The 72,089-nt window shown below is 38.6% G+C and overlaps 4 protein-coding genes across 6 annotated transcripts; 2 read left to right on the forward strand and 2 right to left on the reverse strand.

Annotated features, from left to right (window-relative positions):
• Positions 1-14,946: 14,946 nt before the first annotated feature.
• LOC144701775 (asparagine synthetase [glutamine-hydrolyzing] 2-like) lies at positions 14,947-21,516 on the reverse strand. Its single transcript, XM_078573532.1, has 14 exons — positions 21,256-21,516; positions 20,062-20,200; positions 19,511-19,606; positions 19,249-19,390; positions 19,056-19,151; positions 18,809-18,903; positions 18,477-18,638; positions 17,768-17,848; positions 17,339-17,560; positions 16,474-16,608; positions 16,238-16,318; positions 16,048-16,134; positions 15,797-15,904; positions 14,947-15,362 (listed from the first exon to the last, which is right to left on the reverse strand). Exons 1-14 carry the CDS (start codon positions 21,333-21,335, stop codon positions 15,114-15,116), a joined length of 1,773 nt encoding a protein of 590 aa, XP_078429658.1. The 5' UTR covers positions 21,336-21,516; the 3' UTR covers positions 14,947-15,113.
• Positions 21,517-32,147: 10,631 nt separating this feature from the next.
• LOC144701778 (Ribonuclease II/R family protein) lies at positions 32,148-39,559 on the forward strand. The gene is made up of 8 exons (XM_078573536.1): positions 32,148-32,277; positions 32,358-32,602; positions 32,673-32,726; positions 32,794-32,862; positions 33,400-35,325; positions 36,333-36,404; positions 36,494-36,921; positions 37,017-39,559. Exons 2-7 carry the CDS (start codon positions 32,408-32,410, stop codon positions 36,818-36,820), a joined length of 2,643 nt encoding a protein of 880 aa, XP_078429662.1. The 5' UTR covers positions 32,148-32,277; positions 32,358-32,407; the 3' UTR covers positions 36,821-36,921; positions 37,017-39,559.
• Positions 39,560-39,685: 126 nt separating this feature from the next.
• On the forward strand, positions 39,686-46,266 carry LOC144701776 (calmodulin-binding transcription activator 3-like). Of its 3 annotated transcripts, none has more exons than XM_078573533.1 (12): positions 39,686-40,090; positions 40,777-40,896; positions 41,881-41,996; positions 42,131-42,219; positions 42,526-42,568; positions 42,704-42,881; positions 43,462-43,581; positions 43,654-43,889; positions 44,018-44,332; positions 44,397-45,512; positions 45,587-45,901; positions 45,974-46,266. In XM_078573533.1, the coding sequence occupies exons 1-12, from the start codon at positions 40,051-40,053 to the stop codon at positions 46,016-46,018; spliced, it is 2,733 nt and encodes a 910-aa protein (XP_078429659.1). In that variant the 5' UTR covers positions 39,686-40,050; the 3' UTR covers positions 46,019-46,266. The 3 variants fall into 3 exon arrangements, with proteins under 3 accessions (XP_078429659.1, XP_078429660.1, XP_078429661.1); XM_078573534.1 differs by having other exon boundaries at positions 39,686-40,067; XM_078573535.1 differs by lacking the exons at positions 39,686-40,090; positions 40,777-40,896 and having other exon boundaries at positions 41,881-41,989.
• A 4,834-nt stretch (positions 46,267-51,100) lies between these two features.
• Positions 51,101-51,929, reverse strand: LOC144701779 (multifunctional methyltransferase subunit TRM112 homolog A-like). The gene is made up of 2 exons (XM_078573537.1): positions 51,268-51,929; positions 51,101-51,187 (listed from the first exon to the last, which is right to left on the reverse strand). Exon 1 carries the CDS (start codon positions 51,704-51,706, stop codon positions 51,326-51,328), a length of 381 nt encoding a protein of 126 aa, XP_078429663.1. The 5' UTR covers positions 51,707-51,929; the 3' UTR covers positions 51,101-51,187; positions 51,268-51,325.
• Positions 51,930-72,089: the final 20,160 nt, after the last annotated feature.

Raw genomic sequence — 72,089 nt, forward strand, 5'->3', positions numbered from 1 at the left:
AGAAAAATCTCTATTCTTCTAGTTCCTTGATTCTCATCTGCTTCTTCCCAGTTCTTCTAGATTCTTATTCTAGAACTAGAAGATGAACAAGAAGATTAAGATGGACAAGAAGCTAGAAGAACAAGAAGAATCGTGAAGAAGAAGCAGAAGAAAGAAAGAAAAACCCAAAAGAAGTTTGACAAATCCTGATTCTTCTAGTTCCTTAAAGAACAAGTGGAAGGACCTCTAACTTGAAGCTCGTGGTGGTCATCCAACTTGAGCTCGCAGGCTTGCAAATGTCCATCCTGGCAAAAAATCGGGAGAGGAGCACGGTGCGAAGATCGTCCACGGATGGGCCCAAGATACCCACCTTTGGCGCAAGAGAATGCAGCATAAATACAATGAACATTCGCTCAATTTAAATCTACAATTCATAATTCATAAATCCCAATGCATAATTCACAAGTCAGAATTATAAATTCTGAAGATGTAGGGATCAGAGGAACAGATTGGGGGATCTTGTTCTTGCCTGGAAGAGCAGTGATTTCTATGAGACATTCTCATGCCTCGGCCATCGAATGTCGACCATTATGGTGGAATCGAATAGCCCATGTCCTATGGCACGTCCAACTTCTCATTCCCCCCCAACAAATCTGGATGCTTGATGCACAACCTGACCACAACAAACATGAATTTGATCGCAGAAACTGATAGGAGACATAGGACATGGGGGGGCCTCCAAAAGATTCTCACATTTGCACAAAATCACACCGCACAGACCTGTGTGCACTGTGTGGTGCGGTGTGCAAAATTTGCACCACACTGCACGATCGCACAACCGTACATTTGGTCGCACGAACGGACCTTCCCTACCTTGGGGTGCCAAGCTACACCTCGTGCTCTAGAAGATACAGAGTAGTTTTTGAAATCTCTTATGGAACCTTTACCGCCATCGGTTATTGTATAAGTATAATCCATCATCCGCGTGAGACTCTCAAACAACTTAGGGTTTGTCTTATTGTCAAACCCTAATCTGTCATTCGATTAATACTGATGTGTAACGGGGATCATTGGAGAATACCTTCTCCATTATCCTCACTACCCTGGCAAGAAATTTTCTTCATCATCTTCCATAAGTCAGTCTCCTTTAATACCGAAGGCAGATGATACGTCTTGACCACTCAATCATCTCCGTGAACTTCATACTCCATTCGAGCTATGACTTATTTGAATCCCATGATTAGAGGCTCATAAGTCGTCAAAATATAGTTTTTCACTCACAACATGTTCATGGTGTCTTAGGTCAGTGGATCACTTATACAACAGCGACATGAATCAACCTGATTGACGTTTAGGTATACTATCATTTAGGGATTCATACAGATCAATTGAATGAACTCTTTTTGTAAAGAGCGTCCATTACTTCCTTAGTGTCGCCATACTAATAGCCATAGGATCAGCCATACATATTGTATAAGTAGGATTAGTTAGTGATATTCTATTTGGATAATTTGATGTCCATCTCAACGATCCATCAAATAAGAATATCTAGAATACATGTTAAAAGACTAGTGATTACTGTTATGATCTCATCATAATTCACTAGGTCATTGCATGTATTCATGGACTTTATTATAATCATCACACTAGAATAATAATGAAAATTATATTTTATTCAATGGACTTATATAAACATGATAGTGTGATTGGCTTGATGGCCACATAATATCCATCAGCAAGAAGATGTCATGATCTCGACAGAATATAGGGATCTAAGGTTAGTCTTTTTCCTTACATTGAATCGTCTCCAACACACTTAGTTAGTGCATTCATCTTCACGAATCATCATCCCATCCTTCATCTATCACTCATCTATATGCATATGCCCCCCTCATCTTCCTTATCCATCCTCACCTTAACCTTTGTTTATTGTGCACGCTACACTGTGGCGATCTCGTCACACACCTCTTTACTTCTTACTCAAACAAACACATATCACTACGTCTCTCATTTCTACCATCGTTCTGCCTCATTCTCTCTATATATGTCACCACATCCACTCACATTTATGCCACCTACCCTGCCAATGTCACGATCACGTCTCGCTCCCCATTCTTGTCCATCTTAAATGTAACCATAATTGAGGTAAAAAATTGAGGATTTGCACAATGGAAGATATAAAAGAGAGTCGCAATGATGGACCTTGAATCCCTGAAGATAAAATCACCTTACACAAATCAGATCTGTAATTTATTAGTCCCTCAAGTGAGACATATTGAGATCTTCTTGTGTCAAGGTTATAGGCATATCCACACAATCCCCACTTGAATCTCCTCCTTCCTTTAGAATATTGATCCATTGTCATATTTATGTTGTTTTGATATCATCAGGAGTAAGAGGAGCCAAAGGGAGATGAGAGAAGAAAGTTAGGCACCTGGCACACTCTAACATGGATGAATTTGGTTTAGGGCCTTTCCTATTTATACTTGGTAGGATTTTTTTATAAAAACTTTTAAACTCTATAATATCTCTCATTGTGCAAAAGACCATTTGTGTGTGACCTTCTAGGCCCATGTATCAAGCTAAAAAATAACTCTAATTTCCTAAGAATATTTATTTATAAATTTTATTAATTATATATATATCAAATATTTATTAATCAATAAATGATTGATTTAACCTAGTTGATAGTTGAGTTTATAGCACGTGGGTTAACAAGCTATATCTAGTGCTCTAGAAAATTCAAAGGAGTCTAATCACTGATAGCATGAAATTTAAAATATTAATTTCATACATATTGCATCTTTATTTCCAATAAATGACTATAAATTCATGTTATCATACCAAAAAATAAACAAACTAGTATTTGGTATAATTTTCTGAATTTCCTTGATTTTTACTATTTTTACTATTTTTTCTAGATTTTCTAGATTTTTCTAGAAATTATTTAGTTTACAACATGATGGAAAGGGCTCTAAAACTGCTCTGGGTAGTTTTTGCAAGCATAAACCTCCTATTTTATTTAAGTTTTTGGCATTTTAACTTGTATTGGAAGAACAACGGGGTTTTTGAAATTTTCTAGGTGAAATAAGATCAGAGGGGCATGTATCCAAATATTTCTAGTGTGGCATCCAATAAAATTTTGCAAAAGTGCATGAGGTTTTGTGAAAATTTTGTAGAGAGGGAGAAGGCCAAAAGGATAGAGCACCTCAAATTACTCCATTTTCTTACCTTGATATCTGAAAATCCACCCATCAGATTGAGCTCAAATTTTGAGGGTTAGTTCTTCATTTAATCCTCTTTCCATCTGTCTGATGGGTTGACAAGAAGATCCCCAAAATTAAAGAAAATTAGGGAAAACTTAGGGGCAAAAGTGGGATTGTCTCACCCCTTTTCCCTAGGTATAAAATCTTAATGTTCTCCCTCTTTTTTATTCTTGGTTGCTTAACCACAGTCTATAGTTAGAGGGGAGCTCTCCTTGGATTAACTTTTATCCTGGTATTTTGTTTAATTTCTAGTTCCCATCTTCATTGATCTTGATTTGTGTTCTCCTAAATCACCTTTGCAAGGAAGAAATGTACTAGCCCTTGTCTTGATTTAAGGAGTTTAGCTAATGATCAGATTTATTATCACGCATTAAAATGCCCTAAAAATTAGATTGGTTAGCTTTCCCTGACCTCCCTCTAAATTTTGACATTCTTCACTGACCATTATTATTTGAAAACCCTAAGTTAAATAATCTTTTAACCCTATATTAAATAACCATTATTATTTGAAAGCACTTCGGATTCTGGATCTTCTTTTGAGGACCAGGTTGAATGAAATCAGGACCTATATTATCTTCATATTCTCTCATCTCTCATACCTCTGTCTTCTCAATTATTTCCCTTATGATCTCTAAAGATCTACTCTTTTATTTAGAAAGGAGATTAATAGGGATCATCCCTATTTAATCTTGGATACCTGATCTGCCCTGAATATCATATCCAATCCAGATTAAACCTATCAAAACTCCATTTTAATTATCTCGAATTAAATCCTTGAACTATGCTTCCCTGTGGGCGACCCCTCTACTCATCATTTACATCTTAATATAGAGGGTTCATTATAAATACTATTATATAAATTGATTACAGACAATGATAGTAATCAACCTAGTTAATTAAATTTAAATTCAGCTTATCCATCACTATCATGGAACCTATGTGTCATCAGTTATCATCTACATATAGTCTCTCATCTGCTTTGTTCTTCTTGTCAAACCCTAATCTGTCATCTGAGTTAGTAATAATGCATTCAAACATCATAAGAGAACTGTTCTTTAATGTTCCATTAACTTGGCCTAGGACTTCATCACATCCTCTTCCTTGAGTTGTCTCCTATTATATGATGGGGGACCATCCGCAAGCCGAAGTACAAGATCGGCCCGTTGCGACACGCGAGCAGCCACGTCGCGTAGCTCGAGCCAACGCGAAGGATCCAGAGTTCAAGTATACAGCTTGAGGAGGAAGTTCTTTTGTCCCATTTCCTTTGCATTTTCTTGGATTTTCCTTATCGTGTTTCTAGGAGGGCTTCCTTGTTTTGGCCCCTCCGTCGTATTTCGAACCACATTTTTTTTACGGCTCGATTAGGGGTTTTCTCCCTATTACAAGCCGATCCCTAGGGTTTTTCACTCTCCCCCTATAAAAGGAGAAGGGATGCCCTAGAGGAGAACGAGAATGAATTTTGTTGTTTGATGCTTGTTCTTGGGAACGGATGCCTTGAGTTTCGTTAGCAGGTCGCAAGGAGACAAGACTCCTCCAGGAGGAGAGCTGGGTTTCTAGAGTGAAGAGGAGAAGGAGCCGTCGCTGCCTCGCCGCTAGCCGTCGCCGTCGTTCTGCCGACCGAACAGCCAACGCCGGATTGCGCCACCGCCTCGACGCCACCGCCGTTCTCCTTCAGCCTCTCAAGGGGGAGACGTCACTTCCTCCGTCGCTGCGACCGCCAGTTCCAGCGCCCATTGCCGCTGCCCATCAAGCGCCGCCCAGGCGCCTGCTGCCAATACGCCAGCGACACGTGCTCATGTGCCCACCTAGACCGACGCCGTCTTCAGCCGTTGACCACACGACACTCACCGCCCGACGAACCGACGCCCCTCATCATAGGGCTCGGCCACCCTCGTCCCAGCTTGCCCTACGACGCCGCCGGAACACCGCCCGCCACTGGTCCACCGCCGACGGATCGTCTGAGCGCCAACCACCACTCGAAAGACGCCAGGGCAGCCAGGGCGCCGCCGCCGGTCTTCTTTGCCGGGGAGGAGGGACGCTGAGTCACGAGTGACTCAACTCGGTGCCCGACTCGACCTGGTCCGGTCTGTGGTGCGACCGAGTCATGACTCGGTCAACCGAACTGAGTCAACCCGGATTTAAGAAAGGGCAACTTCCGATAATTACTCGCCGTAGAAAGGGCATTTTTGTCCTTCCTGCATTGCCACGGTCTAAGTCATGCCGACGAGTTGCTGACACCGCCGCCCAGCCGCGTGCTGCCTCCGCGGTCGTGCTACTCGCCACCGCCGCTATTGCGCCGTCCGCCTGCGCCGCACGATACTGTCGCTGCCGCCGTGCTGCACGTTGTTCCTGCACCACTTGCCGACTCCCTCTCTGTGTCGCCGTGCCGCCACCGCCGAGGCCACGTCGTCGCTGCCGCCGCCGCCGCGGCCCGAGGTGCCGCTCGCCACCGTCTCCACCTCCGGGTCATCACTGTCGCTGCCACCCCACTTGCTTCCTCTGCCATCGCGCCGTACGTCTCTCGCCGCCCCGCCGTGGCCGCTCGTTACGGGTCACTGCCGACCTCGTCTCCATTCAGCCTCACGTCTCAGTTTGATACCCACTTGCCGTCGCCACGATCTATTTCCCGCCAACCACACGGCTTCGGTCCACCGCGGTCTACGGGGCTTCGGCCTCGCAGGTCACTTAACTACACCCCTTTGAGTATTGTTACTTCTTCCAATATTTTCTTGTGTGCTCCACCGCCAAGGATTAATCATCTTTTACCTACCTGTTCCGTGGGATTCGGGAGTGTTCCACCTCACCCAATCCATCTCACTCCTATCACCGGAATTAGACAGTCCGATCAGGGATACCCGCACCGGCGGTGTTCTTCGTGATCTATCGGGTCATTGGGAGTCAGATCATACGTGGCACGTACGGATCACTACCAGGGCCTCGTCTTACTTGGTTGTGGATTGCGCTTCTCATTATTTTCACGAGTTTGCATCATTCCTTCATCAATTAATTCGTGTTGTTCGATCCTCACCCTGTGTTGCAACGCGAGCCGCCGATCCCGGCTGGACGTGTTGCATCATTACATGGGGGCAAGACAATTACATCTTGACCACTCAATAATCTTCATAAACTTATTATTTTACATGGTCCTTTGTCAAGTCTATTGGTGGTAAGCATGTTGTATTTCTCAAGGCATATAACAACAATATGTAGAGTTATAAGGGGAGGGAGTAAGAGCAAGATATAAGAAATTATAAAGGAGGGAGAGAGAAGGAGAATGATAGAATTTGAGTTGGGAAGGAACTGAGAGGAAGAGAGATAGAGTTTTGGATAATAAGATATATATTATTAGAGGGAGGAAATGAGGGAGATTGAAAGACATAGGACTATAGAGGGGGGACATGAGAGGGAGAGAGAGTGACAGTGAGAGTGAGTGGGAGAAATATAGAGCAGAAAAGAGAGTAATAATGAGAGTGAGAGAGAAATATAGAGTAGAAAAGAGAGTAATGATGAGAGTGAGAGAGAAAGAATTAGATAAAGCGAGTGAGATATTTAAGAAGAGAGGGAGTTAGTGAGAGTGGGACATAGTATGTGGGAAGAGAGAGAGAGTGTGAGGGGGGGTATAGAACTAAAGAGAGGTGGTGATGCAGAGAAGACAAATGGGGGGATATAAACAGGGGAAAGATAGATAGAGAGGGAGAGAGAGAAGAGATGATGATAGAGAAATCGGGAGAATAGAGTTGGAGGAAGTGAAGGGAATGGAGATATGAATTTTAGCAGGTACGCAAGAGTGCAAGCAAGAAATGTGGAATTAGAATGGGACAAGACGCGATGGAGAGGAGATACAAGAGAGAGAGGAGGTAAAGAATAAATGAAGAGAGGGAATATATTTTATGAAACGTTGTTACCTTTGAAAATACATTTAACTTAAGTCATTAACAATGATTTTTCTCTCTAATAACCATTTAGTACGATGACTAATTGTCATCTCCAAAGGGAGTGAGTGTCCACTATCAAATGTATTGAAATAAGGTAAAATTGGCAAGTAAAGGAGAAGATTTTATAACATAATAGTAATAATGGGTAATATGGATGAAAATTTTGATTTGGAATTAAAATTAGATCAAAACAAATGAGAAAAAATAATACTTAAGATATTGGCACAAATAGTACAGAAATATAACTAATTCTATCATAAATACTCAGTGCATGGATACATTCCTACTCTAACACAAAGCCATTACATATGGTTTTGTAGTAGCAGGTATATTCTCTTGTAAAGACGGACTAAATTTCAAGTGCTCATGAAGTATGATATAAGGGAAAGATACCCAAAAATTTTATTAAGAAAAATATATGTTCCATTACGCTCATCTAAAAAAAGTTTTTATGGGTTTTTGTAGGGCACCATGAAGTTCTATCTGTAAAAGTCTATCATTATAGTTGGAGGAAAGGTTTGTATGAAGGTATCTCCCCCCCTCTCATTGGACATTCAGAATAAGATAATCGAGGGTTAAGGGGAATATATTTCATTGAAAGTTTCTTTTCCATCAACCTATAACTTCAAACAGTCCGGTAAAGTTATAGTTAATACTAATCTTCAAATAATATAGTCATTTGTATTTACCAAATGGCTGGAGACTAGGCAAGAAAGATGATGGTCAATTTTTTCTTACTTTTTCTACTGAAGCAGAGTTTTCTCATCTGACACGTAGACTTTCTTTTGGTGGCCTAGGCTTGATTGTTTTAGAAACAGATGGATGACTTATCATTGATTGAGTCTGATCATTCACGTTGTAATATACATTCCAAAATAATAAACCCACGAGAGCTGTACTTAAATACCAACATTGGAAATTGCATGTAGAAGTAACTTTACCCTATGGAGTATATAACGTGCTCTAAGTAATATGATTTATCTGTAGCCTAATATTTCTTGTAGATAACTCAAGTTACCTAACACATGCTTATTTTGTGATATTTCTGATTAACTGAACCGAAAATCCTGAGAGATTTTTTCATGCTAACATTTGAAGTTGAACGATTTGAAGAAAAAGGTTTTATATTTGAAAGAGAATTCTGGGAATTTTGACATAAATGGTTGTTGGGAAGGAAAAGTATTTTAGCATCTAATTAATGGCATCTGATAGTAGGGGAATTCTTCACTTGAAATGAAGTTTTATACATTTCTCCTTGGTTATTTAGCCCCATATTTAACCATTTTTTTCAAGGAATTGTCACTTTAAAATGTATTACCTTAACACTTTTAATCATTTCATTTTTGCAGGACCCCTAAACAGGATGTCAGTAATGAAGAAAATTCCAAGGAGACGGGTATTTAACCCCTAATACCATTGATAGCCATTAATTAAGAAAACCAACGGAACCCAAAAAAATGTTCATGTTCTTCACCTACTCCACCAAAAGAACCAATGACCCTAAAAAAAATCAAGAATGTCTAGGGATATGTACTCCCTAAATCCATTGTTACCAAGAATTAATCAAAATCAAAGGAAACCAAAAAATAAATTGATTATTTGTGTTCTTTACCTACTCCATATTTTAAACAGGGAAGCACAAAGACCCTTCAGCTATAATTAGCCATTTGTGGAGTATACTGATAAGATCTCAACCGGGACTTATCATAGTAAGAAACAAAGAAGTAATATCAGTTCACATGCAGGACACACATGAGAATTCCAAAATATGAAGGCAGAAAAAGTAATAGCTATAAATAAAGAACATGGCCTTTAGACATTTTCTAGAAGCCAACTGGGATTGAAGTATCTTCTTGGGTCCAGGGGAAGATAAGAGAAGCTAATCCCACCTATCCTTTATCTAGATGATGAGGGAGAATCCGATCTAACTTAGCCACCAGTGAGGTGAAAGGAGTGGCTAATCTAGTCAATTCCCATTATCATGTTGAGGGATCTCCCATCAATAACTTTGAATTAGTTTCTTTCATAGCTTTGAACTCGTCAGGGGATTGCCATTATAGTTGAATACCACACGGGTTTGATCCATCTTTGATTCTTGATAAAACTCACGGCGTGGTACAAAGAAGCGACAAGCAAACTGCTGGGCACAACTTTAGGAGCAGAAGGGATGAAGCGTAAAGAAAACTGTCTGATCCATTCATTTCTACAAGCAGGTGGGATCTAGAACAAAGTCCCACTCCTATTAGAGTGAGGCGTGTTGGCTTGTTCCATCGTAAACTCACAGCTTTAGTTATCCGAAGTAACAGAAGAACTACAAGAAAACAATACCCTCATATTCTATAAGTGCTACTTCAATTCAAGCACTTAAACAATCTTGACTAAATAAGAAGCAAATTACCCAACAGGAACGACCATTTCTGGGAGAATTTTTCTTCATTCGCATATTGTGAACTAACTTCTTATCAATTATTTTATTTGTGACTCATCTGCTCCCCCTTGTAGTGTCACGCTTTCATTGAGGACATAACATTCATCTTCATTTATTTTGTAAAATTCATCTACATTTACATCGTAACATGAATCTTCATCTTCATATACTTCATATACTTCATAACCTACACTCATAAACATGCTCCTTACATTCTAAAATAATTCTATAAAGTTTACTTTGCTCCTAAATGCTCGTCAACTTATGCCTCGTTCATTTTAACTGATAAGCATGGATTTGTCATTACATACATGCATTAAAATGATATTTAAGTTAATAATTTATCATTAAATCATGTAAGTATTCTATCTTAAACATAAAATGCCAAATTTATATTAATTATTTATTTTTATCTCTACACACATCATTGTATACATTTTGTGGGTTATTTTGAGAAACTAACCTCATTTGACTTATCTGAAGTCAAATGGATTATTTCTCACAATTTTTATGAGCATTTGGATGCGAGGGATAGGAAGGCCATTGAAGTTGGCTCAATGAAGACACCTGTGAATCCAGTGCATTGGTCAAAAGGAGTTCCATGTGGCGGCAAAGCCACGTCAGCTCAACATGTCAGAGAGGTACCTACAAGCCACGATGGAGAAAAGTCTGGTAAGCAAGTAAAATGAAAATAGGGGACTGGGGGAGCATGAACATAGGGCGCAAGAGAGTGGTAAGGAGCATCATATGCGTGATTTTGAAAGGTATATTATGGTCTTTATTTTATATATGAAAACTTCCCAAAACTCACCACCATGGGATAAAAAACATGTGGACACATGGTGTGATCACCTGCGCGCTAACGGTTGTGCTGATCTGAGCCGTTGGATCCAATAGACTGGCAGTCGATTGGATCCGATGAGGCTATTATATTGACTTATCGATGGCAGACATGTGCACATAGATGACTGTTGGATTGTGATCCAACAGTCACAATCCAATCCATGCAACATCTTAAAAAAATAAAGCTTCACAAGTCTTTAGAGCCATTTGATCATGATATAACAACCATGATCAAACACAATGGTTGCTTTTTCTCTAGTGAACCCTGATATGCGTCAAGGAGATAGACCATCTGATCACGATTGGACAGTTGCGATTGCTCAAGGCTTTTTCTCTCTTGCCCATTATAGGTCATGATCATGCACCATCCGATCACAATCATCGCTAAAAAGCCAAAAAATAGGGGTGAATTTTGCAATTTTATAATCCCTTGTCGATGTTAATTGTATCTTATACAATAAAATTTATAAACCTTAACTTATGATGTATAGTGATAAGTAGAGGTATCATCCAAGTCAAGCTAGTAAGATAATTCAATTGTGATTGGAGTGAATAATTTGACCCTAATTAGAGTTAATTTGATCTTCAATGAAGATGAAGCCACTCTAATTAGATGATGAATTTAGAAAGGGGGTAGAAGAGATGAAAAGAATAGAAGAAATAGGGAGCTCAAAATTGAATTCTTTTATCCAATTAAAAGGATCAAAGGAGTCAAGCAGAGGGATTAACAAGGAAAATTGATTTGGTTTTAGTTGGTTTTGGGGATTTGGTATCAAAGTTCACTAACTATTAGATCATAAAGGAAATCTATTTTATCCTAGAAATTTAACTTTTTTTAATTTTTTATGGTGCACTTGGAATAGCTAGGTAAATCTCGCAATCTCTCCTCTCAATCCCAATAAGGGCTTGAACATTTCGCTCAAGCCTAACGATTTAGAAGTTCAGACCAAAATTGACAAGAACGACGAAGAAATTCACTAACAAATCATCCAAATTGCACTAAAATTCAAATACAATGAAGTAGAAAGCACTTAATAGAGTTGATCTAGGATGAAGCTCCTCTCTTTCTTGCAGCTGTGATAGAGCCACATCCAGAATGGACTTCTCCTCTTGAAATTTGGCTTTTCTACTTAAGTTACACGGTAAAAATTACCGTTTTACCCCATTTAGTAATTAATTTTTAATCTATCCACATAAGCCTGATCTGAATGATCCAACGTACAGATAGAAAGAGGAGGTTAAGATGATAAAATCCATAAAAAATCACCTCAATCGGACTTCAGGATCAAAAGTTATGAATAAATGAATTTCGACCAATCTTAGCCATTGGATTGAAATTTATTGATATATTTATTTATTTTCTTCACATGCCATGATGTGTCGATGGCGGATTGGCTGGAAAAATTTGAACTCTATTTTTCGGGTTGATTCTCTGAGCACCAAGTACCCCCTAGCGAGAATAAAAATAAAGAAAAAAATATCAAAAAACGAGGGTTGTACATTTAAAACACATTTAGCTATGTTTTGCACAACGCTTGCCAGTAGGAATATGCCACATCACTTCCCATGCGCGTGCATTATATGCGCCGCGCAGGCGGTGAACTTACTATCCGTTGGCATACTCAACGCCATCAGATTCTCATCTGATGGCCGAGATTCGGCCACGTAGGTCACCCGAAAACCCTTTTGTTGTTTTGCATTTAAGTATTTTCTAAAACATCTATTTGCCACTGGATGCCACCCAAAAGTGTTTGCGTATATGCCCTTTCGCATTCTCCCTCCTTCAATTGTTTTCTTGAAATCATTAAAAAATCCTAATAAATTGCAATTGAACCCTGTGCTTATTTTAATTGTATCTTTACGCCTGTCGTCACGGCCGAGAGCTGTTTTTTAGGGGCATAATTGCAACAAAATGTTAAGAAAAACCCCTCAAAGTTTAGAAATTACTTTAAAACTCATATTCTCCTTATAAATAGATCCTTTTCCTCTTTAAAATTCATTTCTTCCCCGAATAAATCCCCAAAAAATCCAATAAAATCCTAGAAAATTTAGTAATTCATCCACATTGTCATTAAGATTAAAATTATTTTTTAAAAACTGCCATTTTCATTTAAGAATAATTATTCAACTCCATAAAATTTATAAACTCCATAAAATTCATAAATTAACATAAAATTAGGGAAAAATCAGAATTCACTTGTAAAAATTAATTACATGTAAATATATGTTAACAACCCCATTTTAAACTCTTTAAATGCATAAAATTGTGCTAATTGCTTGAAATAAAGACAGAATTTATGGTGTTATCAATCGCAATCAGACGTCCCACATTGAACCCAGCTACCTAGTTTAAAATTGGGACTCACACCCAATCAGAGCACGACACGTGTCCAATCATCAGTGGATATTAGATCCACTAATCAAGCATCCTACAAACGTACAAATTAAAAGCCTAATAACTTTTGATCCTTTAATTGGATTGGGCTGATATTTTATGTAAGCTTCCCTACATCATTCCCTTTCAATTGGTACAGTTTGATCTTGGTTGTAAGTTTAAATTATTTTCACAAAAAGTCTAATGGCAAAAATGCCCCTCTAATCGTAAATAGATCTATAAAACTTACATTTTCTCTCTCGTTGTCGCCTTTTGTTCTCCCATTAGCAGCAGACTACCAGAAGTATCCAGAGAGGTTCAAAGCCCACTCCTAGCATTGTTTGATTCTAAGGAGTGATTTGGAAGCAGATTTAAGGGGGGAGTCATTGTCAGCATAGGCCTCGCATCACACATCTAGGACGGGCATCACCATGGGGTTTGTGTGTAGGTTTGGGCGTTTTTCATTATTTGTAAACCCGCCATGGTTAGTGTAGATGTGCTTGACTTCTAGTTGTAGTAGATTTAATCATTGCATTTTTATACACACTCATAACACTTGATTCTATCTTCTCTCCTCATGTTTTCTCTCTAAGGGTTTGGTCTCCCATTAAACTCACTCAAAAATAATCTTCACTCCTTATTCCTATACTTAATTAGATATTAAAATGTATTCCATAGTCTCTACCATCATCTCATAATACATTTTATCCCTATCACCATCTTAAACTGCTTTATTAGCAGTATAGGTATCTCTCACTCTCTCATCATTTAGAAATAATCTAATCTCATAACTAGGCTCCCTGGGGTTTGACCCTTACTTTATCCCTGTACTAAGCGAGTTAATATAAATTTTGTTGTATGAAATCGATTCACAACAACAATAATTAACACCCCTAAATCGAGTGCATCATTAACCCCAACGCACCTTATTAGAATGCAAAGCTGTCACTTTGCTCTCCCCCCACCCTAATCGAGTTGAAAACAAACTTTCTTTGTCCTGATTAAAACCAGAACCTCCCTCAACCCTGCTTTCAATAGTAATAAAATAACACACTGCTATTTCAATAATCCAAAATATATCATGGAATAGCATGGCTGGGGCTAAGGTAACTCAAGTCGGAAAGCAATGTTATGGGTTACCGTATTGCACAGTTCAATGAGCACTTGTATATGTGATGCCAGTGAACATCTAAAAACAGCTGTCATCAAAGTTTCATTGATTTTTTTTGACTCTGCAAATGTTTACAATGACACAAGAACAAACTCCTTCAGCCACTCTATGAAAGAACTTAAATCTCAAATCATTCTATGACTGCAGCAGCATATATGTGTGTATGCTCCATTCCCGAACGACTTTTGAGTTGCAATGTACCATTATGAGCTCAATATATGTGTGTTATTCTGTGAAATAAGTTGAACTTCAAAGCATTCCCTTGCTTCTATTTATACAAGTGTAACTCTGTGAAATGGCTTGAATTCCAAATCATGCTACAGATGTGGGAGCATCAACTCCGTTCCGTTGAGACTTTTGAATTGTGAGGTTCCATTACGAGCTCAATAGATATGAGTGTTATTCTGTGAAATAAATTAAACTTCAAATCATTCACTTGCTTCAATATGTAAGAGTACTATTCTCTGAAAAAATTTGAATTTCAAATCATGCTATCAATGTGAGAGCATCAAGTGCATTCCTTCTGGGCTTCTGAGGATTGGGAGAAATTGTTGGAATTCTGTGAAAGAGTCCCAAAAGCCCGGATGCATGCCAGGTTTATACGACCTTGTGGAGTGGCGAATGATGGATAAAGGAGTGTTATTCACCTATTTCCCTTATGTTGTTCTTCACTTACTCGATCGAATTTTGGAGGAAGGAATATTGACATTTTGATAATAATAAGCAATGACAGGGATAAGATCCTTTTAACTTTACTATTTCACTTATATTCTTGTTATTCACCTGTTGCAGAGTATTTTGAACGAGGAAGGAACAATGATATTTCAACAATAATAAGCAATGACAGGGATAAGATCTCGTTATTTTATCCCATTGAGAACCAATGATACAGCAACAACCAAGATCCCAAAAAAAAAGAGTGCACATGTTCTTCACCTACCCCAGAGAACTTTATTAAGAAGCAACAAGGATACTCCAATGATAATAAGCAATTACCAAAGGAACCCCAAAAAAAGACTGTTCATGTTCTTTGCCTATTCTACAGAGCTTCAAAAGGCAATAATTAGATATTTCAGAGGAAATTATTACTTTTTTGGTGGGTCTTGGAATGGTGAGATCAAATTACAGTGGTGCTGGCAGCGAGACCTGGTTGGATCTTGATGAGACTGTCGGTGGCGCTGGATTGGACGTCAGAGGAGGGCTGTGTGGCAGTTTTAGGAGGGGCCACGTAGGCATCCTCGTGAACCCCAAGGGCAGCTCGGCCAGATGGGTCGAGGTTGCTGGACCAGGAGGCATCCCATTCAACTGCTTTGGCTGTGCTGCAGGCCACACTTGGACCCCCAGGCACTGTTAATTTCGCAGCATTCTGTAATGGAGAGAGAGCTATGAAGAACTTGAGAAAATTGTGGAAGAACCATAAAACCGGGGATGTTGTACATCCTATGGAAGAAACTTCAACTCAAGAGGAGCGATTGGGATGCAAAAAAGAGAAGAGAGAGGAGAGCCAAAGAAAGGGAGATAAGATGGAAAAATTTGGATTTTTTTTTTACAAATGAGTGGAAATTAATGGTATTTTAGTCAAGTGATAGCAGAGAACCCATCAGACAAATCATGCCCAACATCTTCCCCTTCATCTTTTCCCCAATTAAAAATATGTTTTCTCTAGAGAACGATGAAAGGGATGCTTTTTCAGAGATATTAAAGAAATGATCATTTTATGTTTAAGATTCTAGTAACCCTTATTAACATGTGATTTTGATAAAATGAAAAGATAAAGAACTTATGCAAAGCAGTTCATACCTTGGGGAAGAATCTCTCAAAGATTGTGCGGTAGTGATAAGCCTCTTTCGTAGTAGGAGTGTTCTCAGGGTAGACAAAGCTAGCATTCATCAGCATTGAGTCTGAAACCTGAGAAATATACAATAAGTTCAAATATCTCCAAGCGAAATTATTTTCTAATGATAAAAGTAGCTTCAAATCTCTGCATCTGAAATAATTTCCCAACCAAATAATTTCAAAACACATAATACTTAAACATATTGAGATATTACATGCTCATTTGCATGATCTTTCAAGCCATCGATCCAGCTGTACCCCACTCCATCGCTGAACTGTTCTTTCTGCCTGTACAAGATATGCTGAAGAGGACATCAAGAGGAAGTGTGGTGAATTCATAGTAAAAGTCTAAAATATATTTTCCGCATCAAAAACAAAAAATAGAATTCATCGTCACCGTCAAACCTTGGGGAGGAAAGGGTTCTCATCATCATCAAAGGCATTCCGCAGAATCCATTTCTCAATCCGACCAAGTTCTGGCTTAACCTGAGATCGTTTAACAGAAAAAGGATATTTTATTTGGTTAAATATCTATTCTCAGAGTAATTAATCAGTATTCCTGATTTTATAAAGCAATAATTGAAAAAAAGCACGTATGCTTTATAGAAAGAAATAATATAAAAAAGAGGGATAATGCTCACCATCTTCCACTCTGGATCAATGTCCATGGCAATGTCAATGAAGCTTTTATCCAGAAAGGGGACACGAGCCTCTAGTCCCCATGCGGAGGTGGCTTTGTTAGCCCTCAGGCAATCATACAGATGAAGAGCTTTAATCTGAAATAAATTAATAAATGACCTCCGGCATTTATAAACTGGAAGTATGAAATGTTGTATCACTGTTTTGCCACCATAAGATAAAGGAAACTTGAATATAGGACATTTTTTGCTTTTAGAGCGAGCATGTGTAATGTGACCACAGTTAATTGACAAATAAATTCTGGAGACTTGAAAAGAATGATCACAGGATATTAAATATATTAAGAGATAAAATGTAAAGATCTTAAAGGCTACGGACATCAAAAAGATCCACGTAAATTGCATGTTTCCGATTGGTAAGTCATTGAGAAAACAATGAAAGCGGAGATTGGAAGAATCATATTCTTGAAAGAAACAGATTGGAGGAATCATGGTGTCTCAAGTTATGTTTGCGGGTCAATGATGATTATGACAAGAGGACAATAATGAGTCATCGTCATCCCCACCATTCATCCTCGTCACGATGATGATGATGATGATGACGATTTTCTCTCCTCATGGCCTCTCCTTATTGCCCATATGTTAACCTCACTCATATGAGAGGAGAGATGATGAAAAAAATTTCATTCTCTTGTCTGCAGCAGTATGACCATGGCGATGAAGAAACTGTCATCATCACTCGAGCTGCAGATGATGATGGGTTTGTCGTCGATTATTTGATTTTCTTCACCCTCCATATACTTGAGACTCTGAAAAAAATATTTTTCCGCTGATTCAAATGAAAAAGATAAAATGTGCTGTTGAATACCTTCCTGCATGTTTCCTCGTGAAATTCCTTCTTGTTCGGGGCTTTGTGGAAATATAAGTATCCACCAAAGATCTCATCAGAGCCCTCACCTGAGAGAACCATCTTCACTCCCAGGGACTTAATTTTCCTTGACATCAGAAACATGGGAGTGCTCGCCCGGATGGTTGTGACATCATATGTTTCAATATGATAAATTACTTCCTCGAGTGCATCGATACCCTCCTGAATAAAATAAACTCACTTTTTGATTGAAAAATCAAATAAACTCATGTTGTTGAGGAGGTTGATTAAATGAGAGTTGGAAAAAGTAATAATATTTTTAGTAATTCAGAATTCATTATGAATATGTAGGTCTTCAACATAAGTAAGACCAATTTCAAGAGAAGTAAATTTCCAGAAACGCAATAAAACACTTGAGCAAATGCTTGCCTGTACTGTGAAATGAAATTCTTGGTGAAGGGACCCGAGGTAATTGGCTACCTCTCTTGCGGCCCTAAGGTCTGGAGAACCCTAAACACCAAAGCCAAAACATGCGCATAAATGAGTGGAATGAAAAACCCTTGAACTTTTGAAACCATTCATCAACTTTAAAAGACAAATAGCACAAATACTAAAAATTTTGAACCATGTCATAGTGGCTAGATTTAAAGCTTTGTAACTTTTTACCATGCAAGAAAATAATGTATTTTCTTTTAATGATTGCAGACTAGAATCATCTATTGGTTTCTGGGGTATAAGTGTCAGTGAATATAGTTACCTACACCCAACAGATTGCGTTTCCCTATAAAAACAACAATGGATCTATGACTATAGCAGAAAATAAACTGTTAAACTGTGTATGGGAAGGAGATAGATACAGAAATGGGAGAGAGAGAGAGAGAGAAGTAAGAGAGAATAGAACAGGCAAAAAATGAAAAGAGATAAAAGGCAAACTCAACAATGATTAAGGTCCTTAAGCCTTTTATAGGGATAGGAACCCTCAAAGGAAAAATTACATTAAAGACCCTAGTTCTGATGACCACAATCAGAATGAGCGAGACAAACAGAGTTATCAACCCAAAATAAAATGCATGTATCTGCCCAAAGGGTCATCACTGAAAATACGATGAGTTCTTGGTGAAATTTGAAAGAAATTTACCTCAATACCGATGCAGAAGGTATGCAGCTGAGAACCCCACTGCTGAGCAGCTTTGGTGCCAGCCAGGTGGCGTGTTGCAACAGCAGCAACAAGGGATGAATCAAGACCACCAGATAACAACACACCAAAGGGTACATCCGTCATAAGACGCTTAATTACAGCCTGAAATGGTAAAGAAAGATTCATATTTAATTTTTTGCATCTTAGAGAAAGACATTTGATCCAATCACACCTCATCTGGCATAGCTTCAAATGTACAAATATAGAAGATGAATATTGATAAATATTTTAGGATCCATAATATCTCAACAAAAGCAGGAAATAGGATAAACCTTTTCAAACGCCTCTCTCAGAAGAAGAGCATTATAAGGTGTTGAGGGTACGCTCTCTGAGTACCACGGAGGGTTGTACCACCTCCGTAGACCACCTGTTGTTTTTTGGGATTAATTCCAATCTCTGAAAATCCAACTTAATAGAAAAACATACGAAAAAAATACAGCCAACTCGCAAGATGTATTAACATAAATGAACGGAAATTTGGAAAAAAAGAAAGTATTCAGTGTTTGCATTATAGTTTACCATTTTTGCTAGAATAAATATGTCCAGGAAGAAAAGATACAAATCTTTCACAATCATCGCTCAGGGCCTTCATTTCTGATGCAAACCAAATTGAACCTGTCCAAAGTATAAAACTTTCATGAGACTTGATGAATAAGAAGTTTTCATTTTTTCTAGGAAAAAAAATAGTTTCTTGATGATCCTTTATACACACCATCTAAGCCCCAGCCCATGTACAACGGAGTAATGCCAATGGCATCACGAGCAGCAATGAAACTTTTGTCACGGGTATCAAGTAGAACAAAGGAGAACATTCCATCCAACATGTGCACAAAATCTTCTCCATATTCCTCATACTGTCTCAAAAAAACGAAAAATCAGAAATATTGGACCAGAAGTCCTATCTTTATATAATTATCCAGGTTTGAAAGAAACTGCTGGAATTAAGAAGATTATTTTTTGTTTCAAACACTTACGAGATGAGCAATGACTTCACAGTCACTGCCGGTTGTGAAGCTATGAGATGTAAGCTTTGCCTTCAGCTCTTCATGGTTGTAGATCTCTCCGTTAACCTAAAGAAAAACCAATTAAAGCAATTTTCGAAATTAAAGCATGTTGGTTTTGTGATTCATTCTTCGGAAGCCCACAGAATTGGATAAACTTGCTCAATGGAATTCTGGAGCATCAAGACGTTAAGGAGGCCAAATTTCAAGGATATACACATGAAAATAAAACATAGTACAGAAATATTAAAATACGGCGTGGCATAGTGTCCCAGAGCATGTGTTTTGTAAGGTCTTTTCTGTAAAATTGTGTCCCAGAGCATCTCTCAATCGATCTATTTAAGGCAGATAGAGTGAAGTAAATTACATAATGTTCTAGTGATTCATTCAAAAAAAAATAATGTTCTAGGGTTATAAAGCATTGATTTTTTTATTCTCAAAGCAGTAAGCCATCTCTCTCTCTCTCCTCTGACTTCTAAAAACTAACAATATTTAAAAATACGAGAAATGAAGTGGATGCTGACCGTAACGACGATAGTTTTATCCTCGTTGTAAAGAGGTTGATGTCCCGAAGCTGGATCGATAATGGCTAATCGCTGGTGTGCGAGATAACAGTCCTCGAAGCAGTGAATCCCACTCCAGTCAGGACCTCTGTGGCGTAATCTGGAGAGGAAATTTTGTTTTTTTTTTGTTTCAATTTTGCATGTCTCAAAAAACTTAGATTCATCTCCATGGCAGTCGGAGATTGGCATCAAGAAAAATGAAGCACAAAACCAACATGGGTAATCTGAGAATAGAGGCCAAATCAATGAGTAGATTCAAAGTGCCCATTCTTTAAGATAATGTACGACGCAAGAGGGAAAGGGGGCCCCGTTTGATGGAAATAATTTCAAGAAAACGGTGAAATTTTCCTTTTGACTGTTTATATTCTATAAAAATCAAGCCTCCAACATGCTGCCGATGTTATTATGGGCGTAGGAACGCTCTTTCGAGAGGAGAATCTCGAAGGTGAAAAGGAGAACTCTGTGGAAAAGGCATCATTGTTCGATTCATTTGATGTTATCAATTCCATTTATAAACCATCGATTAGTCCGCAGGAAATGGGTGATCGAACAACGAAAATTTCAATTTTGGAAAACACCAGAGCTTGGTTTTTAAAAAAAAAATGGTTTTTTCAATTTCGGAAGACATAAAAGATTGCACGAGCAGATCCAGCTTATTCACATTAAATAACTTAAAACCTAACTCCAGCAACCAACCGTTCAACCGGCACATTACCCATTTTGAAGAAAAAAAAACCACGAGCCCCAAGAAATAAAAGATCGCACAGTCAGACCCAACTTGTTTAAATTAAAGAACTTAAACTCCAACTCCAGAAGCCAACCACTCAACAGGCACATTACCCATTTGAAGAAAAAAAAAAACCAAAACCAAGAGCACCAAGACATAAAAGATCGCACAGTCAGACCCAACTTGTTTAAATTAAAGAACTTAAACTCCAACTCCAGAAGCCAACCACTCAACAGGCACATTACCCATTTGAAGAAAAAAAAAACAAAACCAAGAGCACCAAGACATAAAAGATCGCACAGTCAGACCCAACTTGTTTAAATTAAAAAACTTTAACCCCCAATTCCACCACCCAGCAATTCAACTCGCGCATTGTCCACAAGAACACTACCAAGAACACACAAAGATGTTAATTGGGAGGCCCAAACCTGCGGGAGAGTTCGATGATGCGGGATCGCCTCGCACGAGAGGGATCGGCGCAGCCGAGGACGGCTAAGATCCCACACATGGCTTCTGGGGATTGAAGACTGAGCTCTGAAGTCGAAACTGCGACGAACTAGAGCACCATGAAGGGAGATCAAGCTTCTGGGGCGGCCAATCGAGGGTTGTAGGCAAGATTCCCCCTAGGGTTTGTGGCCCTTTTGGTCGAGTCTGGTGACAGCCACAGGCTTACGCGTGCCGTCAAATCAGATTTATTCAATCATTATCGAGAAAGCAACAATTTTTGTATAAAAGCGACGTAACAGAGAAATATAGAGAGAGTGGTAGGAGAGTTAGTCTGGGAATTCTCATCCGATTGTTCTCTGGCGAGTGATGGGACAGAGAGAGAGAGAGAGAGTAGTGTGACAGAGAGGGTGAAACGAGAGGTAAATTTAACATGGCAAGTCTGATCCGATTGATGTCTGGCAAGTAATTTTCCGTAGTAGAAATAATGGTCTCCGAATCTCTCTCTCTCTCCGTGTCCCTCTCTCTCTCTCTCTCTCTCTCTCTCTCTCTCTCTCTCTCTCTCTCTCTCTCTCTCTCTCTCTCTCTCTCTCTCTCTCTCTCTCTCTCTCTCTCTCTCTCTCTCTCTCTCTCTCTCTCTCTCTCTCTCTCTCTCTCTCTCTCTCTCTATCTATCTATCTATCTCTCTCTCTCTCTCTCTCTCTCTCTCTCTCTCTCTCTCTCTCTCTCTCTCTCTCTCTCTCTCTCTCTCTCTCTCTCTCTCTCTCTCTCTCTCTCTCTCTCTCTCTCTATCTATCTATCTCTCTATCTATCTATCTATCTCTCTCTCTCTATCTCTCTCTATCTATCTATCTATCTCTATCTCTCTCTATCGATCTATCTCTATCTCTCTCTATCTCTCTCTATCTATCTATCTATCTCTATCTCTCTCTATCGATCTATCTCTATCTCTCTCTCTATATCGTTGTGTCACTCTGTCTCTCTCTCTCTATCTATCTCTATCTCTCTCTCTATATCGTTGTGTCACTCTGTCTCTCTCTCTCTATCTATCTATCTATCTATCTCTATCTCTCTCTATCTCTCTCTATTTCGTTGTGTCACTCTGTCTCTCTCTCTCCCTATATATCTATCTATCTCTATCTCTCTCTATCTCTCTATCTGTCTCTCTCTATCTCTCTCTATTTCGTTGTGTCACTCTGTCTCTCTCTCTCTCTATCTATCTATCTCTGTCTCTCTCTATCTCTCTCTATCTCTCTATCTGTCTCTCTCTATCTCTCTCTATTTCGTTGTGTCACTCTGTCTCTGTCTCTCTATCTATCTATCTCTGTCTCTCTCTATCTCTCTCTATCTCTCTATCTGTCTCTCTCTATCTCTCTCTATTTCGTTGTGTCACTCTGTCTCTGTCTCTCTATCTATCTATCTCTGTCTCTCTCTATCTCTCTCTATCTCTCTATCTGTCTCTCTCTATCTCTCTCTATTTCGTTGTGTCACTCTGTCTCTCTCTCTCTATCTATCTCTGTCTCTCTCTATCTCTCTCTATCTCTCTATCTGTCTCTCTCTATCTCTCTCTATTTCGTTGTGTCACTCTGTCTCTCTCTCTCTCTCTATCTCTGTCTCTCTCTATCTCTCTCTATCTCTCTATCTGTCTCTCTCTATCTCTCTCTATTTCGTTGTGTCACTCTGTCTCTCTCTATCTCTCTATCTGTCTCTCTCTATCTCTCTCTATCTCTCTATCTGTCTCTCTCTATCTCTCTCTATTTCGTTGTGTCACTCTGTGTCTCTCTCTATCTGTCTATCTCTGTCTCTCTCTATCTCTCTCTATCTCTCTATCTGTCTCTCTCTATTTCGTTGTGTCACTCTGTCTGTCTCTCTCTATCTATCTATCTCTGTCTCTCTATCTCTCTCTGACTATCTTTCTCTATTTTGTTTTGTCACTCTGTCTCTCTCTGTCACTCTATGTCTGTATCTCTCTATCTCTCTCTTTGTCTCTCTCTCTCTCTATATATCTATATCTCTCTATGTCTGTCTCTCTTTATCTCTATCTCTCTAAGTCCCTTTGTCTGTGTCTCTCTATGTCCTTCTATGTCTGCCTCTCTCTGTCCCTCTCTGTCTCTCTCTCTCTCTGTCTCTCCCCCTCTGTATGTCTCTATTTATCTTTATCTCTCTCTCTCTCTCCCCCTCTGTATGTCTCTATCTATCTATATCTCTCTCTCTCTTGTCTCTGATACTCTCTCTTTGTCCCTCTCTATCTGTATCTCTATATTCCTATCTCTGACTCTATGTCTCTCTCTCCTTTACAAAATTCATGGTTATATCTCATTACATTCACAAATATGATCATAGTTACTGCTCCTAAAGTTTGGAAATATTAGAAAAATGGATATTTTATAGTAGAAGGCCCAAGTATAAACACGAAACTCATCAATATTGATATTTATTTTGTCAATAATCATCCTCTTATGACCCTCTGCCTGCTGAAAAATGCTTTGATGGTGCATCACAAGTCATAGATATTTTGTAGACCCAACTTCATACTAAGTTTGAGTGGTCCTCTCTAGTATAACTTTTACTTTGACTTATGCTTGTTTTCTCGAAGTCCATCAATGCAATCATCAGTTTGAATGCTTCACGTGTATAGATGGTTGTTCAGGAATAATTTTGTGATTGGTTGAAGCTGAAGAGACAGACAGCTTTTAGAGAAATTCCACATAACTTGTGACAATATTTCTGTTTTTTTGTTGATCATGGATTTTCTTTGAAAGTGGGAAATCCTATGAAATGACTTTCAAATCACGTGAAGAAATAAGTTTCTGAAAATTAAGATTATTTTGTTCTCGATGATACTTGTGATTTTAAAAATATTGGTCCTCTACACCTAAAATGCTATTTCTATAGACCGATACAATGAAATTGATAAGTGATCCAGAAAATAGGAATTAGATGAAAATGAGGATGAAATGGTTTAATGTCTTGTTGGTGATGCTTTTGATACTCACAGGTTAATTATAGATGCTTGAAGTGATAGTTCTATGGAAGAATCTGGTGACCAACATCTGAATATGATTCTAACACATTAATTTTTTTATGACCCTCAATATCATGAATGCCAACCCTTGATTTGGGAAGATAAGTGTTGAGGTTTTTTTCTTTTAATGTACACTAAATTACATTAACATCATGAATTTATAATTAAGAAACTAATTTATAATTAGAGCTTAAAATATTTTAAGATTATGTTTTTTAAATGTGTTAAAACTATAAAATAAACTAGAATAATCATAAAGTACTTGGGAGAATGAAAAATGTTTTTTAAAGTTTCTGAAAATAGTTTTAAAGTATTAAAATATTTTAAAAGGTCATTTCATATTCAACGTATGTTGAAATTATTTTCAGAAGCCTTAGAAATATTTTTAAATACTTTAAAAATATTATAAACATTTTTATGAATTTTTTAAACAATTAAAAGTATTTTAAATAGTGCAAAATTGACTCCTAAATAAATTTCTGGCATTTTAGTTCATTTAAGAAGGGCCCAATAAGGCCTAAATGGGCGGAGCCCATTAGCCTTAGTGGCGGACCCGACGGGCGGATTTAACCAGTTAAATTCGAGGTCGGGTCCGCTACTAAAGTTTGAATTTTTTAAACAGTTAAAAGTATTTTAAATAGTGCAAAATTGACTCCTAAATAAATTTCTGGCATTTTAGTTCATTTAAGAAGGGCCCAATAAGGCCTAAATGGGCGGAGCCCATTAGCCTTAGTGGCGGACCCGACGGGCGGATTTAACCAGTTAAATTCGAGGTCGGGTCCGCTACTAAAGTTTGAATTAAAAATATATATATATATGGGGAGAACGAGATTTGAACCCAGGACCTCCGCCTCAGTAATGAAGTGTTTTACCACTGCGCCAGAAGTCATCTCTTAGTGTAGAAATAAATTATTTATATATAATGTACTTTTGACCCGAAAAATCGAATTAGGAAATTCGATTTATTCCAAAGGTCGGGTCCGACGGTTGACTTTCCAAAATCATTTCTTATTTCTAAAAATCGTATTTTTTCCGACTTTTGAAATTCCTATATTAAACCTAACTACTTTAATTAGCATTAATTACTATAATTAATTTTTTAATTAAGGAAACTTTCTATAAAATATTGAAAAAATCATAAAAAATTAATTACAGCTCCTTTTGAGCTTGAATTGTTTTTTGAAATTCTCAGAAAATTACAATCTACCCCTCTACCCCTATAAATACCCCTTCAGAGCAAGGGTTGATGCATCCTCTTTGAAAACCATCTCTCTTGAGCTCTTTGTGTGTGAAGAAAGTGCTCCTCTTTGTGAAGTTCTTCCCCTGCAATTGGTGTGGCTGTGCTTCTCTACTCATAAGGGAAGTTTTTCATTTTGATCATTCACTCATTTAGTGAAAAGGTTGATAGATTCCTTCACAATCATAGTCTTAGTGGTGATTCTTCATATAGTATTGTGAAGGATAGTGGAATTTTGATCTTGATCTTTTGAAAGAAATATTTGAAGTTGATTTCTGTGATCTGAGAGAGATTTTTTATAGTAATTTGATCTGAGATTGAAAGAAGATTTGATTCTTGTGCTTGTGATATTATCATATACTCATCCATCATTGAGTGCGGTGATTGACTATTGAATCAATCACGGGGAGTGGCATTGTTTTCCTTTTTACTAATCTGAGCAGGTGAAGAAGATTCAGAATGCGGGGAGGTGACGTGGGTGGCATCAAGGACGTGACGGTGATGAGAGAAGTAGGCGTACGAGGAAGTGCTCATGACGGTCTACCCGAAGGCGTTCGGGGTTGAAGCTCGTGCACCAAGGAACGAGAAGTGCCACCGGAAGACTCCTCAGCAACTCTGTAAGTTGGGTTAGGGTACCTTACAAGGGAGGATCCTTGATAAGGATATCCTGAGTCCTAGTTTGGACTCAAAGGGGGACCTTCGATTGACTCGATCACTTAGCGGATCGAGGAACCAAGTAAACTTGGTGTCTTAGAGAAAGGAGGTGAGAGTTAAAACAAGGGATCATTAAAAGGTATCTAGATAATATAAAATCAGAAAAGCTAATTCACCCCCCCTCTTAGCTTCCAACAATAAGTAATGTCAACCCTCAATATCATGAATGTCAACCCTTGATCTGGGGAGATAAGTAATTTTATAGAAATGATTTCATGTAAGAGGAAATAAAACAATTTTGAAGATTTTTTTTACAGATTGTCATGACCATTCAATTGATCTTCATTTAAAAACAAAATTATTAAAATACACTTTATATTGAAGGAAAATCTATTGGCAAGGAGTTTGGAAATTCAAATTTTCAGTATTTGCATTACAATTTTGTGTATTTTGAATATTCTTTGAAGGTTGTATTTGTGCTTTAACTTCATGTTAAATTATCATATGCATATTTAATTTCCATTAAAATCAGAAACAAAGTTGACCTTGGAGTATAAATATTTTCAAATGGGTATTAATAACCTATTAATTATTGGGGTTGACTGTTGGATCTCAAAAGTTGGCTTAGGCATATTGTACTGTATATCCATGTTTATTATTGAAGTTGTTTAACCCATATGTTGTGGTTTTATAAGGTGTGGGATTAAGACGTCATTCATATAGATATGGTTGCATATTTGTGTAGAAACTGAGTCAATTACATAATCGTAATGGGTGGTTTTGTAATCTGACATGCCCATGAAGGCTTATAAGAGAATGTTTGTGGTCCCTGGATTAGGCAAACCGCGAGACCCTCTATCCCCCATTTGCATTTGAGAAATCAGTATCCACTTTTCTGGTCCAGAAGATTCACTCCAAGCCGTCAAATAAGATGGACTTTGGTACGCTTCCGTTGACAATAATTTCTATCATCAACATCATTGTCTCGGTTGTATTTTTTTTGGTTAATGTTTCTTCTAGTTCTCATCTTACTTTTCAAATTATATGCATAATTTCATTGGAAAAATAAATGTGTTCTCCTGTTGTTTTGGATTTAATAATTGGATATTAGATAGCCATCATTATCTTCCCATGCCTCTCACTGTATGTATTTTGTCTTAGGATTACAGAAAAGGGAAGGAAGTAGAAAACCACAAGCACTATCATTTCACAATTAAACGAGCATATGGAAACACAGTTGGTCATTTATTTTCTTCCCTTTTTTTCTTACACTAGGGAAAATGCATGTTTTAAGTCAGGGGTGAGATATTTTCATTCTAGGGTTACAAATTTTTATAATACTTGCATCATTTTAAGTTGAAATTTTTCTAGCGTGTAAATTAAGCTGTTAGAAAATTAGAAAATTTAAATTTTCTCCCATGTCTAAAATCATACCCAAGTTGGAGAACCCATTCACCCTACATCCTAGCTACAAGAGTATCAAAGGTATGCTTGTGCAAATGATGGACTACATCTCTAGATACAAATCCATGTGTTGACCCTAGCTACTAATGATACACTTAATCCCAAGTTAAATAATTAAAAGATGGAAGTCCTCAACATCAACTAAAATCTGTGGATAAAAAAAACAAATATTGGGGGTTCTTGTTTTGGAAGCACGTCTTGTCATTATTCTATTAATTTGTAGGTCAATGTATTCATCATCCCATTCAAAGGTAGACACATGTCACATTATCAACCATTATTTTTATCTACATTTTTTCTACGCTCTTCCAGTGTTTTCTGCCCCCTCGCTTACTATTGGGAGTAAGCTATTAGAGTATAACTTTTCCATTGGTTTTCTCATACATACCTTACCTATTCCTCTGAGCCATCCTCCATTCTCTTCCTTACTTCCCAGTAGTTAGATATGACCCTCACTGAATATGTTTCATTCATACACATTTGATATTCTGTGCTTGATCAATAATAGAAGAATGATGAAACTTAGAGGGGAAGCCTAAACACAAAGCTCACCACATGTGAGTGATTGACCTACAAATGAAGAAAGGAGAGAACATATTATGGACCATATTATTATTGGGTTCTAGAGGCCTTGACATGGATGAACAAAACAAAATGATCCGCAGCGGAAGACTTGAACGAATCGAACGACATCATCAAATCATTGAAACGATGTACATTTCCATGAATCGCATCCGTAATTTCTTGGATCCCGGAAAGAGGCAACTTGAGCTGCTCACGTGTGCAGCCTCTAGGCGTATTCACGCGATCCTCGGCAAGTCGAATCTCCTCATTTTCCTTGACGAGCCCCGTTCTACCTCCACCATCGTCGTTACGCCGTTTCGATCGCATAGAGCATGGAGAGGGGGTGTGGGGAGAAGGGAGAAGAAGGGGAAGGCCCCTGAACAATTCTGGGCCTCCCCCTATTTATACTAAGTGGGTATTTTTCACAAAACCCCCAAAACTTAAGTATATCTTCCAACGTCTAAAAGACCATTTGCGTGTGACCCTCAAGGGCCATGCATCAGTATAGTTAACGACTCGAGCAACTCAATAACCTTTATTGGCCTTCCAAATTAATTAACTATGTCAACATATAGATTAACTAATGTCAGATCGATTCAACCCAATCGATAGGTCGAGTCTCCAACTCGTGGGGTGACAAGCTACACCTCGTGTTCTAGAAGATACAAAGGAGTGTGTATCAACTCACTCATGGAACCTGTTCATCATCAGTTACCGTGTATGTATAATCCCTTATCGACTTGATGCTCCTTGGACAACTTAGGATATGGTCAATTGTCAAACCCTAATTGGTCATCCGAGTTAGTACTGATGCATTCGAAAATCATCGGAGAACTCTTCTTCGATATTTCATTACCTTGGCCAAGGACTTCCTCGCATCATCTTCCTCAAGCTATCACCTCTTATACCGAGGGTGGACGATCCCATGATTAGAGACTCATTGGCCATAGCCAAAGTACAACAGTCCGTCCACAAGACGTCTTTGGTGTCTCAGGTCTAAGGACCACTTTTACAATCGTGACGTGAATCAACCTGATTGACAGTTTGGTATAATACCATTCAGGGATTTGTACGGATCAATTCAGTGAACTCTTTCTGCTAAAGAGCACCCACCATCTATACTTAGTGTCTCCACACTAATAGCTATGGAACCGACTATACTCATCACATGAGTGAGGCTAAATAGTGTTATTCTATCCGGATACTTCGATGTCCTTCTCACGTGTCCTTCGAATAAGAATGTTTAGAACACATGCTTAAAGACTAGTGATCTCCGTATTACGATCTCATCATAATTCACTAAGTCCGATCATGTATTCACGGACTTCACTATAAGCATCACACGTGCACTATAATGAATATGTTGTATTAATGAACATGGAACGAGATGTGGAATGTGTGATTGGCTTGTCGGTCACATATATTTCCATCAAGTATCATACCCAGTGAGAAGTAGGCTTCCCTTCTCATGGCCACCGACTATTTTTGAAACTACGAGGGAGTTAACATGTGTGCACTAGCATTAGATTGGTATATTCATATTTACAGGTGCATTTATATATTTCATGCTTGCTCATCCATTCAGGTTCTTAAGGTGAATTAATAATCCAAGGAAACTTCAAAATAATTGCTAAGGGAATAACAATTGTTTAAATTGGGGGGTCTGATAACATGCTAAAATGATCGCATATGATTTCCATCAATCATAAAATTATTAAATCTATATTTATATTTAATTTTTTATTTTTGTGATTTTTTTTGTATTTTGGGAAATTTTCTGATATTAATTTTTTTGTTAAGTCAGAGTATAAATTTTGCAAAACTTTTGACATTAAATATATGGAGTTATTTTTTTCTACATCAATATATATTTATTATATTTTATGAATTATATATTTTTTGCCTTCAAGTTTTTTTGCAGCACATGGCACTACTTGATTTGATCCAATGGCTACCAATCAACACTCTCCACAATAGTGGATACAACTATTTGGAAAAAGATGCCATAACAAACTATAATTTCCTGAAAAAAAAAGTAATCACATGGGTGACATGACCAATAAGTATTGTGAATTTAAAATTCAATATACGCTACTATGGAGATTGAGAAAAGTAACATGTTAAATGACCCATAGATAAACAGGGGTCATGTCCTTTCTATATGAAATGGACCCTTATTACTTATTATATCCATATTTAACACATTGAAAGGTCAAATAAATGGAGGCGGTTTCTACATGACATGTAAGCTCATATAGATGTGTACTATGGTGCACCCACACTTGCACACACTGCATGCATGTCCATGCATGGATGTTGGAAGAGAAAAAAAATGTTGAGGTGACTCATCACCATGAGTCACCACATCACACACACATGTTTATTTAATTTATTCTTTTTGTTTTATTTTTATGGTAGGGACACATGGCTACACACTGCTGGACTAAAACGAATATTGTGAGGTGTTGCACATAGGATACATAACCACGTCACACATTTATTATTTATTTTATTTTATTATCTTTTTGTATTTTTTTGCACATGGACACACGACATTTGTTAAGTTGTAGATCATGATCAAAATGAAAAATATGTTCCAATCATGAGATCAAATATCAACAATATAAATAGAAAACCCTAGATGTGATAGTGGTGACGACGATGAGGAAAGAGAATGTTTTTATTAAATCAACAGCTTAGATTGGTCCAACTTTGGAGGCTTGATTTCTAACAATCTAGAAGGTTGATTAAGCGGAAATTTTGAGGGCATCTTTGTTTTTATTCCCTCTTTCCAAAGATTCCCTTGATGAATTCATTAGACGAGGTGGCAATGTATATAAAATAGCCTTTGAACTTGCTTCCCAATCGAGTAGTCTGATTGAAAAGAGATTGAGGCTAGGGGTTCATCGAGGGCTGCTATTGGTGTCCTGGGTTTTTGGAGAGAGGAAACATATAAGTGGAAAAGCCTGCCTGAATATACAAACTGCCATGGTCCTGACAGAACGCAAGGGTACATGGCAAGTCTTAGACCTAACATTGTGTTCATCAACATTATTAGGTTTGATCTATCTTCTCCTACTTTCATCACATTTCTATTTTTATTACTGCATCTTAGCATTCCTAGGCCGCATCATCCCATCTTCCTTAAGCTATTTTAAACATTTTCAGCTTTTTACATGAATTTTTTCACCAAAATGGTTAATAGCAAGATGAATCTTAACATAGAAAGATGACGAGCGAGAGCAATATATATATTTTAATAAAAATACAAATACGTTGGATCTAGTCGCACATCAATGAGAAAAATCTAAGATGCGAGCTTAATGAGAGTATGTACCATGGAATTTGCGCATAGTGTTAACATGAAATAGCTATCCTTAAGTGATGCCAACAGGCAACTCAACTCAAACATTTAAACATAATAAAATATGGTTCAAATCTAACTAAAAAACTAATACATTTAAAAGTCATAAGAATCATAACTCATAAATAATTCTGAGACTTCTTAGATGATACCCTACAAAATAAGGTCAAATTGAAAGAAAATTGATTTTCAAGGTTATTTCTCATCTACGCAATAAAAAAATCATATTGAAATGTAAAAATATGAAATCAAAACAAATATTCTCACAGCTGTTTGCTTGTAAAGGCCTGATTTAACTAGAGTGATAATATATTTAGATGCATCAATCACCATGGGAGTTCATACTCTTTATCTAAATTGAACATCACCAACTCTAATATACAATTAGCAATATTAGCTCCAATAGAAGCTTATAGTATTATGCACAATTTTTTCAAAAAAATAATAATTTGCACATTTATTTCATTTTTGGTTTATTTTTCCTTTCAACTTTCTTCAAAATGATTTCTTGCCCTTTTATTTTTAATTTTAAAATAAGTTAAACGAAGAACAAAGTCGGTTAATAGGCTTTATTTTTAACGTCGGAAAGAAGAGGGAAATCTCTCCCACTGCGAATGCGTGCAGACGAAGACAAGATCTCAATCTCATACTTGTCGCCGATCGAAGAATCGTATATAGAAGCTTGAGGAATCGATCAGGTTTGTCCGAAGAAGTTTTAAATTTTTGTTTTTTTTCAGTTATTGGGATTCGAATGGATCTGGATTCTTCGTCGATATAGGAAATTTTCGCAATTTCGGTTGGATTATTGCCTCTGAGAGAAATCACCTGATGCCGGGGCCGGTCTGCGCGCCTGGCTACGAGGATGTATCGTCATCAATGCCACAATACTTGGCCGTTGGACGAGGGAAGAATTGCGGGTCCTCCCCATCGACAGAGTTCAATCGGAGAAAGATCTTTGCGCAAGCAAACCCTAGGTATTTTGATCCCCACTGGTCTGAAGACGCTGTCAGAGGAGCTCTACAGGTCAGATTTCACTCACGATTATTCGAAATTTCATGTCGGGGTTCTTAAATTTCGATCATTTTTTTCTCAGAATGGTCGCGCATTCAAAGCTGTTCTTCGTGTGAATGCTTATAATCGCCTCGAGGTTTGATCTCTTGTATCTCATGTATAATTATTTCCTGAAGGCGACAGTTAACTTCAGTTTTCCACAGGCCTATTGTACTTTGGATGGTGTTCCAGTTGATATTCTCATCAATGGAGTTTCAGCGCAAAATAGATCGGTGAGGATAATCATTATTTGTTTTTTCCATTGATGTTCCTGGTAAATTTTTTGCGAATTTAGTAAGTTTACAAGCACTGCGGCTGAAATAGAATGATTTTTGCAGCCTTGCTACTTACAGCCTTCCGACCTTGTTCTGTATGATGGCATTTCTGTTTAAAATGTGGCGTTATCTTTTATTTGGCCCTATTGTTCCTCCCCCCTCGTGATACATTTTGTACATAGTTGTTTTTAGTTTGAAATCATGCCTCAAAATTATGTTTTATATTCCTTTAAATCCACAGTAATTATGTTCTTCATTTATCACTGACTATTCTTCAATCGGTTACATGAACTGTTTTTTCTTCTGCAGGTGCTCATTGATTTTTATTGTTATTTTTCTTAAAAAGTTCTTCAACTTCTATTTAACAATTACCCGTATGTATATGAAATAAAATTTACATTCATGTAAATTTTGATTAAATTATAAAATTTACCATCAATATAGTTAAACCTATTTTATTTAACTGAAGCCTTAACATTTCCCCTTATTTTCAAGGTTGAGGGCGATGTTGTTGCGGTCATCCTGAATCCCACGTCAGCATGGGTGAGATTGAAGAGTTCGTCTGCCCAGTTGGCGACGTCTGATTCGTCAGTCAAATGTAACACAGTGAACGGAGAAAATTCTCCAAATGGCGACAAATTTCTTTGTGAAGAGCACGACTGTACCGAGGACCCCGTCTCAGACTCGGAAGCTGTGGAATCTTTAAGATCACTTAAAAGATTATCTGCCATGGTCAGTTCCTTCCCCTCAAGACGACCGACGGGAAGAATCGTTGCCATTATTGAACCATCTCGCCGTCGAGAAGCGGTCGTCGGTTTTCTTTCAATCAAGAAGCCTTCGCCAAACTTTCACAATAAAACAGTGCAGTTAATCCCAACAGATTCGAGGTTCCCTGAGATGCTGATCGAAGCAGCCAGTCTGCCGGATTACTTAAAAGAGAAAGTATTAAATGATGAGGAGGACATCAAGAAGGAGCTACTTGCAGCCAAGATCACCACCTGGAGTGAATCAAGTCTTCTTCCTCGCGCCCAAGTGATGCATATTTTCGGAAAAGGCGGTGAAATTAAACCGCAAATTGGAGCTATTTTATTTGAAAATGCGATTTGCTGCGCTGACTTTTCCTCCGAGTCTCTCTCTTGCCTTCCCAAGCTGCCATGGTCAATACCCAAAGAAGAATTTTCAAAGAGAAAGGATCTAAGAGAAGTCTGCACTTTCACCATCGACCCTTCATCCGCCGTTGATTTGGATGATGCCTTATCCTTTGAAAAAGTCGGTGCTGATGCGTACCAGGTGGGTGTTCATATTGCAGATGCTTCTTATTTTGTTACCCCAGATACTGCTTTAGACACCGAAGCCCAAGTTAGATCCACAAGTGTGTATATTCTTCAACATAAGCTGCCGATGCTGCCGCCTTTGCTTTCTTCAGAGTTGGTCTCACTTCTTCCTCATGAAGATAAGCTAACCGTGTCTATAATATGGTTAATCGATCTCTCTGGGAACGTTCTGAGTCAGTGGATTGGCCGATCTATCATTCGATCTTCTCGCAAGCTCTCGTACGAGGATGCTCAGAGAATCATCGATGGCTTTGATGTCATCACATCGCCGATCACCGAAGCTGTTAAAACACTTCATCAGATATCAGAAAATTTGAAGGAGAAAAGGCTGAAAGATGGGGCATTATTGCTGGAGAATGCCAAGATTGAAGTTCTCTTCGATGAAAATGGAAACCCGTATGACTGGGTGACACGTCAGCAGAAGGAATCAAACTTTCTAGTGAGAGAATTCATGCTTCTGGCGAATAACACTGCTGCAAAAACAATCTCAAGATACTTTCCTGAAAGTGCTTTATTGCGCAGACATCCAGAGCCGAATCTTCGGAAACTTGGAGAGTTTAAGGCATTTTGCAGCAAGCATGGGTTCGAGCTGGACACGTCATCATCTGGGCACTTTTACCTCTCTCTAGAGAAAATAAGAGAGAGGCTCAAAGACGACAAAATTTTATTTGAAATTTTAATTTCCTATGCCTTAAGGCCGATGCAGTTAGCAGCTTATTTCTCCACTGGGGATTATAGAAATAAGAAAGATGAATGGGGTCATTATGCTTTGGGGGTGCCTCAGTACACCCATTTTACTTCGCCTCTGAGGAGATACCCGGATATTGTTGTTCATCGGATGCTGCTTGCTGCGCTGGAAGCCGAAGATTTTTATTTAAAGAAAGGAAATGCTGAATTAACAGATGGGTTTTTAGAAAATGGGGAATTTAGAGAATTTTTGGTGTCCGCGGCTGAAAAATATGGGGTGCCCTGTGCAAAAGATCTTTCAGAGATTGCTTCTCATTGCAATGAGAGGAAATTGGCGAGCAGGCAGGCTGAGGAGGCTGGCAAGAAAGTTTACGTTTGGGCTTTGCTAAAAAAGAAAGAGGTAAAAAAGAAATAAATTCAGGGAAAAAGGAAAGTAATTTTTTATTTAGATGGAATTATGTTTTTTGAGACCTTAGCCCTTGGATATTTGATATGTTTTTTTTCATTTTTCGGGGTAATATTCAGCATGTTCTCCAATTCAATCTTGTTCTCTCTGGGAAAGAGAACTAGAAAATGACAGGATCCCAGAATAAAGCACTATTTCCATTTTCAAAAGTATGGCAAACTTTTTTCTGGAGAAGACGTATTTCCTTTTGGAAAATTTCGTACCTTACACTTTAAGCTGTGTTTGTCGTGATTCTTACATCTAATTCGATTAACTGGTTTTTGTTTCATTCATACCGTGCAACACCAATCATTATTTTGTTCTTTTTTCATTTTCGTAGAAATATTTGCCGTGCACTTAGATTCTATCGTGTTCCTTCTGATATCGTCTTCATTTTTTTGCGGGAGAATTAAAATATTACATGATTCCCGGCTTAATCACTATTTTCAATTTTGACGAGTAATCTTTTCTCTGGAAACGGCATTTATACGTTTTTTCAGAAACTTTCCTAGATTAATCCTTAGGCTATGTTTATTGTGATTCTTGAATCTAAATAAAACAAATTTTGTTTCATGCATATTGTGCACCTCCGATCATTATCATTATAATCATCTCGTCATACTCCGATTTTTTCATGTTCCTTCTTATCTTGTCCTCTTTTTTTAAAAAAGATATAAAAAATGACATGATTCCCGGCTGTAGTGTTTCTCTGGAAAATATTTTTTTAAAAAGAATTTTCCCATATTAATCTCTAGGTTTCGTTAATGTTTAAGTTAGACTGGATTTTCATGCGTACTGTGAAAATTACACTAGCGCAAGTTTACCCAGCTGATTAAACCTGGTAATTTATTAATTATATATTTTGCTAATAACCATGATTTTTACTTTTTTAACCATTTATTAAATGATTAACCGTAGAATCCTGATTTTGGGTTCGATTAAGCTAGCTTGTTTTTTCACAGATGCTGGTATCAGAAGCTAGAGTGATCCGGCTGGGGCCAAAGTTCATGTCGATCTACATCCATAAACTCGCAGTATGAACCATCCCCACATCATATTCCCCTCATCTTCATCATCATCATCATCATTGTCGTCATCATTTCTCTCTCTAAACTTGCTGCAGATTGAGCGGAGAATATCCTATGCTGACGTGGAAGGCCTGGAGGTGGAGTGGCTGGAAAACACGTCGACGTTGGTTCTTCACCTCTACACTGGCAGGCGAGCCCAGAGACGGCCCAACCCTTTAAAAGAGGTTGCTCTGGTCGAATACCCAACCGAGTCAACGGGCGTTGACCGAGAGGCGAAGGAGAGAGAAATTTTGCCTTTGTCTCTACCCTTGACCCTGCAACCTCTCTCTACGATTCCGGTTGTTCTACACGCCATTGGAGGAGAGGGAAAGAGCCCCGAGATCGGGTTGAGGCTGTATCTGAGCTCCTACTTTGCTGTATAGCGCGAATTCTTCCTAATGTTTGGAAGATATCACGAAATCGACTAAAGTTGGAGCGGTCGCCGCTGTACATAAAACTGCTCCGAACCTCTGCGAGATTCAGGGTACAAATTCTTTTCTCTCTCCATATCTCTTTGTGGTTTTCTCTCTCTACTTTGTTCTGAATGGCTGTTGTGTTTTTTTTTGGCCCGGCACGCAGTCTGAGAGACCGAGTGGCTTCGCTTTTTACTGAGCTGCTGGCGGAGGAAGAAAGGGAGCCTTTCTCCACCCCTCTCTCTCCTGCTATCCCTCCCTGTCTTTCTCTCTCTATCTTTCTCTTATCTCTCTCTCTATCCATCACTCTCTCTTCTCCATACATTCTCTTCTCTCCATCTCTCTCCCTCTAGCAAGCTGTCATTCTCCATCTTGCTCTTTGTGTCTCCCTCTCACCTTAACACACCCTCTTTACCCTTCCCTCTGTTACACACTCTTCCCTCTCTCTCTAGTGAGTCTTTCTTTATCTCTCTTTCTCTCTCTTTAACCCACCCTGTTTACTCTCTCTGTTACACGCTCTTCCCTCACTCTGTCTAATGAGTCTTTCTTCATCTCTCTTTCTCTCTCTTAAACTCACCCTGTTTACTCTCTCTGTTACACACTCTTCCCTCTCTCTCTCTAGGGAGTCTTTCTTCATCTCTCTTTCACTCTCTTTAACCCACCCTGTTTATTCTCTGTTACACACTCTTCCCTCTCTCTCTAAGGAATCTTTCTTCATCTCTCTTTCACTCTCTTTAACCCACCCTGTTTATTCTCTCTGTTATACACTCTTCCCTCTCTCTCTCTCTAGGGAGTCTTTCTTCATCTCTCTTTCTCTCTCTTTAACCCACCCTGTTTACTCTCTGTTACACGCTCTTCCCTCTCTCCCTCTAGGGAGTCTTTCTTCATCTCTCTTTCTCTCTCTTTAACCCACCCTGTTTACTCTCTGTTACACGCTCTTCCCTCTATCCCTCTAGGGAGTCTTTCTTCATCTCTCTTTCTCTCTCTCTCTTGAACACAGCCTCTTTACTCCTCTCTTGTGTATCACACTTTCTTCCCTCCATCTCTCTCTCTGCAACAGTATTTCTCCATTTCTTTGTTGCTCCTTCTCTCTGTCCTCCATCTCTCTCTCTGTAACACACTCTCTTCCTTCCATCTCTCTCTATCACTCTCTCTTCTCCATCTTTCTCTCTATCACCAACTCTCCCTGCCTTCTTTCTGACTCCATCTTGTATATCTCTCTCTCTCTCTCTTTAACACACCCTCTCTACTCTCTGTGCCACACTCTCTGCCTGCCATCTCTCTCTCTAGCAGTCTTTTCCTCTATCTCTCTCTCTTGAACACTCCCTCTTTACTCTCTCTGTACCACACTCTCTTCCTGCCATCTCTCTCTCTCTAGCGGTCTATCTCCATCTCTCTGTCTCATTGTCTCTTCCTCCGTCTCTCTTTCTCTCTCTAGCAGACTTTATCCATTTCTCTCTCGCTCTCTGTGTAACGCATTCTCTCCCCTCCATCTCTCTCTCTCTCTAGCAGTCTTTTTCCAGCTCCCTCTCTCTGTAACACACTTTCTTCCCTCCTCTCTCTGTGATACACTCAAACCTCCGCGTCTCTCTGTAGTAGTCTTTCTCTCTCTCTGCAACATATTCTTCCCTCCATATCTCTCTTATCCATCCATCTCTCATTCTCCCCTCTCTCTCTCTATCCCTCTTTCAGTCTCTCTCTCTCTCTCCTCCATCTCTCTGATCCATCCATCTCCCTCTCCTTCATCTCTCTGATCTCTCTCTCCTCCATCTCTCTGATCCATCCATCTCTCTCTCCTCCATCTCCATGATCCTTGGTCTCTCTGATCTCTCTCTCCTCCATCTCCATGATCCTTAGTCTCTCTGATCTCTCTCTCTCTCCATCTCTCTAATCCATCCATCTCTCTCTCTCCTCCATCTCTCTAATCCATCCATCTCTCTCTCTCCTCCATCTCTCTAATCCATCCATCTCTCTCCTCCATCTCTCTAATCCATCCATCTCTCTCTCTCCTCCATCTCTCTAATCCATCCATCTCTCTTTCTCCTCCATCTCTCTCTCTCCTCCATCTCTCTAATCCATCCATCTCTCTCTCTCCTCCATCTCTCTAATCCATCCATCTCTCTCTCTCCTCCATCTCTCTAATCCATCCATCTCTCTCTCTCCTCCATTTCTCTAATCCATCCATCTCTCTCTCTCCTCCATCTCTCTAGTCCATCCATCTCTCTCTCTCCTCCATCTCTCTAATCCATCCATCTCTCTTATCCAATATATCTCTCTCTCCACCATCTCTCTAATCCATCCATCCCTCTCTTCTCCATCTCTCTAATCCATCCATCTCTCTTATCCATCTCTCTCTCTCTCCTCCATCTCTCTAATCCATCCATCTCTCTTATCCAATATATCTCTCTCTCCACCATCTCTCTAATCCATCCATCCCTCTCTTCTCCATCTCTCTAATCCATCCATCTCTCTTATCCATCTCTCTCTCTCTCTCTCTGTCCACCATCTCACTGATCCATCCATCTCTCTCTATCATTCACTCTCCCTTCTCTCTCTATCATTGTCTCAGTCTCTCTCTCTCTCTCTCTCTCTCTCTCTCTCTCTCTCTTTATCTCTTAACTACTTGTTTGCGACTCTTTATACTTTCTGGCATCTTCTGAGACGCGTTTTACTTGGTCTTTGACCGTTGACTCGAGACCAGTTCTTTAAGTCTTTGTCTGCTACCGCTCAGCATCAACGTCAACCGTTGGATTTGCCCGTCCGATCAGGATCAACTTTCACCCAGTCAACGCTAATGGAAAATACCGCGTTGACTCAACGCCTGAATTTACAAAAATTAAATTCCTCGGACAGGGGGGGAATGACGTTGGCGAATGGATAACTGCCACGCGTGGCGGTTCAAAAAGAAGGGTAGAATGGTCATTTCCGCTGGGCCCCTTTGACCGATTAAATTCCTTCGTCGCGAAGAGAAAAGTTAATCACTTGTTCATCAAAACGCGCAAAATTCTGGGAAAATTCGATTCGGCGTCCGATCTTCGATCTTTATTCTTGTAATTTGAATCCGATTGGCTGATCCTCGCGCGGCATCTGTTCTTCGCGTTTCGGATTCGTGCTGTTTATCTTGCTTTTTCCCTTTTGGGATGGGATGATTCTTTGGAGAAGCGGGAGTTCGCCTGGTTTTCGCTCGAAGATTCGGTCCGATGGCCGTGGCCAGGAGGTTTGAGATTGCTCCTCTGCTAGGCAAGTTGATTCCCTATTTTTTCCCGATTTATTTGCCTCTGGAGTTGATTTGGCGTTTGGATGTTCTTGCTCCCTGTCGCGCTCTCTGCGTAGGTTTTTTAATCGGTTTTTTGTAGTTAATCGGCATAGTTTTGCCGATTCCGTGGGTTAGGAACTAGGTCTTCCCGTACACTATCAGAATAATAGATTTTTTCTATCTTGAATTGCAACGCTGTGCTTCTTCATCTGCCAGACGACTGTTTGTCTGCATATCAATCGAGCTGATTGTTTCTTCATCTTACTCGCTAGTATCTTGGATTTTTTGGAACTATTTAGTTCTTCTGTTTTTAGTGCACGCTGAACTCATTTTGGAATCCTTTCCCCTTAGAGAGTTATCCGTAATTACACGTTTTGGCTCGCAACGGCGAGGAGGAAGTGTTATTTCTTATTTTTGACTTGCTGCGGGAGATGAATGAAGAAATTTGAGTTCTCTATTAAAGTAATTCATTTTTACTGCACTAATGTGCGGATAATATTGTGTTTTGCATCTGAAAAACGTTTCATTCTTTTGATTTCACGAGTATCTTTTCTTCTTGGCTAATGTTTGACTCGACTGGGTATTAAGTTGTTAATATTTCTAAATGCGCTTTCACTTGATTTTTTTTCTCAAAAAGTAGCTAATCTTTTCTGCTTTGTGGATCATGAAGATATGGAGCAGATACTGCTTGAAGCCCAAGAACGATGGTTGCGACCGCCTGAAATTTCTGAAATTCTTCGAAATTATAAAAGCTTTCGTATTGCCCCCGAAGCACCCAACAGACCTCGCAGTATGGTTCTTACCTTTTTGTTGAAAGAAATGATTCCTGTTTTTTAATGAGCGAAATTTTTAATTGGTCAATTTTTCATCATATTGATAAGACCCTCTGACACCAAGAACAATGAGAATGATGTCAAGACGATTTTTCACAAATGATTATTCCGATAGAAATCCACCGAACATATGAACAAGTACAAGGGAAGAAAAACAGAAAGAATGTACAGATAAATGGTACAAGGGAAAGAGAAATGGCAAAGGGAAAAGAGCTAGGCCGAACCGGCTTTGCCCATGAAGTACTCTTTCCTTTGCTCAAGAAAATCTGTCAAGAGAAATTCTGTTTCATGCGTCCGATTTTTTTTCTCTGATACATAGCTTGCGTCTAGTTTTTTTCAAATCATAGAGTGATGGAAATCCCATTTCTAGCTTAGTCTTTTCTCAATTATGTGGGTAACAATTGTTTTTAATGATCCTCATAATAATAATAAGGCAGCAGGCAAATCAAAAGAGCAACGACCAAACCGTTTCTTCTGAGTCTTTTTCAAACTTCGTTAGTGTTGGTTTATCATTTACTTCAACATTGTCATGGTTCAGCATTTCCTCTGTCTAAGAGAAATCGGTAATCTACTCATTTTAGATTTCAATCAGTTCCACTAACTCTGAACATGAGCAAGTTCTTTTGATCCTGAACGAAAAATTCCTTATAGGGTTTGAATGCTGTCATTCCAGGGTAGTAGAGATATTTGAAGATAATATTTGGTTTTCTCCGTTGTAGTTGGTGTGGTTTACTTTCTATTCCTTGTAATGTTTGTGCTCATATACCAATGGGTTGATCACCGATTTGGGGTGATCTTCCCTCTTTTCTTTAAAAAATGTTTGTTTTCATAAAAGGCTCTCCAACTCAGATCTGATGCGTTTATTTTTTGTCTATTATTATCACATCAGCTTTTTCAGCTGTAGTTGCATTGCCTTACCATAAGATTCTTCACCTGGTCAGGTGGCTCACTTTTTCTCTTCGATCGGAAGGCGTTGAGGTATTTCAGAAGAGACGGACACAACTGGAGAAAAAAGAAGGATGGAAAGACTGTGAAAGAAGCTCATGAAAGGTTAAAAGTAAGCTCAATGGAAGAAAGATCATTGACAAATCATTTGTCCCAAGGATATGTTGGCAATTATAAATTTAATACTGTGTTGGTAGATTTTTTCTCGGAATTCGTGCCTTCACTTATGTTCTTTGTTTTCTGCAGGTGGGAAGTGTTGATATGCTACACTGCTACTATGCTCATGGTGAAGATAGAGAGAATTTCCAGAGGCGGAGCTATTGGTTGTTAGAAGAGTAAGATGAAGTTATTATCGCCTGGAACATTATGTTGATGTCGATAACTGTAAATCTTCCTCTCGATGTTCACGAAGAAAATTCACTTTCGTTCTTAAGATTGCTTAGGGTATACGCAGCAGTTCAGTCGGCTTTGATAGTTCTGTCTGCTTGCACTATTTCATGGTTTACATTATAAAAAAAGAACTTGCGTTGTCTAAGATTTGCCATCTTTTAATTGAAATTTCCTCTAGTAACATGGACTGCATGCATATTGATTTCTGGCAGCTGATTGATTTTTTTGATACGTTTCTCCTTCTGTGACAGGGATTATACGCACATCGTTTTGGTGCACTACCTCGAAGTCCAGGTGACATGTTTTCCATAATGCCATGATGTTCCTTAAGTTCAGATGTACATAATGCTCGGAATTTCTTGCTATAGGTCAAGATAATGAGTTAAATTCGTTTATTTATCACATCAATAAAATGAAAATTTCTTGCAGAACACAAAAACCAGCTTTTGTCGCCAGAAAGATGCTGAAGAAACTTCACCGACGACCGCAACAGATAATCCGTTTTCGTCCAACTCGTTTTACAGTTCGTACCCCTTGCATTCACAAATTACAGATGCCGACAGCATGGGAAGTGTTCCTGCTTCAGAATCTGAGAATCTGGAACCTGGTAATTTGAATCAGCTGTTATTTTAATAAATTATTTTATGTATTATTTGGTACATTATTTGATGTATTTTTTAGTAAATTATAAGTTGGCAATTCTCACTATTCCTTAAAGGTTGTCCGTGGAAGTAGACATGGTTGTTCTGTTCGTTCGTTTGAAGCGTACAAAAAATTCGCACAAAAGAACCACACAAGGCCTTGTTCTTTGTTATGTTCCTTTTTTTTAATAAAATGAACAAAATTCGCACATTCGCACAAATCCGCACATTCGCACAAAACTAGAACAAAATTCACACAAAGCGAACAAAAGAACCGCACATGGGTCTGTGCGATGTTCTGTTCGAATTCGTTTTTGTTCTGTTCGGATAACCGAACAGAACAAACAATTCACACAAATTCACACAAAAAGAACAGAACGACCCCATCTACGTGGAAGAATCCTCTTTAATAAGCTCAATTTACCTGGGATTTGCATTTGATATTTAACATCTGTGGACTGATTTGAGAGGAAAAATCACCCGGTGTTGTTCTCAGGAGGATAAATCTCGCTTTTAGTATATCTAAATCTAAACCCGTTGCTTCAGATAACTACCAAGCGAGTTCCAGATACCACCCCTGCCCTGAGTCTCATGTGCTTGAGAAGCCGGCGGCTGATGCCAGCCAATTAAAACCATATTTTCCGGTTCCTTATTCAACCGGCCAGGGTAACCACCAAAGTTCATTATACATATTGCATTCATTATTATCCTTTATTAACTTTTTTTCTTCTTCTGAAGGTTGTTACCCAGAACTCTCGTCTGGGTGGAACTATCTCTCAGCTAAAGCTCTTAATGGACGGGGTAATGCCTTTGAGTTTGACTTGTCAGACCGTATCACGACCAGTTCTCCAACAGTTGATTCATCTACCAACCTCTGTCCTGTGGAAGAAAGCTTTGAATGTGAATCTTCATGGTTTTCTGATGATTTAAAAGATGGTGTCTTGGCCTCTTCCGCAGTTGATGTGACCAGCCAGGTTCATTTTTATAAACTATTTCAAACTAGAACCTCTTAGCAGGAACATATTTCTTTTAGTTTTTTTTTTACATCTCTGAAAAGAGGACAAGATTTTTGAAAACAGAAGCGGCCTCGATTATGATGCAGGTCCCCTGCATCTTACCAGTGGGAAGCAGTAAGCATTCCCTCCGAAAGCATCTGTCACTAGACATTGCCGACATAGAAAACGACAGCGGTTTGAGAAAATGTGACAGTTTCTCGAAATGGATGAGCAAGGAGCTGGAAGAAGTAGACGGCGCGCAGTTCCAGATGAGCTCTGCCCATTACTGGCTCCAAGTGGAGGCTGGAAATCCACCTGAAAGTGATGACATGTTCTTGCTATGCCCGTCTCCTCCCCAAGACCAACTCTTCAGCATCGTCGATTTTTCTCCCCAATGGGCATATTCGGGCCAACAAACCCAGGTAAAAATTTCTCTGACTCTACCTCTTTTTCCATCGGAAGTTGACTTTCGAGTGCACGACCCAGGTTCTTGTCACTGGCTTGTTCTTGAAGAACAAGGCTGACGTGGCGAAATGCGATTGGTCATGCATGTTCGGGGAAGTTGAGGTCCCGGCTCACGTCGTATCGGACGGCGTTCTTGGGTGCCTGTCTCCGGCACACAACCCCGGTCGCGTCCACTTTTATGTGACCTGCTCCAACCGGCTTGCTTGCAGCGAGATCCGAGAATTTGAGTACAAGAACATTCCAGATTCCGTCTGTGGCTCCGCCCTCGACCTGCTCCTCAGCCGTTTGGAGAAGCTCTTATCTATTGACATGGAGCCCGGCCAGATGCGGGCTCCCGGATTAAGCGGCGCCAAGCTCCATCAGACTCAGAAAGTCAACTTCCTCTTGCAAGTCAACCGAGAGGACCCGGAAAGTCAACTCCTTAAGCAGAAACTCTGGGATTGGCTCCTCCGGAAGATTGCCGAAGACGGAAAGGGCCCATGTGTCTTGGACGAGGATGGACTTGGCGCGATCCATCTGGCCTCGGCTCTTGGTTATGACTGGGCGATCCCGCCGATTGTCTCCGCCGGGGTGAGCGTCGACTTTCGCGACAGCCGTGGCTGGACCGCGCTCCACTGGGCCGCGTCTCGCGGCGAGGAGAGGACAGTGGTGGCGCTGTTCTCGCTGCACGCGTCTCCGGGGGCGTTGACCGATCCCACCCTGGAGTTCCCTGGTGGGAGGACCCCTGCTGACCTGGCCTCCGCCAGCGGCCACAAGGGCATCGCCGGCTTCCTCGCTGAGTCAGCATTGACCAGGCATCTCTCTATTCTGACCCTCAAGGATCCAGGCGGTGTGGAAGAGTTCGAAGACGTCGAGAGGGTTGCCACACGTGCCGTTGACGAGAACATGGCAGCTGGACTCAGCGCCATCCGCCGCGCCGCGCAGGCCGCCGCCCGCATCCACCAGGTCTTCAGGGTTGACTCCTTCCGGAGGAACCGCGACGGCGACCTACCGCTTGTGACGGTGAAGTCAAACAAGTCCAGTCAACGGGAAGGGGAGCCTGTCGTGGCGGCCGCCGTCAGGATCCAGAACAAGTTCCGGGGCTGGAAGGGGCGACGAGAGTTCCTGGTGACCCGCCAGAGAATTATCAAGATCCAGGTAAGAAAAAAAAATCTTTTTAGTCAAAACCTGTTTGACGGTTGACTTGGGCGATGACCGTTGACTCGTGGCAGGCGCACGTGCGGGGGCATCTGGTGAGGAAGCGCGCCGGGGGGGCGATCCTGTGGACGGTGGGGATCGTGGAGAAGGTAATTCTTAGATGGCGACGGAAGGGGAACGGGCTACGGGGGTTCCGGTCAACGGAGATGTTGATGGACGGGGAACGAGTCGATTGCGACGTGTTGAGAGAGGGAAGGAAGCAGGTGACGGCCGGGCTGGAGAAGGCCCTGGCCAGAGTAAAGTCCATGGTCCAGTACCCTGAGGCCCGAGACCAGTACTGCCGGCTGTTGACCGTGGCAGAAGAGTTGACCAGCCAGTCGGGCGATTCCGTAATTTTCCCTACCCATTTATATTTTCCTAAAAAATGAATTGGTTCTTATTTTTTTCTTATATTGTTTCAGGGACTACTGGAGGGGGGCTTGAATGATCCTGACACTGTTCTGTGAGGGAACTTCTCTCCGTTCTCAGGTTGATGACCCTTGGCTAATTTTGGCTTTTAATTATATGTAATATTATTTTATTTTGTAAATTAACTGCTCTAACCATTGTGCTTATTTCTAGAGAGAGATATATGTAGGCAGGGCTCTGGTTTTACAGAGATGTATTGCTGACCTCATTTTGGATGAACGCCCCATTTGATGTTTTCTTTTACGATTTATATTAATTTTATTTATCTTAAACCTTCATGACACAATTTGAGTCAAAGATTGTACTTGATTACTGACTAAAGCAAATTGCGTAATTATTTTTTAATTGTTGTTGTAACTTTAACTTGCCCACAATCAAATAAATTTGATAAAATATAGAAACTCACTCAGGTGTATAGTATGAGTAAGGTCGTCTCCACAGGGACTGGCACATAAGTGTGTATTCAATAAATGCGTTGTTAGTTAATAAGATATAGTAATAAGACTACAATAATAAGTATAAGAAGAGAGAAGTAAATAATGAGTAGAGGGAATATTAGTTTAATAAGATAAGTATAAGAAGAGAGAAGTAAATAATGAGTAGAGGGAATATTAGTTTAATAAGATAAGTATAGAAGATAGAACATCAAATATCATATATATAAATATATAGTATAGGTACTAAGAAAAATAAAGAATTAAGAGATTACTTATTATAGCTAAAGATGATTGATAGTGATAAGTATTTAATAAGAGTAACTAGTTTAATAAGAGTAAGAACAAGAAGAGGAAGAAGTTAGATAGATAGAGAAAGACTTAGAAATTAGCGAATTATAATACACTAAGTATAAGAATAGGAGATATTAATGAGTGACGAGGTAGTAAGAGAAATTAAGAAGTATTTATATAACTATAAGATAGATTTTAATTATAGAATACTACTATAGATTTTAATTATAAGATAGATTTTAATTTTAGGCAAGATATTGTTATAGGATTAATACAATTAATTTATAGGTTTTTTATATGATTTTAATATTGCTATATAATTTTTATAGTTGATGTAACGAAATAATGGGTCCATTTAGTCGAAAACCTGAGAGGTGTTCGACCAAATTCCCCAAAGAGGGTTGAAATAAGCGATTTATATAGTTTTATTAGCTATTATATGATTTTTACATAGTTTATATATATTTATTTAGGCTAGAAAACGAAGATAACAGGGTACTTCTGCCGAACAACCATGAGGTGCTAGTCAGAATACCCGATAGAAGTCTATTTTTTTTTTGTATATTTTTATATGATTTTATAATAGGAAATCAAATTAAGAAGGGTAGTTTTGTCGAACGCCCGTGAGGTGTTTGACAGAATGCCCGTGACAAGTCGGGGTAGAATAGGTGTGTATATTTTTAATTTTTATAAAACTGGTAGATAGTAACTTATATCAATGGCGAAATATTTATCAAATTGGTGGATCTTTATTGGTAGATGTTCGATGAAATGCCCAAACGAAGTTGCGGTGACAATTTTTTATCGAAATGGATTAGATCAAAGATTAACAACTTGAGGCGAAGTAAACTATAAAACTCCTTGAAATTCCACAAAGACGAGCTCAGATTACCCGATTCTGCCCTGAATCGAAGATCGGCCGCCGCCTAGCCTCAGTATGCGTCTTCCCCTGCTCTTCTCTTCCCTGCTGGCATAGAATCAAGTACTCCTAGTGCTTCCTTGAAGCGTCCCAGAGTCATCCACAGCCACCGGCACTGTCACAACGCCATTGTCTTACTTTAAAGCTCCGAGAGGGATCCCTGCTTCTGGTGAAGGCTTAATTGTCAAAAGATACTCAAATTGGGGGCTTTCGGCCCCTTTTAATGGCCTGGGAGGGATCCCATAGGCCGTCCGATGGAGGGGGATGATCCTGGTGGTCCTCCCCTGCTATTGGATAGCCACTGGTCCTCCCTCACCGGCCAAAAACGGCCTCTGTCCAGGGGCGAAGTTGGACAGAAATGCACCTATAAGCGTCCAACGGCTGTGATTTAATTGCAGCTGTGGATCCTCTTATGGTGTACCCCCCTCCTGCCCCATCAAGAATGTATTTGGCTGGGGGTTAGGTTGGTAAGCCAGTCTAATGCTGCCCCGGAAAGGTTTCATTGGAATAAGCGGATAAGGTTTGCATCGTTGCCAGTGAATTCTGTGCAGTAATGGATCAGGTGAGCTGAATCCACCCGAGCTTGCCTGAACCCATTGTCACGATGGAATGTTTACTTTGTAACAAAAAGTTAATTCAGAAATTGACTTCTTCGCTTCGCGCCGTCGCTTCTCCGCTCCTGAAGTCAAGTGGATGCTTTCTTGCATTTTAGCAATTCTGCCATTTGCTCTTGCAACCGCTTAGACATTAGGAGATCGGCCTGATGAGGGCACACTGCGAGCCCCTATTTGCAAGGCATTGGAGTAGGTCTTTCATATATATATATAAATGATAATTATTAAAAACCCCAATTATGACATCTATTCTCTCTCACTTCACACCTCGGAGCGCATTTTTCTTATAGAGATAAAAGTGCTTTCACATCTTCTTAACCCAAGGAAAGAGGAGCTAAAAGGGGACTCATGGGAACAGATCCAGTGGAGACGAGGTGGGGCCTGTAGCTCCGAGGATTATAGCATGTGGCTATGAACCACGGTGTCGGGGGTTCAAATTCCTCCTCGCCCACAAACTAGGCAACATCTAGGGAGCTCAGTTGGTTGCTAGTTTGTGACGTGCCGCTGCTGCTTCTTCCCCGTCAAGAGATGTCTCTTTTTTATGCACATCCAAATACATAATACATAGCCAAACACAAAGGAACCGGTCTCTTCGGTTCTTGAAGTTCATTCACTGGCTTCTGGAAGGGCTGCGGTTCTGATTTATCAGAACAAAAGAAAGTAAGGTGCAAGGAGCGGGAGCAATGATTCATCAACTTAGGCGCAAGCAAGAAATGAAGATTCAGATTCATCATAAGAATGTTATGTTATTTTGAACATAAGAAGTCACAGCGAATGAAGAAAAAGTTATTGAGTGAAAAAAAAAGAAACTGCATCGAAATCTTCTTCTTCTTTGAAAGAAAGAAGGGAGAATGTCACGCCCCGTCAGCCACCACGTCAGCCTTCATCTTCGTCTGATTCACCCGCCAAGGTGCCTGCGATCCGCGTCAGCCTCTCGGGACCAATCACATCTTGAAAAAGAAAATAAAACAAGTTAATAAAGACGGTTAGATCTCATTTGTCCGATCTTCTTAAAGCAGATCGGGCGGACGAGATTATATTCGGCTCTTTAAAATGGCAGGAAACGATATGCGCTTTGGCCAAGTTGGCTTAAAGCCCATTCATTAAGTCTTCCTAAAGCTAAAAGGACCGCGGCCCGTCGACCTGCCGGATGATTCTAAAATATATATGGGATTTAAATCCCATATGGAAGATTTCTAAAAGATGAATCACTATATAAATTTTGGCAGAAATCATATAATGAAATTGAAACGGAGAATCTCCTCTGTACCGTGGGCATAGTTCTCCTCTTTGGGCTTGAGTGGGTCTCCCTTTAAACGTATGTGGCCGGCTAGGGCTTGCCTGTCGGGTTTGCTGCCCCTTGCCAGCCGTGGGGGGCTTGAGTGCCCTATTCGCTCGCCTGCTGTGTGGCTGGCTTGGGCGCTATGCACCTTGTTGGCTCCTTAGCCGGCCCATAAAAACCCTTATACATATATATTTCTTTTTTCTTCGTTAATTTTCTTTATTTCTTTATTCTCTTTATTTCTCCAATTTCGTTTTCTTTGCTGAAATAACATATATACATACTAAATAGAGCATTAGAAAATTAAAAATGTGTTAAACATATTTTTGTTAAGAAATTATTGTGTATGTTAAACATTTATAAAAAATGACATGAAAACATTTTTTTAACATTTGCTCTATTTAGTGCATGAAATGCAATACTTGTAAAATTGGAGAAAATACACATGAAATTATCCAAAAATGATATTAAAATAAGTATTTTTACATGACACTTTTTCGGTTTATTAATTATTAATACTATTTTGTTGTTTTAACACATATTGGGTTTATTAATTATTAGTACTATTAATACAGTTTTAACATACCCATTCTAACTGACTCGGGAGCACCTATGTTTGTGTAAAGATATGCTGATGTTAGTATCTTTCTGCCTTGATTTTTAATTTTTGTCAGCCCCCTTACCAATCTGTAAGAAATTACATGACACCAACTTAATATTAAAAAAAGTGATTTCTCTTTTATTCTTAATCATATGCAACATTTCTATTTTCGATGTTCTAAAAATGATTAGTTCATCTGAGCAAATCAGCTTATTTCATTAGTGATACACATTTTGGCAACTACTTTTATCAGGATTGGTTTAACCAGACAACTGGTTAAACCAATGTCTTTTTGATTTAATATTTACCCACCCTTACGAGTTTTGATTTCATTAGCAAAGCGCACCTAGTTCAATGTTTTTTAATTAATATTTTTTAGGTTTCAAGTTATTGTTTTTTGACCATGAACTCGCATTTAAACTAATTTTCATCGGATTCAGAGGCATAAAAAATGGAAACAAAAAATATACGACGAAAAAAGTCAGGCAATGTGTTCCTCCGAGGACGAAATATATAAGATTTTTAATCAATCGATTGTCGTAGTATCACATTAAGATAACAAAATCATAATTCCGAAATGGGAGAAATGGTTAATTGGACTAAAGATGGGCAATAAGTCCAGAATTACATATTATTTATAAAAGAAACTTAATCACAACTCTTTCTTTCATCGACGAATCAACCTTTCAGTTTGCTCAACGATGAAAAGCTGGAGAACTAAAAAGCGCTGAAATTTTTTTCTTCAGAGATTCTTCAGATCAAACCTAGTCAGACAAATTCACCAAATTTCGATTACGCTGAATATAATTAGCCACTTCAGGAATCCTCGCCAGGAAAAAAAATGATCAGACCTCAAAGTCCGACTTAAAAAGCGCTAAAAAATTGTTCCCCAGAGATCTTTCTGAGACCTAGTCAGACAAATTCACCAAATTCCGATTAAACAGTACATAATTAGCCAATCCAGGAATCCTCGCCAGAAAAAAAAACGATAAACTGTACATAAAACTTGTTAAGCATACAGATCGAACCTGGTCAACCATCAATTCACCAAACTCCGATTAAACTGTATATAATTAACCGATTCAGAAATCGCCGCCAGGCGAAAAAACGAAAATCACATCCCAAAAACGAGGGAATTCTCACCTTTCATTATCTTCCCCATAAATGAACAGTCAATCAGACGATCACCAACGCAAACCCGTCAGATCTCGTCCTCGTTGAGAAGCATGTTCGGAATCCCCTTGTCGATCGGGAACCGGCGACCGGACTCGGGGCAAACGAGAGCGCCCTTCTCGACATGGATCTCGAGAAGAGCGCGATGAAATCGGCGTAGAAACTCCTCCGAATCAAGCATGCTCGGATCGGCCTCCTCCGGTAGATCAACCACTCTGTGCTCTTCAGGAAGCGATCGAGCCGCCGAAACCAGCGCCTTCCAATCGATCCGACCGAAGATGTGCCGTAGAAAGTCCGCTTGGAAATCCGCCGCTCGCTCGGCCACGATCTCTGCCTCCAGCCTCAGCGGGTAGCCATTGACGACGCCCTTCACGTTGCACGCGAGCATGTTGTGCGTCAGCAGCCTCATCTCTCCTTCCTCGCGCTTCCCAAATCCTAACCCTAACTTCGCTCCGGAGGAGGACGACGATGAACCTCTCAGTCCCTAACCCTAACCCTAACTTCGCTCGTTGGAAGACGGCGAAGAACCTCTCAAACCCTAACCCTAACTTCGCTCCCGAAGAAAACGACGAAGAACCTCTCAAACCCTAACCCTATCTTTGCTCCGGAGGAAGACGACGAAGAACCTCTCACTGGTAGGGCCGTAGGGGTTTATGTCTTTATTTATAGGTTTTCTTTACCGTTGGTGTAAATAAATAAACCAAAAGAATTCCGCTTATTTGCATTTTTTTAAAATTGTGAAGTAAATAAATATGCTTTGTAGAGCCCATGATTTTAGGTGAGATTTATTGTTAGTGATTAATAACTGGAAGAAGAACATGATGTGTTAAGAGTAATCTCTTTTGAGAATTTGCTTGTTTATTGAGTTTTGAAATGAAAAAATACTCTTTATTGTGTAAAAGAGGAATTACTGATTCTTCGATGAATATTATTTACGATCAATAAGTGTCTCTATCAAAAGTTCAAGGTTATCTATAGAGCAAGATGCTAAATCAATAACACAATTACAAAAATATTTAAGATGAAACATTTCAATATGTAGTCTTCAATATTTCATCTAGTGGAAGAAGACTTTCCAATGAATCAACCTAGACGAATACACTGATTTTGTTGATCAACAGGAATTTTATTTATATTGAATGTCATCAAAATTGACTTTATTCACTTCCATCACTAAGATTAGAAAAACAGATATAGTAGCAACTAACATCAGTACATTATTAATTTAAGAAACTGGTGCATGAGCAATATGTCAGAACAAAGAAAAAAATATTTTGCAGTAATACCATGTTAGAGATGTTTAAACAATGGTCTATTCAAACTTTATAAAACAATTACTTGTAACATTTAGCTCTTTCTCAGAGATCAGGCAAAAGTGGATTTACAGGAAACTATGAAATGTTCAAAACCTTTCAAAAGACATTCTTAAAGCATATAGATGCTTGTTGGGGATTTTCCAAACATCAGATTTTTATTTTATGGAAAATTATATCACGATAACAGTATACTCAAGGAAACGGTACCCAGAAGATATATTTTCAAACTACAGTTCCCAAAATAATATGAGAAACCAAAAAACAGAAAGTAACACTATAGAAAATATTTTTTGGATCAATTCATTCACAACTCTAACATCCAAGGTAATTTGTGAGCTTTTTTTAAAAAAAAATTATATACCTTATACTGACTTTGTTAGTAAATAAAATTTTAGAATCCATTTAAAACATAAAAATGTTATAGGATGAAGGAATGTATGAATATAAAGTCTAATGCAATTTTTATTGAAAATTTTGGGGCAATCTTTTTGGGTGAAGATTTCTGACCACTATTCTATGACACACTTTATTGGATGTGAAATCCATGTTGAGGGTCATATTTTTCTATTCCGGGTGTCTCATGATTGAAATTAAAATTTAGAATTATGTTCAGTAATAACTAAGATAAAAGACTGCACTTCTGATTGAAAACTGGACAAAGGGTCTGAAACAATTATATTGGGATTCTTGAAGTCTTGTGGAAAGTTGAAGACTATAAAATCTTTGATTTGGCCTAGAAATAAAAAATATCACATCATGGAGATTATTTATACCCTTTGTTACTGGCGTGTTATTGGTCCAATTAGAGTAATATTTTGGACTGACTAATAAAACCATGAAAATTAAGCATTTCCCCATTCTTTCATGACAATGTTCGAACATAACTAAATATGGATAAAGAGTAATCAGTTTATAGTATGATTATGATGTAAAATAACATAGGAAAATATAATTTCAATCATGAAAAATTTTCATCTATGGACAAATGGATATGAGTGTAATACTTCTACCCTATTTTTTATAATATGTATACCTGATTTTATTTTGGGATGCCTATATATTTACACATTTAATAGCTTAATAAATATATAGAGAAATATTACTCAGTTATAAATACAATGAAAATTTATTATTAATTATTACCAATCCGTATAATTAAATATTATCGATGACTACAAATATTTAAAATTAAATATATATTATTTAAAAAATTCTATAAAATGAAAAAATTAAAATTAAAATAAATTTTATATTACAAAAAATCTTGAACTATCATTTTAAAACGCCATTTTAGGTTTTTCTAGAACTGGTACGTCTTCAACTCTTCTCATTGACTCATGTTCACTTGTACCACTAACTTCTCCGCTCCTAGTATGCGTCTCCAATCCTCCGTTGATACTTCCCGAGATAGCTCCTCCAATTGCAGTGTCTCAAGCTGGAAAAATCACCACAACAGTTTTTAGCTGTAGTTCACTTTGATTTTCTCCTTAAGTTCAGAAAATAATTGAATAATTTTTTTTTCGAAATTTGAGCTCACAAAATATAGGCTTCCATATATATTAAAATTGTTCTTATAAAAAATATCACAACTAATTTTCGTGTGTAGTGCTATAGAAGGTTCCAGAATATTTTATATTTTTTGCTGTCAAAAGTTTTGGAAATATTAAAGAATCATGTAATGTGGTGAGGTTCGTTACTCTAGATGCAATTGCAGAAACAAAGTTCAACTTCTAGAATTTACAGAAATTAGTAAATAAATTCAGAGTTTTTTGTAGAAAAATTCTTAGAAACGAGTATCAAATTTGACAATGAAGAAAAATTAAGTCGGAGTTTCCTCCAAAGAAGTTATTAGAAAATGAATTTCAACTTCGATAATGCAGAAAAAACTTGTGAAAAGAATTCAGTGTTTTTGTACACAAAATCTAATAAAAAATTTCAAAGATTTCTAAAAAATTGCATGACAGTTATTAAAAAACTCAAGTAAGAAATTCAGATTTAAAAAGTTCATATGTTTGTATGTCTAATAGTATGTTATTTAAATTATAAACATAATGATCGTTAATGTATCATGAGGGAACACAAAAATTTGATATTTATTATCAGTTTTTGAATGACAAAAAACTCACCTGAATTGATTCAAAATAGACTGATTTTAAGAAAATAATTAATTTAAATTCTTGAAATGTTATCGCTGCTCAGATTTTGAAATTGTTATAATAAATTATGAGTCTTAAGTTTTTATCTAATGAAAGAAAACAATCTACATATTTGAATATAAGAAATGTATATACGGATTAAATAAATTCAAGATGATTTATGAAAAAAATATTTCAAAATTTTGAAGATATACTGTTGCAGATAAGAATTCCTTGTAGAAGAACCTTTTTGGAACTGAATGCAAAAAAATCTTGATTTACCTGTGCAGTTATAGTAAGTCAATACGGAAATGAAATATGATAACAAAAGCTTAATTCAAGAATCGTTGAAAGAAACAAATCATATCAAACCATTTGTTTGAATCTTCAAATCAATAACTTCCTTTCAGTAGGATCTTTCAGGAACAATCTTTTTTCTATCATTAGGAAGAAATCTATGGGTGTCTTGTTTCCTTTTTACTACCCAAAGTGAAAGATTTCATAGCTTTGTTCATCCCAGCACTCATTTCTTCAACACCCAGAAGGAGACACATTGTCAAGTCCCGAATCACAAAAAGCAATGACAACCAAGAGCAAGAACACCAAGTTCCAAATTGCCAAAGCAAAACATACAGTGCTAAATCTCGTCTAATTCAAGCATGGTCATCTTTTGGTCCTGTTGAGGAAGAGTTCTATCTCCTTTGTGGGCCATTTTTCAATTTTTACTTCCACTTTAGCATCATTCAAATCATATAAATTGTTTCACCTCGTACTTAACACGAAAATTTTAAAGGGCCCGTCGCTAGTACTTTAAAAGTGATGATTACCCTTTAAGGCCTTGTGCCTTATCAAGCATTCAAAAAGATATGTGATTCAATAAATAAATATAATTCACTGACTCAATGAAAACTGCTACCTCAAAATAACGCTAGTTGATAAATAATAAATTAGGGTTCCTTTACATCGTTCAAGGCCTTTGATTGATACATAAATATTTATAACTTTCCTATGAGAAAATCACAAATAAGGTTGAATCCCCAGGGATAAAGTATTTAATAAGTGAATTGTAAATCAACCTGAAGTTGGCATGGCATGGGGAGTCATGGGGACTGATATTCCAACAAGTGGGGTATCATGGGGAGTATTGATGATTTTACCATTGCTGATGGGAATTGAGACATCGCCAATTGATAATCTCAAATTTAGGGGTTTAATTAGTCGTTGGTAATTGAGATTATTCAATAAAAATATATTTAACCGTACTTAAGAATACTTAGTTAGCAATGAGTACAGGTCATCTCCATAGGGAACCATGATTAAGGAATTAATCATATTGTGATAATTTCTTATGATAGTGATGATTAACGAGAGGAGTTGAAGACAAGAGTAGAGAATATGAGCTCGTGATATCATGTAAAATGATGTAAGTTATATGTTAATTTTAATCATGAGTAAGTAAATATGAAGAATACGAAGATGGTAGAGAGTGTGATCAATCATAGTGGCTGAATGTGGAATGGTGTGATGGAGAGGATAGAGAGACGAGATAAGATAATATAAAGGAGTAAATTATGAGTGAAGATATGATGAAGAACAATAATTAAGCGAATTATGATGTCAAAAAGGTAAACAATGCAAGGCAAAGACACTTACCTTAGATCCTTATGTCCCGCTAGGATCACGGTGATTTACGAGTGCCAGTAAGTTCTCCGTCTTCTCTAGTGCTTCTTACCACACACCCAACACACCAAGAACACACTTGATGGATCTCAAAACTCACTATCTTTCAATATGCCCACACAAGTACAAAGCAATGTCAAGATAAATTTTACAATGATCTAGGCCTCTATTTATAAATCAGAAGGTATAGATGGAAAGAGGAAGCGAAGACGAAGCAATGCTGAAAGTTTCAGCTAATCAGAATTGTAGATCAAAAGTCATGGCCGTTTGAAGTTGAGCCAATCCTAGACCTTGATTTTTTTTCTCTCCTTGTCAACATCCTCATTTTCTGTTTCCGTTTAAATGTAAAGTCGCATAGTATTCCACGTCTCCTCGCCTTCCGTGCATGCACTTTTCGGAGTCCACATGTACTTGTAAAAGGGCAAAAAAGAAATGAAAGGACACGCCATGTCGCCTCTCTTTCTCTCTCTCTCTCTCACTTTTTATTTCTTCAGCATAGGATATGAGCATGCCACGTGTACACGCCTGGGCCACATGTACACGTGGTGCCCCGTCGCCCTGCGTAGGATCAAAAGAGAAAAAAATGAAAGTGCAATTTTGTCATTTTTGCATCGTCAACATGCACATTTATTGCAAAAAATGGGCATCTTTTTTTATTCATCCACGTCACATCTGCACAAAAATGATTCATTAGTCATAATTGCAATCATTGGTTTGCGAATCGCAAAGCGATGATATCTTGGCTAATGATGGCGTAGGAAAAACTCAACAAACATGTACTTAATTTCCAATGATATCCTGGCTAACCTTAGATCCCTACATTTTTCGCCAAAGGGATAACCAAGCGATGATATTATAGAAAAAATGATATTATAGAAACAATTCACCAGTTGTTGGCCAAGGGACTAAATACAACAACGGTTTTAGATTTAAATCATGTCAAGATACAACGGGCCATAAAGGGGGAGAGCAACAAATACTAATTCAGGGCACATGGAAAGATTTCCCAAAAATTTGTATATTCCTGAAAATTTTTATCCAATGCGATACATGCATATTTGGTTGATTTTGATCTTCCATAAAAGGGAACAATCAAGTGAGGTATGAGTGAATGTGAAATTAAGTACCTGTTTGTTGATTTTAAAGCAGATCTATAATTCAGATTTCTTGCAATGATATGTGATTCATGAACTAAGGAAGCTGGAAAAATCATATTGAACATATATGATCAAACCATATTTAATTGAGGATAGGCACAATCAAAATCGTCTAAGAATGACAGTTTCAGTTCCCAAGTTCAACAATATCAGTGAACATCATGTTTATGAGACATAGGAGCTTGAATTCTCTAATACCAGGAATAATTTCATATCGCGAGAGGAGAGAGAGACATAATAGATGAATTTGATGAGTACTTGATTAGCCCGGATATTAACTAAAACTTTTATTAGTAAATTATGTGTAACATATGTCCGTACAATGGTTCACTATATAGTATGACATTTGCGTAATACAGATTGAATAATTTATAAAACGCAACTATTTTATTTTTTGGAAATCAGGATGTTTATAAAATCTGCATACCTCACTTTTGTATAGTCGGTGTTACTTTATATGTGGGCTTCATTTTATACGTATCCAGAATACATTTTCATGAGTCATTTACTTTAGATATTTAAAAAAAAAATTTAATGAAAAAATATTTTACTTGATATTATAAATCATTAATAGGTAACATTATGGTATTCACATCCTGATTTACTTGATATTATAAATATTTTACTTGATATTATAAATCATTAATAGGTAACTATTATGGTATTAATAGGTAACATTATGGCTTTATACGTGTGTTATCAATCCTAAAATGATTAAATCTATTTTAGAGTTTTTTTCTAAAATTTGTGATCTTTAAGTATCTTTATGGATTTTTCAGGTGTCAAATTATGAATGAAAATAATTTTTTGAGTCAGAATATAATTTTTCCAAAACGTTTTCACATTATATTCATCAACATGTGATCTTTCCAATCCTGAATATATCTATTCATATTTTTGGGTTTTATATTTTATTTTATATGAAATATATATGTAATTTTAGGTTTTATTTCTGCCGTGCCACATGTTGCTGTTTTATTCATTGAACAGAAAGCAGTAGATTATAACTGCTAATGATTGTCGACAACCAATCATCAAATTACACATTTATGTTCGAGTGATTGGCTTACGTCAATCAATAGACATAAATTTTATGCCATCACAATTAACGATTCCATAAAGGCATATATTGCTAATTGTTTTACTACATATGATGATGTGGCCGAATAAAAAAAGGCATGTTTTTTGCAATAAATGTGATGTGGAGATTGAGGAGGCATAAAATTGAAAATGCATTAATTAAATATTAGTCTCTCCTTTGACTGGTCAACAATAAACGCACCTAATGATGTGTCAGCGACACATGGCTCCAAGTGTACATGTGGAATGCAAGTATACACGTGGGAATCTTAAGAAAGCATGTTGACATGGCACACACTGATCCACCCGCACGTTAGATACCTTTTAATCTAATATTATTATTATCTTAATATACCATTATTCCTTTATTTAGTCTTTTTAGGAAGTGCCACGTGGCACCACATGAGCCGTCGAGGATGATGCCGGTAAATCTGCGCCAGTTATTTCATTCAATGCAATGATAAAGAAAAAACCCTAGAAAATGACATGGCGAGGACGGAGAAATCTTTGGATTAAAATCAATGGCTAGGAATCCTCCAACTTCAAGGCTTGCTATCTTATGATACAAAACGCTGATCCTGGAGTGGCAAGTTGAATGAAAGGGAGGTTTAGAAGGTCAGTAGAAATTCCCTGAGCACCTGAAGGTTAGTCTATTGCCTTATATTGGTTTTTCCAACACAAAATTAGGTGAATCATTTCCATTTCATTATCACCATCCACCATACTCCATTATCATTCATCATAATCTACCAACTATGTCACTTATCATCTATGCCATCATTTACTCGGTGTCTTGAGTGCATGGATAAGGTCAACAGAGAAGTGGGAGGATGATTTGCGTAAAAAGTTGGACAATCTCGACGAAACATAGGGATCTAAGATTAGTCTATTGGCTTACATTTGTTTATCCAATACAGACTTAGGTGAATCATATCCATTTCATTAGCACCATCAACCATCATTGATGCAGGACACTCGAGGATGACGCTGGAGAACTAGATGAATGGATGCTGATGACTAAGGGAGATGGGGATGACGACGACGGGTGGAAGTTGCAGGAAGGGTTGCGGGTAAGGTGGGATAAACAGACCACAAATCTACACGATCGATTTCGAAAACGTAAAGCTGATGAAATAATGGTGGTGCAGCCCCTTTCCTCGTCGAGGGCGGGAGTACTGTCTTCAACCACCGCGACGATGCTTAAGCACCAAATCCAATACCTTCAAATTGCGTCCGTGGGGAAAACTTACGAGAAGACCTAATCCACTATTCGTTGAAATTCCAAGAAATCAAAGCAAATCCGATGGCGGTGGACGAATTCTCGAGGAATACTGGACGGAGAACACTCGACACCAAAGAGTTCAGGTGTACCTCGGCACCGGGTCGTGACGTGATGAGGCTGTGGGAAATTCAGGTCGTGACCTGACTCGGCGATCCAGGCGTTGAAAGGCCCACCAGACGAAATATCTGGACGTTCTTGGCGTTGAGCGACCCTGGCAATGAGACGTGCAGACTAAGCCTAGTTGCTCAGTGGCCGGAGTGCTTGGGCGTGGGGCGTCGTTGGTGGGACGATTGATGTGCGCTTCGACAGGGTGTCACGGATCCAACTACGCGGTCAGTTGGCGGGGAGTCAAGGGGGAAGTTTCCGCCTTGCGGGGTTCGGGGCAGCGCCCCGAAACCTAAACGGTATGCACCGTGGCAAGTAGCTTCGATTGCATTCGGAAGCGCGATAAGTAGTTTCGAGGGCGTTCGGAGGTGTGGGCGGCCGGGCGCACGACGTGCGGGGGTAGTTGGGCGCACGGCGTGCGCGGGCGCTTGTGTGTGCGGGCGCTGGCGTGCGCTGGCCCCGGTGAGCGCTGGCGTACTTGGGTGCTAAGCGCGGGCGGCCCTGAGCAGGGCGGCTGACGCTGGATGCTTGGCGTGGGCGGCCTGAGAGGGGCAGCCGACGCTGGGCGTCCTGGTGCTGGAGGGAGAGAGAGAAGGAAAGAAAGAGAGAGGGAAAGGAGAGAGAAAGGAAGGAAGAGAGAAAGAAATGAAGAGAGAAAGGAGGGTGGGTGGTAACCGGCGGTGGCGACGAGGGCCTCGACGGCGGAAGCGATCTGAGGAGAAGGGGAGGCTAGGGCAAATCCTCCAAGAAGAGTTAACCGAAACTCAATTCCTGAATCATGACTTGCCTAACTGTTTCTTGGAACATTGGCCTATACTTATAGGCCTTGGAGGAAAGAGAAAATACAGTTAATAAAAATAAAAATAAAGACGAGTGACGTCAAGGGGCAGTTCTTGATCTGTCTTTGGTGACGTGTCAGGACGCGTGAAGGGGCATGCGTGGGTGGAGGCGTGCCTGATGCTGGTGTGTTGACTTGGTCTGGTGACGATGGCGGCATGTCCTTAGCAGTAGCGTTGACTTCGGATGACGGTGGCGGCGTGTCCGGTGTCGATGCGTTGATGTCATGGCCACCAATCATCCATTACTATTCATCATAATCTACCAACTTATTGCTTATCATCTACACCATCATGATCTTGTCCTATGTTTTCCTTTCTCTTTACCAAATAAACCCTAAACCAATATCTTCATCCATATTCTCTATATGTCTTCATCCATTCTACATTCTCATTTCAATCCACTCTATTCTTGTCAACTTAACTATTCTCTTTCATTAGCAGTGATGTCTTCATCTAGCACCTAACACCTCTCCTCTAACCTCACCATTTCCATCACAATGCGACCTCTTATGATTGCCGTATCCCTTATCATCTATCTGAATCACTACCTAGAGATAGTCAAATCCTTAATTTCTAATCCTTGTAGAGATGATCTGTAATCATCTACTATCTAGTAGATTTAGGTGAGTATAGTTTAGTATGATTTATAGTTTTATTGATTAAATTCAAACAAACAACACATAACTTTTACCCTTAGTGACACTCAAATAAATTTATATATTTAATTTTAACGCATATCCATTTTAAATTAAACCATTTTAACCTTCACTTCTTGTAATCATTTTCTCGTACTCTACACTGAAAGTTTCCATTGTTTAACACCATTTCTTACTTGTGCCTACATGAAATATATTACTTTACAAGAAAATGAAACAAGGAAAGATAATGTTACAAAAGTTTTCTTAAAATTTTCTATGAATATAAAATTGACATTTATGAGTACCTGTACAAAATAAAACAAGAAGATACCACAAGTGTCTGTTTTTTAGAGTCCCTTATATTGTTGCTAATAGGTCTTAGCATAATCAAGACCAATATAGATGATCTGCACAAACAAAAACAAAAGACGCATTGTTACCTTTGTTTCACTATTATATTTCACTAATCTTCTTTATCGAAAGCACAAGGTGATCTATTGAGACCCAGATAATTAACATTGTGCGCACCTTGTGCTTTTGATAAAGCATGTTTGAAACACAATACAAGATTAAAAAATCAGAATGGCTGTGGAACACACATAGGGAAACTACATCTAGTGGAATTTGAATGCAAATGAATGTCACAACATTCTATAAAAACTCTCATTATTTAATTACAATTTTTTCTTTATCGCGGCAGAGGATTGTCAGTAATCTTTGATAAATGGGATTTGGTTCAACACTAGAAATGAAGGCAGGAAAGATAATGTAGCAGAATGGTTCTCAAAATTTTCATATCGATATAGAACGTCATGTCGGAGTGGCTACACTGAATGATACACGATGATGAGGGAATTCTCCATTTTTCATGGTCATGTTCGTTGTCTCTCGGTGGTAAGTCTTAGAAGGGGTTCGAAACCAACGTAGCCAGTTTGGATAGTTAGCATTCGAAACCAAGCGCTCACCACAGATTTTACATCCAACGACCTACATTGTATTTACAGAAAGCAAAGTCTCGGAGGGCTTCATCTGAAGATCCACCCAGCTAGCATGCGCCCCCCTTGGTACGCTCGTGTGAACGTAAATTGATCGGTTGACATCATGGGGGACGCAAGGAGGGTCAATTCATGAATTAAGCTAAATAACGATGCAAATTATTTCCTCACCAGGGGAACATGCACAGTATGTAGGGGCTGGTTGATTATATATTTCTCCTCATCGAGCGTAATACATTCGGAGGGTACAGCAGGCGAGGTCGAATAAAAGAAAAGCGACCTATCGTGTGAGCCATATGTTCGCAGACTCCCAGCCACGAGAAAGCTTTCCCCCATGCCGATATTCTCCGTGCACAGGGATGAGGGGAAAACACTGAAGAAGTGAAGATGCACAACGCGTGACGTAAACCTGTTCTTTTTGCAGCCCTCGTTTTGTCGGCTCTCAAGGTTAGCCAGACACCAAGTCGGTAGGGATGGCAGCCAAACCATAACTCCCATAACCATCTAGCGAAGACCACAATGTTAAGCCAAAAGAATGGCTGTCGATGAGAGAGACTAGTTGAGAGAGAAGGCACACAATCGGGCCGGACCTTCTCTCTCTCTCTCTCTCTCTCGTTCGCTACACCCAGAGCCTGCCCTATAAGCTGGAGCGAGAAAACACAACGTCAATCTGCAGCGCATTGAAAATGCCAACCGGTTCTATGACTAGTAAACACAAGATATTCACATTCTTCCCCGTACCGTCGACCTGGGCGCGAAAGAAAGACTTAAAGAACTGAGAGGAAAAGGCGCGAATAGACACTGGGCTTGGCCCTTGACATGCATCCAACACAAAAGGTTGGTGGGTTATACAGGCCTTGACATGTATGAAGACATCATAACGATCATTCATCTTCTTCATTGTAGTTGAAAAGGAGTCAAAAACTCGCCAAATGACAAGGTGCTGATGTGGACCAATAGAGACTTTATTAAAGAGTAGCTAGTATAAAAATGTCCACGTACCCCTTATATTTCTTATGAGAATAGTTGCTAAGATTAAATATAAGTTTAAACATTTTTATAGGTTTCAACATCAGTAGGATTAAATAGATAGGGACACATGTAGACAAGATCTAAATGTTACAGTTTGTTTGATCATATCCATTTTAACTTGTTATAAAGGCTACGGATATAGCAGAATATCATTATATTTTATAACTATCACATTAGAGTACAAATACAAAAAATGTAATCCACTGAAGTTACTTATAAATAAAGATCTTGATCATTCATCTTCTTCTTCCTCCTCCTCTCATTTATTCTTGTTCTGGAGAGGTTACAAACTCTTTCATGGTATCACAGTGCAAGGCAGAGACCAACATGGCTGGAGAAAGTTCTTTGACCATCACTCCTGCAGGGTCAACTGATGAGATAAGTGCAGCAACTGCTGGACAAGTACCAGTTTCAATTCATTCAGGAATTATAATCAACCCACAGCGGAGTAGCAGCATAGATGTAAAAAAATGCAAAGCTGAGTAGCGGCAATGATTAAATAAAGTTTATAAAAAGGATTTCTCCTCCAATTCCAACTGAATATGCCTAAGGAAACCTGATCGAAAACTGAGAATTGAAGAAGTGGTGGAGAACACATCAGCACAATTTTATACGTGAATCTTGCAATCTCGTCAAATCTCATAAATTACCTTTTTCCTCCACTAATCATACATCTAAAAAATGTCTTGAAGTTATCAACTCTGACTTGGGGGGACCTTCACATGTTATTTCACATTCTGGTTTTTCTTATTATATTGTATCTATTGACCATTTAATAAAGCACACATGGCTTTATCCTCTTAAAAAGAAACACAATGTTCTATAGACTTTTACTGAATTTCAGAACACAGAAGAGAATCGACTTAATTCTAAAATAAATTACTTTCAATCAGATTGGGGAGGAGAATATCAATCTCTCCACTCCCATTTGAACTCAAGGGGAATTGTTCATGGGGTATCTTGTCCTCATACCCCTAAAAAAAATGGCACTGCTGAAAGATATTATCGACATTTAATTAAAACATCTAACACATTATTAAATCATGCTCATATGCCTTAAAGTTTTTGGGATGAAGCAGTTCATACATCTGTTTTTCTTATAAATCATTTAAGTACACCAGTACTTGACAACAAGTCACTCTATCAAGTTTGGTTTCAAAATTTGCCTGATTATTCTTTCCTAACAACCTTCGGTTGTTTATACTATCCTTATTTGAAACCTTATGCTGGTAACAAACTTGAAGCCAGATCAGAGAGATATATCTTCTTGGGATATAGCTCAATCCACATTGGATAGAGATGTCTTTCTCTCCATTCAGGTGAATTTTTATTCTCACTTCATGTAGTTTTTATGAAAATTCTTATCAATTTTTATCCAATCATTACAACAATACATGAGGAATATTGGGTTCTCACCCAAATAAATCATGTGATTTTGTTACATATCCCCTCTCTAAGTATAACAATGCATAGTAAAAAATTACATTTACACCAATTCCATTTTTAACGTCACTAACTGATCATATTCATAACAAATTTGATCGGGCGCTTCCTGATCCATCTGAAGTTTCCCATACATGCTCTTCTAACGAGTCCCTTCCAGTCAATAGTACAAACAAAAACTATCCACTGTTCTAATTGAAAAATGTCCTGATATTGTAATGACCTTCGATCATACTCCTGAATCAGGTGTTATCTTGAAAACTAAATGTCTTGAAGATATATATGAAAAAGAGAATACATATATCTTAGTCAGTCAACGACAAGATCCTGCAATCTCTAAACAATTATTTAATTGTTGAAATAGATATCCGATTCCACAACGCTTGACATCTGAACCCAATAACGTGCTTCATTTACTACTACATTTAAAGATGAAAATTGGATGCAGGCTATGACATCTGAATTTAATGCTCTCATGTCAAACAATACTTGGGATCTCGTACTAGAAAATCCTAATTTTCACATAACTGTGTGCTAGTGGGTCTATAAGCTAAAATATAAACCCACAGGTGATATAGATAAGTATAAAGCTATGTATGTTGCAAAAGGATATAATCAGTAATAGGGTTTTAATGAAACATTTAGCCCGATTATTAAACATACCACTACTTATCTAATGTTATCCATATTAATTAGCAAAACTTTGAAGATACATCAACTTGATGTATATAATGTATTTCTCGCGTGATGTTGCTGTCGCGCCCCGAACCCCTGCTTTGTTTCCTGAGCATCACATCTCCTGAGCCATGACTCCGCCACAAGTCGAGCGACACAGTTCCCGTCTCCGACACATCTCCACCGAATCCGCCCGCCCGGCTCTTGCACCGACCAGTATTTACACTTTGGGACGACGCCACCAAAGAGGTACATCACTCCCTTAGCTTGCCAAGTTAATTTACTTTTCATATACTTTTCAGCTAGACTCCATTGTGCTCAGGTCAGAATAGGTGAGAGGATAAACTACCACAAGAGATTTTACTCGAGTGACTTCTAAGGTATGGGCCAAGCCTGTACGTTACGTGTGAGTGCCAACAAACTTAGTCCGCTTGGTGCGGTAGTCATCATCGTCGCTCTGACGAGGGTCAGGAAGTCATCGGCATCATCTCTGGTCTCTCACCTCGGAGCTTGGAGCTCAACGAAACCCCACAAGTCAGGGCCTGCACGTACTCCCACCTAGGACATCGCATCACGTCATTACATCTCCATAGGTTATTACCCATCAAACGATGTCATCGACGACGTTCGACATCAATGTATCTCTAAGCTCACTCTCTTTCAAAATGCTTCAAGAGAAGTAAGCAAGTGAATAATGACTTTTGTAGCAAAATGCACCCAATTTTTTTAGATTCAACAACATGGATGTAAATAAACAATAGAGTGAGCCTAGGTTGCCTGTTGTAACAAACAATGGTGTGTCTGCAAGACATCATTATGGAACAGGCTGATTTGTGGTCCATGCCTACGTTGTGCAATGATGGCCTTTAGGTGGCCTGCAATGGTCTAATGGATATTTGTTACTTCCAACAAATATGATATAAAGTCATTATATACTCCTTTCGCAAAAAATTCTTCCACATTGGGTTAATACTTTGCATTTCTTTGCAGGTACACATGGAAGAATGTGAGCTATTCAAAGATCTAAATTTGAAGGCTTGTTTGAAGACCCAATCAAACAAAATCTACATAAAAAATGATCCAATATGAAATTAGGGATATCAGAAGTATCATAATGTTGGAAAGAGAAAGTGGGAGTGGCTTACCTTTTCCCATGATAAGACTGATGGATATTACGTGGCCACCAGGCCAAATCACACCACCATGTTTATTAAGTTTATTGAGTAAAATATTAGATTTATATATTAATACAATGTGATGTTTATAACGAAGTCTATGAATACCTGCAATGACATAGTGAATTATGATGATATCATAATACATAGATGACTAGTCTTTAAATATGTATTCTAAAAACTCCTATTTGATGCATAGCCAGGATGGGCATCAAATCATCCCGATAGAATAGCACAAACTGATCCTGCTTATATGATAAATATAGCTTATCTTATGGCTATTAGTATGGCCACGCCATGGACAAATAGTGGGTGCTCTTTGGAGAAAGAGCTCACTGAATTGATCTATATGAATCTCTGAACGTCAATCAGGTTGATTCATGTCATGGCTTTATAAATGATCCATTGAATTGAGACACTACTAACATCTTGTGAATTAATGATCACATTTTGACTACGGCTTATGTGCCTATAATCATGGGATTCAAACAAGTCATAGCTCAGATGTATTAAGAAGTGTAGGGAGATGATTAAGTGGTCAAGATGGGATCATACATCCTCATTATAAGAAGAGATTGACTCAAGGAACAGGATGTAGTAAATCCCTGGCCAGGGTAGTGACAATATTGTGGAACACATTCTCTAATGATCTCCATTACACATTACTACTAATCAAATGACAGATTAAGGTTACGATCAACCATACCCTAAGTCATTCAAGAGTCTCACGCGGATGATGGATTATAAGTATACGGGAACCAGTGATGGTAAAGGTTCCATGAGAGAGTTCAAACACTACTCAGTATCTTCTAAAGCACGAGGTATAACTTGACACCCCAAGGGCTAAAAATTTAACCTATCAATTGGGTTAAGTAGATCCTTAGTTAGTTAATCTATATGTTGATATAATTAATTAATAAAGTTGGTTGATAATTGTTATTGGCCACTCAAGTTATTAACTAGATTGTACATTGGCCTAGTCGGTCACACGCATAAAATCATAGGGTCATTGGTGAATATAGACTTAAGTAAAATATTGATAAGGTCAAATAAGGGTAGTCATTTTCATGCATTATTCATCCTAACTGACCTAAAATTTAATTCAACACTACCAAAAAACTATTATTTTGCATAATAATAAGATCATGCCTTCCATTTTTTCCAATGATTAAAAAGCTAAATTGTTCTACTCAATTGAAGTTTCCATCAATGCTCTGACATGTATTTTACCAATTTAAATAGTTTGTGATTTATAATTAAGAGGATTTCACGGATATTTCTAAACCCAACTAAACTCAATGAGTCAAGTGGTATATGAATCTAACAACTTCCCTAGTATGCTGACTTTTCAGGTCAAAGTTTGACTTTCGGTGGTCATAAAATTACAAAATTTTATGAGGAAGTCAGTACATGAGTCTTGAGGCTTGGGACAAAGTTTCATGCTAATCTGTAGAGCTGACTCAACCGATAGGCTTGTTGTGAAGGAGCTTGAAGAAAACCTTCTAGAAGGTCCTTGGAGGCTTGGAGGATGATCAAGACATCTGAGGACTCCCGCTGGCATTTATTGTTTGGAGGAAGCCCAGGGTCGAGATCTAGTGCAGGATTCATGAGGTGGAAACCATCCATCCATCCATTCTAGCGCAAATCCAAGGGCTAGGGATGATTTGTAACTAACCCTAGCCAACTTGTTCTTTTCCCTCTAAATTCGACCTGGATGGAAAGAATCTGATTGGTTGGGGTCTCATCACCTGGATTGAGTCCTCAAGAACTCAATCCTGGACGTTCATCCATGATCCAACCCCTATAAAAGGGCCCCCCTCACCCTCCTTGAGGACATCCAAGAATTGAGTATTGTTTTGTTCCACTTTCTCCATCTGTCGAGCTTGTTCCTGGGTCCATCTTCATCCTGAAGGTGCAAGGAGTTTTCTGCGAGCGTCCTGGATCTTGAAGCATGTTTGTAGAAAGCTGAAGAGATCACCTTGGGGCCCTTGGTTGTGACAAAAAAGGTTCCTCTCTTCCTCTCATTCTACCTCCTCCCAGTCTTTTCCTTAACTTCTTGGCTATAACATAGGCAGATAGCAACGTCCTAGGCTTTCCAATGCCTACTCACGTGTGACAAAATGACTTCTGGAACTCCAGTTATTGTTGTTTTGATCCATTGCACGTGAGAGCACCTCCACTGGCGCAACGAGCGGCGAAGCGCCGAAGCGCAGCACACAAGTGGGTATTCCCGCCCACACAATCAGTGGCAGAATGCCCAAAGACCGTGCGCACACCTATCCCTTCACTCAAATTGTCGGGAATCGTTCACGAACTGAGTTAACTCAGTTCAGTAATGATTCGAACAACTCTCTCTCTCATCTGGTTCAATGACTCTGAACTGGATAAGTGAATTACAATCCTATTTACTTCAGAATTTTTTATCTCTTTCTGGAGAATAAAAATTTTATAAAAAATCTCAAAAATCATTCTCAGTCTAGGTTCTTTATGGAAAATTTCTATACCTAGTAAAAATAGTATGCATGTTTTTTTTTTAAATAACCCCTTTTAATGAATAAAAACCATATCAAATAGTTATAAAATCCTTGAACTTAAAGTTCAAATTGAAATTCATCTTAACTAGCTACATAGCTCCCTATGGGATCGACCCTTACTAAGTACTACTAGTAAGGTGATAAATTTGTTGATTGGTTCCTTACTAACTTTTCAAACGACCTAGTGAGTGCTATTCTCATCATCAACTTTGGACCCCTACTTAGGACTAATCAAATATAAATAGGGAAGGGGCACTTGTTTGAAGCACCTAGCCACCCGAAATTGAGAGCCCCCTTTCTACACTGTGCTCTCTTCTCTACTCAACCAAGGAGAGTGTTTTAATGGTGAAAAGAGCTTCATGATTTTCAAGGATAGTTGATAAACATAATTTTGTGGTAAATTTATCAGGCATTTGGCATTAATCATGTCATCATTTAGCAAATATAATACCACTAAATGATGAAAATAAGGATGAGTTCTATATTTATTATTCAAAGTATGAATTTCTTTACTAACCCCACTTGATTCAGTGAATCAAGTGGATTGGATCTCATCTTTATTTAAATGAGTACAGACATCGAGATAAGTAGAAGTGATGAACATGGATGAAGACCCAATAAGGAGTGCGCCTGGATCAAGCAGATGGCCTATTAGGAGTCTAATGAACCCCATATTCTCAATTGCTGACAATCAGACATTTAGATCAATCCTGACCGTCCAGGAGACCCAAGGGCAGAGGAGAGAGAACCGGCCCTATAAATACTCTCTTAAGAACATTTTTTAGGTTGTCTAGAACTTTCTTCTTGAACGAAGTTGATGCCTTGAATGAGTAGAAGTTCTGTAGACCCTCCGTTATTGATGAACAATTGAGTTGAGTGATAGAGCAAAGCTGAGAAGAAATCTGAGATAGAAGATCACATCCTAGTCGTGAAGGGGAGTGACACAAGGTATGTGTGATTGATCAGATTTTCAGTAATTGTTTAATCATTCTTTAAGACATGTCCCAGTTCGGTTGGAAAGCACAGATCTATAGCTTTCCAATGCATCCAATAGGATATGTTTAGCATCTGTGTTGGCCAAATTACAGGCATTTTCATTTGGCCCCATCGCCGTTGTAGACCGCCCACAATGTCCCTCTACCGGTGCTTAGCCGTGCACCATTTCTGCACACACCCGCGCACAACCGCATCCTTCTGGCAGATCTAGGACTTAGTCAAATTTTGACTAAGTGCAGATCCGGCCCGATATCCGCGCCCGATAGGTAGCGCCGGCCCGCCCTACGAAAATCAGCCGTGCACAATCAGCGCACGGCCCCGCACACACAAGGAGGCTCAATACTTCCGCACAACTGCTACCTGTGCAAGGTAAAAGCTGTGCATTAAAAGGTTTATTTAAACAAATAAAATTTGTATTCACATTTTCTTAGTTAAAATCTTAAAAAAAATTATTAAATTAAATTATAAAAATTAGACAAAAGAGATTGAATTGAAAGAAGAATTAAGAGAGTTACCTGCTCCTCATGGTTCGACCCCTTACTTGCCCTAGGCTTCTGAGGTTAATAAATTTGTTGACTATCTCAAATCCTCACATGATAAGTGATAAGCCGAAAAATCACATAAAATTACGTGGTCGTTGCGCTTTTTAGACTTATGCAATAAATTTATAATTCCCTTAGTTACTAAATAAGAATATAGAGCAAGCAAGGGTCGATCCATGAGAGGCAACAATTCAGAATTTTCAAACAATTTTTATGAATCAAGTCAAGTAATTTTGAATTTTGCAATATTTAATTCAATTAATATTAAATAATATTCTTAAAATAATCAAAATTAAGTAAAACTTAATTTTGATTTCGGTCAGATAATTCCAGATAAGAATATTATTATTATTTTAAGCTCATAAAAATATAAATTATTAATTTCCCAATTTAATAAAATTTATAATAATTTTCAGAATTAAAATTGGGAAATTAATAATCAAGAAAGTGATTTTTGAATTGGAGTTCAAAATGGATGAATTTTCGGTTCAAATTTTATTTTTGGGTTTTTTATATATTAAATTAAATTCCTAAACAATAAAAACCGAAATCTAGAGAGAGAATAACCTAGAGAGAGAAAGTGAAGAAATTGGGGAAAGCCCCAATTTCGACCCTAAATTAAAAATGTAATGAAGCATAAATGTCCTAAAATGATTAAGAATTAATTATCAAAAGTCAGATCTCGAATCCAAATCAAAAAGAAGTGCTGATGCATTCAAAACATGAATCTAGGGCATGTACATTTCGCCCATGCCAAGGCGTTTTCGAATCGTTCTAGAAGATGATCAAATACAATTCAGAAACTTACAAATTTGATAAAGAGATCCAGATCTGACGACTTCCAGAATGCCTCCTGTGTCCTTCCTGGCCAATTGCTTGGGGAGAGCCTCCAAAAGTGAATTTCGCCTTTTTTCTGACCTCTATTTAAATATCCAACCGTCCAGATTGTAGAGGAGGAAAAGACGAACCTGCCCTCAAAATTTCAGCCCAATCGGAGTTGTAGATCTCAAGATATCGTAGTTTTAGTGAGATCAAATGTGGGCCGTTGGATCTCTTTTATTTTCTCTAAAAAATCGTAATTTCCTATTGGCTGGGCTTGATTTTCTCGCTTTCCGTGTTTCGGGACACGTGCACCCTCGTTGTCCGCGTCGGCCGCACTTTTTCGCTG

The sequence above is a fragment of the Wolffia australiana genome, chromosome 4, assembly GCF_029677425.1.
Source record: "Wolffia australiana isolate 7733 chromosome 4, ASM2967742v1".
NCBI classification, from domain to species: Eukaryota; Viridiplantae; Streptophyta; class Magnoliopsida; order Alismatales; family Araceae; genus Wolffia; species Wolffia australiana.

Bases quoted from the DNA above. Each gene is read 5' to 3' on its own strand.
- LOC144701775 (XM_078573532.1), bottom strand. From the start codon at position 21,335: ATGTGTGGGATCTTAGCCGTCCTCGGCTGCGCCGATCCCTCTCGTGCG. The intron at 20,201-21,255 runs GTTTGGGCCTCC...TTTCCTCTCCAG, and splicing joins ATCATCGAACTCTCCCGCAG to ATTACGCCACAGAGGTCCTG. The intron at 19,152-19,248 runs GTGTGTATAAAG...TACTTTGGACAG, and splicing joins CATGGGCTGGGGCTTAGATG to GTTCAATTTGGTTTGCATCA.
- LOC144701778 (XM_078573536.1), top strand. From the start codon at position 32,408: ATGCCGGGGCCGGTCTGCGCGCCTGGCTACGAGGATGTATCGTCATCA. The intron at 32,727-32,793 runs GTTTGATCTCTT...AGTTTTCCACAG, and splicing joins ATGCTTATAATCGCCTCGAG to GCCTATTGTACTTTGGATGG. The intron at 32,863-33,399 runs GTGAGGATAATC...CTTATTTTCAAG, and splicing joins TTTCAGCGCAAAATAGATCG to GTTGAGGGCGATGTTGTTGC.
- LOC144701776 (XM_078573533.1), top strand. From the start codon at position 40,051: ATGGCCGTGGCCAGGAGGTTTGAGATTGCTCCTCTGCTAG. The intron at 42,882-43,461 runs GTAATTTGAATC...CCGTTGCTTCAG, and splicing joins ATCTGAGAATCTGGAACCTG to ATAACTACCAAGCGAGTTCC. The intron at 45,902-45,973 runs GTAATTTTCCCT...ATATTGTTTCAG, and splicing joins CCAGCCAGTCGGGCGATTCC to GGACTACTGGAGGGGGGCTT.
- LOC144701779 (XM_078573537.1), bottom strand. From the start codon at position 51,706: ATGAGGCTGCTGACGCACAACATGCTCGCGTGCAACGTGAAGGGCGTC.